Source organism: Pogona vitticeps, chromosome 4 (genome assembly GCF_051106095.1).
Source record: "Pogona vitticeps strain Pit_001003342236 chromosome 4, PviZW2.1, whole genome shotgun sequence".
In the NCBI taxonomy this organism is placed as follows: domain Eukaryota; kingdom Metazoa; phylum Chordata; class Lepidosauria; order Squamata; family Agamidae; genus Pogona; species Pogona vitticeps.
In genome coordinates, this window is record NC_135786.1 from 110,806,692 (window position 1) to 110,878,780 (window position 72,089).

Genomic DNA, 72,089 nt, shown 5'->3' on the forward strand with positions numbered 1-72,089 from the left:
AGCACACTTGCTCAGGATTAACTGCTCGGGGGGGGGGGACTGGCAGAGGGATCTCTCTTTTTTTGGGCTAAAGTCATGCGGACTTTAGACTGAATCCTAAACAATTTTGGTGGGTGTGAGCATTCTCATCTGCTGCTGCCACCACCTTGGGCTCCCTGCTGTTGCCACAGGCTCCCCACTGCTGCTGCTGCTGCTACTGCCACTGCCATCTTGTATCAGTGGGTCTGATGGAGGGGCAGTGGGGAGAACAGAAAGGGAGGGAGACAAGAGGGAAGGGGGCAAGAGGTGAGGATGATAGGACATGGTGCCTTAGAGCTGGATGGAGGTTCAGCAGGAGGGAGGGAGTGGCTGACTGGGCAAAGTGGCAGTAGGGCAAACATCTGGGGGGCAGAGAGCAGGGGGGGTGACCAGGTAGGTGAAGGGGTAACTCGCCAGCCCAATGCTTTTCTTAAAATTCCTACTATCTGATAGCAAGAATTTTTTTAAAAGTATATCGGATGTTCACATATGCAGAATCAATTCCAATGAATTGCTTCCACATCTGCCGCCAAATAAATGGACCTCTGGCAGGGGAACAGAAAAACTCACTCCCCTAGTACAGTGCTCCACTAGCATGTATGCTAAAATTGGCTGAAATGCACTAGTAAATCATAACTACAGTAGGCCCAATGCAGGAGTTGAATCACCAAATCTTTATTGATTCAATGGGCCTGCTTTAGTTGTGATTTACTGTTGGATTACAGTTATTGTGCTGTTTCCTGACTTCCTGGCCTGCAATCTCTGAAGATGGCGACTGAGGAAGAGGAAAGTAGGTGATGGCAGGAGCAAGCAGAGGGGTGGCAAGGGCAGAGGCAAGGCCAAAGGGAGGGGTGGGGCAAAGTCAAATAAAGCACCAGCCCCCCCCCAATGATGCTGTGATGTGCCCCTCATGTATCCCCAGATTATTTCACTAGCCTGAGGCCCACAACACGTTTTCTCCTTTATGCTGCCACCAGCTGACCTCGGTCAACAGCCTTTAATTAGAAAGACTGAGGCCCAAGCTGAGTATAAAGTTGAACAAAACAGGTTTATTGGTTACAGTTCACTTAAACAGGTCCTTCACAGACTTTAAAGTATTTATTAGATTAATAATAACTTGTTTCACTCTTAACTCTCTATAGGTTCCACACTCTTAAATGCCTATCTTAACTCCTTACAATACCCCATTCTCTAACTCCCACAGACTAACTTCTACTTCAGACTCACATCTCTGACGCAAACTCCCTAACTGACTAACTCACTCCCAAAACTCCTCTTCTCTGCCTCATCCATCCCTTCTTGTTTCTCTGGCTCCACCTTCCAACAGCTCCCATTGATACATGCAAATAATCTTCTACATGAACCAAAGCAGGGTGATCACCACAGATGTTTTATTTCATCTTGGCAAAATGGGATCCAAGAACCAAACCACAAGCCAGTCCAGTTTGTGTTTTTTCCAGAGTCATAGTTTGGTTAGTGCCCATCTTTGATGAAAATAAGTGCCCAGACTTCAGAGGCACCCACACACATACGAACAAACCTTTTCTCTTTCTTCAGCACCACTTGTCTTCCTATCAGGAGTCTGAGACGAGCACAGCTATCTCCTTAGACTTTATCTGCCACCCTGAGACCTATGAGTAGTCGGTAGGGTAGCTGAAGATCATCATAAGGTCCAGGAGGAAGTGACCCTTCAAATAACGTGGTTCCAAGCTATTAAAGGCTTACAAATCAATACTAGCACTTTCAACTGTGCCTGCAAATGGTTTTGTATAGAGTGCTGATGGAAATTACTGGTACAATATCATTGCCACAAACAGTCTCGGTTATTAGTCTGGATGTGCAGTTTTGGGCCACTTGACATTTCTGCAACCATGGCAGGAAGGCTCTTGTAAAAATAAGGCAGTCCTTCACAGGCTGGTTTCCCCCAGGTGGTTAAAACCACCCTGAATAGCTGATGAAATGGGGAGAAGCCTGTTGTTCAGAGGGGAGATGGCGGTTACCCAAAACTCTCCAATCAACCAGTGGGCGGAAACAAGCAGCTGAATTAGCTTGCTTGCAAGTCAACATCAGCTGGCAAAAGAAGAAACAATAAATCAGTCAATTTAACATTGTTGTTACCACTGGGTGAGATACAATATCTTAACTATACTGCTCTATGACTATCCCTGGATGGAATAATCCCTTCTACAGAAAAAAGAGCATATCTTAGCCCCACCACTAAATTGAGCACGGTGGATCTGGATAAAAGGAAAGAGATGCAAAGAGATACAAAGACAATAAATTAGACATTAATTAAACGCTTAATTATACTTTAAGGAAGGAAGCTTGGTATTACTTTGGCATTAAACTCTTTTGCTCCCCCAAGCCCCAGAACAAATACGCATGACAACCGTTCTTTGGATTTAAAATGGGCCACACTTTATTAAGCCAATTCAAATTCAATCAATAAACCAATCCCAAACTGAGGGGGCCTGCGGTAGTGCGGGGAAATAACTCCATGTCGTCCAATAATTCCTTGTCCAACAAAGGGCGAGTCCCCATCCCCCCAGGTTCCCGTCGTCTAATGACAGTAAAAACCTGGGGGGCCTTAATTAACACCCCGGACCCGGGGCCATCTTATTGATGACTCCCGATCCGTAAGTGGCCCAGCCCGTCAGCTGCTTCCAGCCCTGGGATCGCACGATCATCAGAGCCGAAAGGAGCCACCGGCTATTGGCTTTATCAAAATTATAAAAGGGGGACACACCAAACCACCAGTTATTCCCGCACTACCCGCCAAAACATGAGGACTAGCATAAGCTATGTCCCATGTACCCACCAAGCAAGCCAATCTGCACCAGCAGGCCCCCCTTCATATCATCCAAAAATATATCCAAACCACTATCCGACAGGTGGACTCCATCTTCCCGGAACAATTCCCGGTTATAGGCTTGTATCCTGTAATGGTTTATTATTGCCCCAAAGCCACCTATTCGTATCCCTCTGCAAACCTCCCTATTAACTTGTCGACGGGCCTTGTTCACCTTAGCCCAATCCCTAGCTCCCCGCCAATTTAGTCATGGTATAATTGTGGACCACAAGATCCTCATGGCCGGATATAATCTATGCAGCCGAATCAAATCTCTCCATATATCCAAAATCAATGCTTTCCCAGAAAATCTAGGCAAATCATTGCCCCCCAAATGAACCACCAATATGTCCGGAGGTGTGTTGCCAGAAGAGGTCAACCTTCCAAATTGCACCCATTGCATGCCGCGGATTCCTTTCCACTCAATTGATGCCTGAGCACCCAAACCCAAGTCACTTCCCCACGCGGTGGAAGCAGCATAGCGCGCCGCCCAAAAGACGTAGCTATGGCCCACAATCAAGACGTTCCTCCGGACTTCCGTTCTCTCGTGACCTGTAAAACAAAAACATCCCCTACCTATACGTTAGATATTTGTCTGACATATTTATGATAGCAATCGGATGACCAACGTCCTATTTGCTTAATTTGTTCAATGCTATAACCCAAAGCTGCTGCTGTTGATGCTGCCCCTATCCTAAACGAATGTGTTCCAAATCTCATATTTTTAACCCCCAATCTTTCCAGCGCCATGTCAGTCAATCTCCAGAATTGATATTTTGTGAGTGGTGATTTATCGGCATGCTGAAAAAAGTAACCATCTCCCGTTCCCCTAAAACTCATAAATTCCTTCACCGCCTTAACAGGGGGCTCTCTCTGCTACAACGCCCCATCCTTACCTGGCTACCTCTGCCCACCTGATCGGCTTTTGAACTCCTAATCCTGATGATTATTTGATCTCCCATCACCATTACATCATCATACTGCAGCGCCTTTCGCGATACATCCCCTTTTCCTAAAGCCACCAGCTCGCTGATACGCATAGCCCCAAAAAAGGCTACTAGCGCTGCGGCTTGAAAAAGCGCCCTCTCGTGCTCATCCCTACACACCGTTCCCCATAATTCGCATAAGCGTTCAAGAATTACCGGTGAAATGGGTGTCCTGTCGTCCCTGACCCTTCCCTTTTCTCGTGCCCATCCTTCCAGCATCTTCCTAATCCTAAAATCCCCCGAAAAATCCCTAAACCCGTTTGCCTTTGCATAAAAACCCAATGCGGCCAATTTTCCCTGAATAGTGCTTGATGCCAAACCTCTTCTATGCAATGCCACGCTAAATTGCTGTAGATGTTCTACAGGCGCAGGCCACGTATGCTCCAAATGCATCGTCTTCCTAAATTTTGAAAATTCAGTACCTGCTGCTATATATTTCTTGCGTGTCCTCGGGGCCAGCGCCAAACCTATCGCCCTCGACGCTTCGTCACGCCAATCTGCCAGACCTCTGCCGGAAGAACCTCTGGCAGATCCCTGGCTTCCGGTGCCAATTCCCTGAAACGCTGTATCTGTTGACGTGAAAGTGCGTCAGCTATCCTGTTATCAATGCCCGGAACATGGCGGGCATGCACCATAACGTTAAACTGCAAAGCCCTTAATGTAAATGCCCTAACCAAGTCCATAACCCTCTCTGATCGGGACGTTAAACTATTGGTGATAAATACCACCGCCTGATTGTCGCACCAAAATCGAACCACTGTATTAGCCCATTCAGGTGCCCAAAGCCACAGGGCACCTACTATTGGGAAAAACTCCAGAAATGTCAAATCCCTTGTTATGCCCTGCTGATGCCATTCCTCAGGCCAAGTCCCTGCACACCATCTACCCCGGAAGTAAATTCCAAACCCTTGTGCGCCAGCTGCATCTGAGTTTACTTGCACCTCCGCCTTTAAACTAATTTCTGATCTCCAAAATGATACCCCATTGAATTGCTCTAGAAACTGCTCCCACACCCTTAAGTCTTCCCGCATGCCTCTTGTCACTCTAGTCCTATGAAATGGTTTCCGCAGTCCTGACATGGCGCTGCAAAGTCGCCTCACAAAGGCTCTTCCAGGAGCCACCACTTTACAAGCGAAATTCAAATGTCCCACCACTTCTTGTAATTCCTTCAGCGTAACCTTCTTTCTGCCCTTCAGACTGCGTATAATGTTCCTAATGTTCTCTAATTTATCTTGAGGCAACCGTGAAGACTGATGTATTGTGTCCAATTCGATTCCCAGGAAAGTAAGAGTCGTTGCTGGCCCCTCCGTCTTTTCTTCCGCTAATGGCAACCCCAATTCAGCTGCAAATTCTCTAAATGTATCCAAAAACCATTGACATTTTCCAGAATTAGCCTTGCCACAGAAGAGAAAATCGTCCAAATAGTGCGCCGTAGAATTACAGCCCACCCTTTGACGAACCTGCCACTCAATAAAAGTACTGAACTTTTCAAACGTTGAACAGGAAATTGAGCAACCCATTGGTAGAGCTCTATCTATATAATAGCGTCCTTGAAATCGAAAACCCAACAGGTTAAAATCAGCTGGGTGAACAGGCAGAATCCGGAAGGCTGATTTCACATCAGCCTTAGCCAATTCAGCGCTAGCTCCACAAGCCCTGACCATTTTAACTGCCTCGTCAAAAGAGGTGTATCGAACAGAACAAAGCTCATCCGGGATAGCATCATTTACCGACTCCCCTTCCGGAAACGACAAATGATGTATCAATCTAAACTGTCCCGGCGCCTTCTTTGGCACAATTCCCAATGGTGAAACCCTTAAGTTATTCAAAGGTGACTCCATAAAAGGTCCCAGGACCCTGCCTTCACTCACCTCCTTGTGTATCTTCTCCAGAACTATTCCCTCCATACCTTTTATTGACTTAAGGTTTTTTGCCACAAATGCCCTTCTAACCCCTCGGGCCGGAATCCTAAATCCGAACCGAAAACCTAAGGATAGATACTCCGCATCCTCTCTATTTGGGTACAGTGCCAACCCCTTATCTAGCACTGCAATCTTAATTGGTGTGGGTCCCCTTTCCAGGAGGACCGCCCCCGCCATCCGGTTTCTTGAATGTTCCTCCCGCCTTATTCTGTCGCTGCACCCCTGTTCTGAAACAATTGATCTTGGCGTGCTTTCCTCCGCATGTGAGGCATTCATGCCTAAATCTGCATGGTACCTTGGCGCACGAACCTCTGTTGTTAAACTCATAGCAAGCCAGCCGGGGTTGAACCTGCTGACCCGCGCCCTGGCGGGTACCTGCACCACCTGAATACTTTATATTCAGGTGTCCACAATCAAATCTATCACCTAATATCGCTTTCGCGGGTGACATGTGCTGTAGCCAGAGCCCTGGGTGTGTTTCATCCCAGCGCAATTCCGGCCTAATTGCACTCCGCATCCTAAAAGCCTCGTCATACCTCAACCAAGCCTGACCCTCAAATTCCGCTTTCGCTCTGCGCATAATGTCAAAATATTGGAATAAGGCAGATGCCTTCCAAGGCTGCATTTTTACCAAAACACCAGCATAAATAGTAAATCCCGTTACCCAATTGGTCCAATTCCTATCCGGCCTTTTCCGCCTGTGTTTTTCCTTGAGCCTTTCGTCGTCCTTATCAATCTCCTTGACCTCAAATTCCCTATTCACCAATTCATAAAAATCAATATAATCGCCTCTCCAAATTTTCTCTTTTATTGCTGGGGTCAAATGGTCGCCCAGAGGCGTACTGTAGTCTGTATAAGGCATAGCTGCCATTTGAACCGTGTTGTAACCAGTGTTAGGCACCGATGGGTGTAACGGCCCTGTTGGATTCGCACCTGCGCCACCCGAAGCTTCTGTTCCCTTGCTGGCAGTTGGCATACCCCATCCCAGCCATTGTGGGCCCATTGGGGGCCAAAAGCCCCCTTGCCAGGGCACAGTAGGTGTCATGTAAGGGTTTGGAGAAGCCATCTGCTGCCGCAGGCCACTAAACCACGGCCAGGTTGCCCCTTGGCTGCCTGTATTGTGTGAACTCCCATACTCACCTGAAAGGTCCCTAGCTGCACCCGACACCCCAGCGTCACCCTGCGAGCTCGCCGCGGGTTCATCATATGGGTCGTGCCCAAGCGACGTCCCTCCTTCCAACTCCCGTCCAACAGTTGCCTCCAACCGCCTGCGCTTGCGTCTTCCGCTCCCAGCCGCAGCCGCTGAAGTACCCTCCTCCGAGGTGCAGCCTTCCTCCTCTTTACCCTGTTCAGACTCAAAAGCATCAAAGCGCCGTGTTAAATCCTTTGCAATGCCTTTCATTTCAGTTCTGCGTTGCCCCTTAGTACTCCTCGCCGAACGGCGTGGTGTCCCCTCCCTGCCCCGAAGGGCCTGCTTTTCCAACTGCCTTGCCTCCAAAATTGCCATTTTGGCCTGCAGTTCCTTGAGCATAAGCCAGGATTCCTTGTCAGATGACGACTGAGGGGGTGAAACCTGGGGGGGGGGGGCTGCCTGTTTCTTCGCCGGGGCTTTTCCTTTCTTTTTCCCGCCTCCCTTCTTTGGCGGCATGTCAGCCGATATCCAGTACCGAGCAAGTACTATAAACCCCATCTTATTAAGTCCTCACTTGTGAATGTTGCTATTGCTGTTATTTATTATTATTATTATTATTATTATTATTATTATTATTATTATTATTATTATTATTATTATTATTATTATTATTATTGTTGTTGTTGTTGTTGTTGTTGTTGTTGTTGTTGTTGTTGTTGTTGTTGTTGTTGTTGTTGTTATAATATCTAGTACCCACAACAACAATATACACGCTTGCGTATTACAACTCTCGTGCGGACCTGGCACCACCAACAACAACCGCTAATAGTAGCCAGGCCCCTGCAACCTTCCCTCTTCCCTAGGTCTCTTTCCCGCTTTCCGATTACTATTATAACTATATGTCAATTTTAATATTAACTATTTATTTATCCTACGTGTCTTCCCCTAATTCCCCTTATTTTTATTTTTTATTTTATTTTATTTTATTTTATTTTTATTTTTATTTTATTTTTATGCCCCCGCTCCCCCCTCCCCTACCCAACCCAATCCGCCCTCGCTAACCCTTTCCCCGCACAAAATATCCTCCCTTTATTTTGTTTCCTGTATTTTCTCTTCCTATTATTACGATATATATATTTCCCTCTCTTTTTTTTTAAATTCAAAACCGAAACCACAATCCAAAATGGCGGGCGGGCCGTGCGCCACGCGGCCGCCTGTCCGCTCTCCCTAGGGCCACTGTCTCCGGCCCAACTCCTAGCCTCCAGGCAGCCCAGAGGTCGGGTCTCCTGATGAGGACAAGCCCCCGGTGGGCTAAATTCCCACCGCCGTTCGCCTCACTCAATCCCCGCACCCCTGGCCGGTTCCCCCCCGCAACACCAATTATGTTCAATGGGGAAGGGAATCTCCCGGAACCAATCAGCCAGCCCGCACCACACTCCCGAACCGGCGATAGATCGCCTGCCGCGCGGCCGCCCACCCGATCTCACCAGGCCGCCCGCACTCAACGGACCCCCGGCAGATCGGGTGTCCTGAAAGTGACGGCCCCGCGCGGCCACGCTCTCACCCCCGGCTATCTCCACCTCCCGACCTACAACCCCCCAACTCCGGATAACCCCGTCCTCCAAGGACGATCAAGCCTGTGAGGGGAAATGCCAGCAAATCGCTCTCTTTCAGCTCCGTCCTCCAGCTCTGCCAAAACCGAAAGAGCAACCGCGCAGAGCCGTCTCCTGAATATATAGCCTCCCTAGTCCCCCGTCATGTGACCTCGTTGTCAGCTTCTTCCGGGGCTAGGGAAGCAAAGCAACGTCGCTCAGCTCGAGGGCGCGAAACCGCGCCCCTCCTGAGCGCGGGATCATTCTCTTAAAATTATTTTAGTCAAACAACACTGGCAGTTAAACTGTTATGGCTATCTATAGTGTTGGCAAAAAGCCCAGAACATGACCTTGATATTCAAACTTGGAACTCTGTTTTGACTTTCCCTTCCCCCCCCCCCCCCCGAGAACTGACTAAAACATAGAAAATTAACTTTGGAAAGTCTAATACAAACATCGAGTGAACAGTGTCAACTTACATCAGAGACTGGATTCAAATTAACAGTAAAGATGATCAGTTTACTAAAGTGGACTTATTGAAGCAATTATTGATGGTACTGGACTGACTGCTCTAAACTACTGGACATCTTTTACTTGAAATACAAGTACTTGGCATTTTGGGACATAATGCTACAACAAGGAAAATTTTTGGATGAAACAAAGTCTACCCTTCAAGCAGTCTTGAGATCACATAATGAAGAGGTGGAATCATTCAAGGAGCAACTAAAGAAGGACTATATTCAACAGGAGATGGGGAATAATGAACAAGAAAATGCAAGGGTGGTGGATGATGTATGCCAACCAGAAGGAGGGCTGGAGGAAATTAGAGGGAAAGATGTATTTAATTCCAACCCTAGAGTCGAGGAGAATTTTACCTGTGTTAAGGGAAAATATGGGGAGAAAACCAGCAAAATTAATTAAAAATAGCCTGGAAGATATATTGGAGATAAACCAAGCGTATAAATGTTTTCAGATGACACAAGGGACGGCAGAATGTTTAGATAGATAAAAACAAGAACTGGGAAAAGACAAATAATAGAAGGAGTTGCTTAGAAAGATCAAAGAGGAAAAATATTAAGGTGGCCCTCAATGTTGAAAGCATGTATATACTTAATTTCTGGAATTGTAAAGGGACATATCTTATATATTAAAAAAGGGAATTAAACCTAAATAAGGGATCATTAATCAAGGTAAAGGCATAACACAGTGGTTTTAAGGTAAATTGAAGCTAAATATAAGGAAGAGGCAAAACAAATACAGTAGTACTTAATGAAATAAATTAGATATGATATTGATATAGACATGATAGAAAATGTGGAGATATATAAACAATTATATAAAGAAAATCTGTATAAAATGCTTTAGATAGCATCTATTATGTGTTAGGAACCTACTCAGTTATTATTGGTATAAAATCCAAAGTTTGTCAGTTAAATCAGCTCAAAATTATATAGATTTGGAACCAGAATTAATTATTTTAGGTATGTTTCTAGAGGATTTTGAGAACATTGTATACTTTGAAAGCAATATTATGATAGTAGCCAATTTTGTATACTAAAATACACGCATGAATGGTTTAAATAAATGCATAGATTTTGAAGAGACAACTAAGACACCAAGACACAAAAAGCAAATAATTATAAGCAACTCATATAATACTATGTTTAACAAGCACACATTGAATGTAGATAGACTGAAAAACTAATACAAATCTTTTTTTTTTTTTAAAGGCTGATCCCAAAGCATTTATAGGTAAGAATCAGCCCCTTGTCTCAGTGGACTCAGAGGAATGATCAGTGGCAACATTCTTTCTTATTTTCCAGAGTGCTGCATGGGAGCTACACTCCTTGTGTGCAGGATTCGGTAGCAACCGGAAGCAAATGGGCATTAGCACTCACTTGGCTGTACACACCCGATGCAGTGCTGCATGCTCGCACACCCACGCAGTTTAGAGCAGCGGTCCCCAACCTTTTTAGCCCCGTGGACCGGCTGGGAAAAGCGGGCCACCCCCCTGCACTCGTGCACATGCGTGAAGGAGTGCTACTTCTCTCGCATGGGCAGGCTCATGCTTGTGTGCATGTGCAAAAGGCAACACAGCGCTTGTGTGGGGGCTTGCACATTCATGCATGTGCACAAAGGGTGGCGCGGTGCTCAGGGGACATTCATGCGCATGCAGTAAGGGGTGGGGAGTGCTCACGTGGGTGCAGGTGCGCGTGCACAAACAGGCTGTGCGGGGGGGGGGAGTGTGTGTGAGGAAGGAGGAGAGGTCTGCACCACGGCCCGGTCTGGTTCAGGCCACAGACTGGCACTGGGCTGTGGACCATGGGTTGGGGACCTCTGGCTTAGAGAGAAGGTTGATCAATGGCATATAAAGAGACAACATGTCATTCTCTTTACCATATCACCTGCATTAAGGATTCTTTGCTGCTTGGCATGCAATGTTCCACTGCAGTTATTTTCACTTCTGCAATGCTGTGTCTGTAGAAGCAGAATTCAGCAGAAACTAAGTTTGGGGTTCTTGGGTGTGCTTTAGGAAAGATGTGAACAAGAACACACATGAAGGTGGCTTGTATATTTAAATTTTTTGACGAAGATATAAAGATATATTTCAATTCCTATGTTTTATTAAGGAAGAAAAAATATAACACAGATTAAGGTAGAAATGAAAGAGATCAGATTTATGAATGAAAACATGAGAAAGTGACACAAACTGGAGATGAATGGATTCATTGACCTCTGATTTCTGTTGGTAAGAGTAAATCAATGAATAGATCCCTTATTCAGCAAGGTCCCTGGGGGAAAAAAAATCAGCTATTCTTTCCTTTCCATCCTATCTGTTTGTTTGACAAAATATAACTGAACAACTCAAGTTAATATAATGATGACACAAGAGCTTAGAACAACAGTGCCATATCCCTTTCTGTTCCAGATTTTGGTGGTTCTAGCCAGAATATTTGCTTTCAGCATATTGATTGAAACATAAAGGAATGCACATTTTCAACATTATAATCCTTAAATGACAACTTTCAACTTACATAAAAGCTTTCTGCATAAAGATAACTTTTGAAGCTGAATTATAGTTTTTCTTTATAAAATACTTCAAATATCATGGACTGTCAAAATATATCAACATACGTCATTGCGTGCCAGTTTCAATGAAAACTGAGATGACAGGCACTGAATATTTATACAGAAACAACAATGCATTAATTTCCATTTTTATTCAAATGAATTTCTTGCTTAGTGAGTTCATATTTGCATAATTCCACAATGGCATTTATAATTCTTATTCAGACGTTGCATTCTGTTTGGTTCAGATATACTGTTTCTTGAAAAAGTGTCAGTAAACATTGTACTGCATTTTAAAAAGCATGACAGTAACAATAAGCACATTATTTTGAGAAGTCAGCGGTGGTCTTATGTCCAAATCAAGTTATGCTGTCTTCTTTCTTTCTGATGGCTTGCATTAGACTAGAAGCTGTGTCACATACAGAGGCCAAGAAACTGCTAATTATCTGACTGGGAGTAATTTATTATGTAATCCATTAATACCTCAAGATTTCATCTTTTTTGCAGTTCAGTTGATCTCATTTGCCTCTAGCAAGCCTACTGTAGTAGAGATATAAGCTGAAAATAAAATTAATCAAAGGGATGCAGGGATCTGTCAGTTTCATTTTCTTTGCATTTTTCCCAGAAACCCACCATATTTCTCCTCCCGTTCTAATTCCAGGTCACATGGTGAGATTTGTCTTCTTCCTGCAGAGAAAGGTATGTTGGTTTCGCCTCAGAACATAGATTTTTTCCTGTTTATGTACACTTGATTCGCTCCTTTTTCTTGGTGAAGAATACATTTTGTGAAAGTTTCTCAAATAATCCAATTGCAAGTGATGCCCACTTGTGAACTATATACATGGTTTTGTATGAATTCTTTTTCACCAGAATTCATTAGAAACCTTGAAAATGCATATATTTGCAAGGCATGATGTAAGATATCTGTTGGCCAAGTGGAAATTTTCATAGGAAAATGCAAATTAAATTCAGTTCTTAAAAACAAACAAAAAACACATTAAAAGGGCCCTTGTGGTTTATGAATGTGCAATATTGTGCATCTGTATCCATATTTTTAAAAGTCAGGAAGTGGCTTGATATTGCTGCATAATATCATACTTCACACTGAAAACAGGAAAGAAAAAAGATGCCAAATTTTACTTATCAAAGGGCAACTTGAATGTTGATGACATCAATGTCAGCAGTCAAGATGGTCTGTGATACCTTCTTGTGCTTTCTACCATTCACTAAGTGACACCAAGCAGAGGAAAATTCCAGAGCCTGGCTCTTTTTTTCATCAGTTAACTACTTCTCACCCAAACACTTCAATCAATTTTCAAGGCTGTTTTTCAGCCATTTATCTAGGATTATGTTGTGCCTGCAGGCACAACATAATCAAAGTGCCTAGAAGAACTATGATTAATTTTGTGCACTCAGGTATATGTATGTGGTGAAGGAAGGTTTTACCGTGTTTACACAAAAATAAGACAGGGTCTTATATTAATTTTTGATCCAAAAATGGATTAGGGCTGATTTTCAGGGGATTTTTTTTCATGTACAACAATCTACATTTATTCAAATACAGTCATGTCATCTTCTTCTGGTTGCTGCACAATGCTGCACAATGGTGGAGTGCAGGGTTTCACTTAACTGGGGATTATTTTGGGGGGTAGGGTTTATATTACGAGCATCCTGAAAAATCATACTAGGGCTTGTTTTCAGGTTAGGTCTTATTTTCGTGAAAACAGGAATGTAAATTAATTTGGAATGTTTCTCTCCCATGCAGCCTAGTGCACAGCACATCCAGGCAGCTGTAATAGGAAAGAAGCATGAGGTAGATTATGGTGCATCTAAGCACCATGTAAAATTGACCAGGCAATTCCCTCTCCCTAGTTTTAGAGATGCTGTGGATCTCCCAGGTTTAGAGCCAATGGAATAGCATAAGTTTCACTATCTAAAAGACACAGAGACTTGCACCAGATAAACAGGTTTTACCATTCCAATAAATTAAGTAAAGTAAATGGAGGATTAAGCAAAAGTTACTGGAATTATGTTAACAAGACAAAAGATTATACGAATTAAGCTCAAACTACAGTCATCATAATATTTTCTCAGAGGCTTTTCATTCTGACTGCTACCAACAAACTCAAATCTGGCAAAAGAAAGACAAAGAGCCCAGTAAAGAAAATGGATATATAACTTCACTAATCTTACAAAATCTGTCCCTGCAAACCCTAGAATTGAAGAATGCTGGTGAGATTCTTCTTTCACAGTTCATGTTACAGCTGTCAGTGGGCAAAGCCAACCCCTTGCACAATCAAACCACTTTACTGGAGAGATAGTGTCTGCCTTTTTCCTTCCTCATTTTAGTCATCCAAATTTCTGGATCTGTTTGAAACATTCCAGACTGTTGTAGAACTAAACCTTGCCATTTCACTATGATCTGGATCAGGGGTCAGGGAACTTTTTTACCTTTTACCCCCCAAAAAGTTTATATACGCTGACATTACCCCCTTTATTTGAAAGGAAGGAAATCATACATTATTTGAATTCAAAATATTGAATCTACACAGGCTGTGTACTGAACTAGCAGAATATATCATAAGTATCAATGGCTGCCAGGCTATATACCGAACTAGCAGGATGCACCAAATTTAATAAAGATGTGCACTATTTTTGCTGGAACACATTGGACTCCAGCCATGGGGTGGTATAGGGAGTAGTAAGGTGTCCAACGCGCCTAGCAAGTTGCATTAAATTTTTGCTAGCTCGCAGAGGATTTAATCATCATTAATGGCTTCCAGAGTGGTGCTAGCAATGACATGCTAGAGACAGCCAACACAAGGTGGCATTGTCTCTTCTTCCAATATTTTATTATAAAACATTTTTAGCTTAGTTATCTAAATGGAACTAAGATGTTTATAATATTCTGAACCCAATCCATTAGGGCCTGGTGTTTTACCATTTCTCAGTTTATTAATGACTTAATGACTTCAGCATTTTCTTCTTCTTTAATCTCTTCTTCTAATATTCTTTTATCACATTCCAATAATTCCAATAGTTCTTATTTATATATTTTTCTATATCCTTTTTCAGTACATTGTTTCCTTTATATATTTTCTGATAAAATTCTTGAAAAATCTTCAATTTATCTTTTATTATATTACACCTCTTGCCTGTTCTATCTTTAATTACCTCAATCATGTTTTTAATCTTCTACTTTTGCACATTCTAATATTTTTGAATTTTTATTGCTAAATTAAAAAATGTCCTCTTTATATACATCAAATCCCTCTGAACTTTCTCTGTCTCTAAGTTTTCTAGTTCCTTTCTCTTTGCCTGAATTTCTGCCAATATCCTTCTATCTCTTTATAAAAAAACTTGCTTTCCAAATTTCTCAATTCTTCTTCCAGTTTTTTCACGTTTATCTTCTTAATTTTTTTTTTAGTTTACAGGATTCCCTTATTGTTATTCCTCTTGAAATTACTTTCATGATGTCCCACAACAGGCCTAATTTCATACCTCCTCTTTCATTTATTGTCCATAATTCTAACCATTTTATCTTTGTATTTTCTATTACCTCTGGGTACTGGAAAATGCTAATATCCATTCTCTCTCTTTTAGAGTCTTTATAATCTTTTTTAATCCCAGTCTTCATTGACATCAAAGCATGATCTGTTATTTTTATAGAACTAATCTCAGTATTAACTATCTTATAAATTAAATCTTGAGATGGGAATATGAAATCTTTTCTGGAATAACTATTATATACTGCTGAAAAATAAGTATATCTTCTTTCAGAGTAGACCTTTGGTGTAGATGGGTGGGATAGAAATCTAATAAATAAATAAATAAATAAATAAATAAATAAATAAATAAATAAATAAATAAATAAATAAATAAATAATTCATCCCCTGTTATTACCCTCCAAATATCTTTCAAGTGGTTATTTTTTACCTTCTTGCTCAAGACTGTATTTCTTTGGAGAACATCTTTCTGATCATTAAAATTTTTATCCTTTATCTTATCCATAACCACATTGAAATCCCCTGCCATAATAACATAACCCTTCTTTACCTCCTTCATTTCTTTAATAAACGTGTCATAAAAATCTCTTTGTTTATTATTAGGTGCATATATATTAACCGAAGTATATTATTCCAAACCCATTTTACCCTGTATTATTATAAATTTACCATTACAATATTTTACTACCTGTTTCACTGTAAATTCATAATTTTTAAAAATTATGGTTGCCGCACCTCTAGATTTAGATGTTCTAAATTTTTTCATAAATGTTTATATTTATCTTAAGTTTGTTGACTCCATCTTCTGACTGTTGAGTCTCTTGCGAAAAGTCAATGTCCACCTTATTTTTCTTCAATAATGCTTCTATTCTTCTTTTCATTATTGATCCCAGGCCTTTCACGTTTAAAGTGGCTAGTCTTATTCTCTTGCCCATTTCAGTTCAAAGTCTCTCCTAACAGGCTCCGTGTGCAACCCATCCCCCCAACAAACAAATGAAAGTACACTAAAAATTAAACTCAACATAACCCAAACATATAATGCTTTACCCCTAACAACCCACTGAAGAATTTATCTTTTTTCCCACCCCACCATATTCCCCCACTATAACTACTAGCAAGGGAACAAGGGGGGGACCCACCATTCTCCAGCAGAACAGCAACCAGAACCTCGCCTCTGCTCTTTTTATCAAATTTTTGCATTTCTTCTTAATATTTGATAACACCAAAAACAAAAGTGTAAATGGCAAAGCAAAATATGAGAGGAATCTGGAAGAAATGTTCAATAGGAAGAGATTGTTGTTGAGGTCCAAGCTTTTCCCAGTTCAAGCTAAAGTCATAACATATTTATTTTATATAAATATGAACAAGAACTGCAAAGAAAAAAAATCCCCGTCCAGTATCTGCACACCATTATAGCACCTGCTCCACCACCTGACCTGAAGGGCTATCACAGGGATGGAACTTTATGCTACTAGTGGGGAGGGAGGGAACAGAAAAGACTACTTAATTCATCTCTTCTCTGCCCTAGATCTCTTTTGACTTTTGAAATCTTCAATACCTACCTAGCTGATTGTTGGGGAGCTAAATAAGAATGCTGGCTTTTCTATTGACTCTTGTTGTATTACCCATATGTATTGAACACATTTATTTTATGAGGCATTAAATAAACAGTTCTGGCTGGGAGAGGAGGGGAGCAAGTAATGTTATTCTATTGCTAAATTTGATTTTGTGCAGATGGTTTCAGAGAAGCAATTGGAAGAATATTCACTAACATCCTTATTGACTTGCCTTTTCTTGACATGATAGGAACCCTAGTGAGGAATTTTAAAGCCCTGTATATTTCCTTGTCTCCAGCCAAGAGGACAATAAAGAGCTGCTGTTCTTCCTCATGGTCTCAGTAATTTGTTCACACTTTTTCTATAACCCATTCCTTTGGAGAAGCAAAGCACACACAATACAGATGGAAGGATGGCCTGACTGTTAAAAAAGATACTAACAGCCCATCTTCAAATTCATAAACAAAGCTGCAGTTTGGGCAGTTCTGCAAAAAATTAGGCCCTTTTGCCCAAAACAGAGCTTTCAACAATGCCAAAGCATTATCAAGATACACAAGATTTTTCACAAAATGTAGTTCCTCACCTTCCTGTGTGAGAAACTGAAGGTTTCCCCAGATGTCATGTTAATTTTAACTTCACTGATAAAGTTGGGAGATTCTAAAGCAGATTAATGTGTTCATATTTGGTAGAGTTGTGTGGGAAATTGATGGGGTAAGTATGATGCTAGTGAGCACCCAGAGATACCTTTACGGTATATGGAGACTCCTGAGGTTGGCACTCAGGTTTATTGTTGTAATATTCAATATGTAACATGCCTTTCTCTTTAATGGATAACCTTGAAAGGAACCTCATGTGTTCCCTGTAATCAATCAGCCTTATAAATGTAGTTTGTTTCACCCTCTATCTCCACACCCTCCCTCGGACAGTGCGAAGCTACAAGCAAGGCAGAACCTTTTGAGTTTGCCTACTTAGCGGCGTTACCTTGACTGCTGTTGCTTATTTTGCTCAATTATATGGTATGTAATATATTTTAGATGTTATGTTTGTTTAATAGGAATTCCTGTATACCTTTTCCCCAAGAGTCTTAAAGTATATTTTGAAACAACTTATCTTGGTGTCTCGGCAACCTCCTTTAATATATATTTTTTCAACATTTCTGAACCTGGTGAAAAGAGTCTATATCACCTTTGGGTATATATCACCCAATCTTATCCACTCAGAATTGTAAGGTCCCAGAAGGAGATATAATATGTTGGCTTCCCTAATCACATGTTAAAACTGGGCAAGCACAGTCTTACTCAAATAACTCAGTCACCTCAAAGATTTGTTATAATTTATCTTCCTGCCTAGTTAGTAATTTGTTCAAATCTTATTGACTGGAATCCTCTTAGTGTTTCCATAACTTTTGCTTATTTTGCCACAGCTAATTGCAGCTAATTGACAGAAGTGTCTCAATGTATATAAGTTGCACAGTTAGGTGAATGTCCAGATAGGTGACCAAGACATGTCCCAGCATTTTGTCATAACCATAATTAGCTGTTATGCAAACACATTATGCAAATCTCACATGAACACCGGTAGAATTATGACTATTGTAAATAATATTGTACAATAAATATTGTATAAATGTGGCTTTATTTGAGTTTATTGGTGTCTTGCTTCTTTGTTTCTGTTTCTGGTTACTTGTCAATCAAAAGATAGAAATAGAAATTGTTCAGTGTAGTATGACTGAAAGTCTAACCTTGGTTTTGTAATCATCGAGAGCAGAGCCATCAATGGTATGGTCTTCCATCACCACAAAACTGCTTGTAAACATGTCATTGTTTTTGTATACCTCTCTTATGAGTTGAAATAGGAATATTACTTTGTAAATCAGCTCTCAATGTCATTCCTGACATTCCTCTGTAAAATAAATAATTCAGTTTAGTACGTACTTCTTTGCCGGCAACCTTCCCACCATCATCCATGCACTGTTAACTTCCCATCTGGAGCAGAGAAATGTGGAGCTGCTACTAGGGATAGGCATTTAGCTTTACTTAATGCAATAATTAAACCAAAAGTGTTTCAACTTGATACAGTTTTTGCATCTAAAGGGAAAATAAGCAAGCCTAGATTCAGTATTGCCTCACAGATGCCAGGCATAGGAGTGGGATACAAAACTATTTAAGCCAGAGGAGAGAAGGAGAATGACGAAAGGTAGGTGCAAGCTTTATGATGGCTGGTATCCCAGCTAGCCAACTGGCATTTTAAGCACATCAAACACCACAGTGATAAGTAGCCACAAGTAGATGGGTAACCTATTCTTGTGAATTCCCCGGTTGTTGTGCTACTGTTTTGATTAAAGATCGGCTTTCATTAGCAAGAGTTCTTCCCCATTCATGTATTAGACCCAGAGAACCATCCCCTCACTTCTTACCAATGTTAGTTGCAGCCTTTTCTCTCCCAAGATTTCACATTTTATTTGCAAGCTATGATGTAACTTATCACTAGGGGAAATTTTGAATTGTTTGTCCTCTTGAATATCTTTTCTAGTTTCTGCTAAGTTGTGCATCTCTCATGCAAAGCAGCTATCTCGACCCTACTTGATACTTTATGCCAGTACTTTTTTCCTGGAAAACTTATGGACTATGTTTCCTCGGGAGAAGATAGTGATTAAATTGTCATGAGGAGCATTAAACAGTGGGCAAACACTAGAGGACCAGGGCTTTGGAATACGAAGTAATTGAATTCACACCTCACAGCAAAGTAATAGACTAGGCATTATAATGATAAATGTTCTCTTATGTATAACCAAAAAATATGCCAGAACTCAGTTACAGTGAGTTCCACGGGGGGGGGGGGGAGGGGAGCCCTGCTATATGCTGTGTTTCAGAACATAATTATGGTGTAGACAAGTAGATGAGATTAGTGAGTACAGAAGCACAATATTCCAAATGCATAAACTGGTGGTTTTTTGATTACTTCAATTCTCTGGCTTTTAAAAATGGGAGTTTATACATAAGCTACAAATAAATTCATTCAGAAATTTCCCTTATATAGAATAACCCAATGACAGAGGAGTCCAGAAAATAAGCATATTATATGTACTAGGGTTACTGGGAGAAAACAGAAGTGAAAATAGCTTGGATATGGAGGTAGTTTCTCGGTGCCAAAATATTCTGAAGGGTTGTTTTGGATTCAATGAAAGAGTGAATCAAAGGTGTGAGTAGGTACAGCACATCCAATGGAGAAACATAAATACTTTTTAACCTCTCAGTTAAATATTGCCATGCCCACTCCACCAAATGCATATGGTAAAGTTATGCATCAATTTCCAATCTCTTTGAGTCAGGCAAACTGAGGAAATGAAGCTATATTGGACCAAAAGTTCTATAGATGCATTGTGTGCATGTTTTCCAAAAGATGTCACTTTGCTCTTTGGGAGGGAGGGGGAAGGAAGAGGTTAGAGTTGGCAAATGATTTCACTGGAAACCAAGGTCAAAATCATCCATATTACGTGAAAGGAAGAAAGTGAAGAAAGACAGGGACAAAAATCAAGTCATTTGAAATGTTGGCACAAATACTAAAGACAGCCATAAGAACAGAAAAATGGGTGCTCAACCAAATCAAGCCCGAACTCTCACTTAAGCAATAATGAGTAACGTGAGCTATCCTGCCATGCACATCTAACAGAAATACAGAAAGTGGCCAGAATAGACTATATTGTTGGGAAAATTGGGTTGGGGCAGTAGGAAAAGAGAAGATCTAACATGAGATGGGTTGACTCAATAAAGGAATCTGCAAGTGTTAGTTTGCAAGATCTGAGCAGAATTTAATGGAAAAGACAATATGCTAGGAAGGGATGGGGGCAGCAGGAAGAGAGAACATCCTGATCTGACATGCTCTTGGTTTGCGAGATCTGAGCAGAGTTCTTAATGATACGACATTTTGGAAGTCAGTAACTTGAGAAAGTGTTAGGAAGGTAGGTTTATCTCCCTTCTGTCTCCCTAACCTTCACCCCAATGATCTCTTTTTACACTGCAGTTGTCCTTTCCTCATGTAAACCAGGTAAAACTTGCTTTGAGATCAGTCACAAAGCAAACAAACAAACCAATTTCACAGTTAAATGAATGAGTTCTGGAATATTATTCTCTTTTTACAATATCCTTCGAAATATTTCCAAAGGAAGAAGTTAAAAATATTTGGCCAGGAAAAAGTTAACTGCTTTCTTTTGACCATGGCAGGGTCAAAAATTCAATTGCTTTAGAATGTTGCCAGCTCCTAATGTAGTGGGCAATCTTGGCATTTTTCTGGCTTAAAAAGCACTAATTGCTAAAGATCTATTAGAGCCAAGAATTTGTTAATTTGTGTGAAACAAGGTAGGAGCTCAGGATATCTTTTCAGGTGTGCAAATTTTGTCTTATCTATGTATTTGATTTTTTTTTTAAATCAGCTGGATTTTCCGGTTCTTGGTTCTGCACAAGGTAAAAAGTGTTACTTTCTTTAAAAAATCATAATATGAAAATCCTTTGTCCCCCAATTCGGCAAAGAACAGGGGCAGCCTGTATTCTCCCACTGAACCAAATTTGGTGCTGATTTGAATCCTAGTTTTTTATGTAAACAGTTTTTGTTTGGACTGCCACTCTTTTCAGAGTTACCTAATAGAATGTGTCTTTTCTCAGCTGCACAAATATCATGACTGGGCTCTTCTCCAGTCATAATATACATATGTTTTATTTGAAATATATTAATTGTCTCATGATAGATTGATATTCATGGATGACACATCCGACAATGAAGTGAGCAAGTGGACTGGACTGGGAGAGCCCCCTTCTCTGTTTGGAGGGAGGCTACAGCATACAAATAAACAGTCATATATCAGAGAGAAATGGGGAGAGAATGGTACTGCATCCAGTTCTGGTTGTGTGGCTCTTCTGTGGAAATAATTCTAGATCCAGTTAATCTGATTTAATCCTAGGAAAGATTTCATAATTTCAAAGTGAATGATGTATTGTTTTATTGTTGAATCTGTTTGCAGTCTGCTGTTTTCATTTTGCTTGATTATATATGAAAGCCACTTTGAGCACTGCTCTGTAATGAAGAGGCAGGATAGTAATGCAATTAATGCCACTAATAATGTATCCATCCTATGATTCATGTGTTTCCTACATATTCATTTCCCCATATATTTAGAAGTGGGCAAGGTATGTACTATGTACTGACAATACTGTGCTTTTTTTCTCCTCACAATTCTAGGGATCCAGAAACTGTAGTGCTTATTGTATCAACACAATCTTTTACCTAAAGACTTGATGTGTGCAAACATAAATGGATTTTGCAATATTTGATATATTATTCAACAACTATTGAAGCAGAACAATGGGACAACGTTGAAATATGGTAGATGTCATGACCAGCTCCCTTCCACCAACTGCAGAGGATATTGGGGCAAGTTTTTATTATGGTAATCAGTGCATGACTTTGACTATGTTCAACAATACATGCAGTGTCTTCCTAACCTGCAAATGTGGTATTTCCCATTACTTTACCTGCTATTCCACTTCTCTGTCAGTTTTGAACTTTATTGCTTTGTTTAGCATTTCTTAACCACCCTATACAGTCTCTCAAAACAAAGAAATAAAACAAAGCAAAACCTTGGCTGCACTGTTAATTGAAGTCACGCCACATTACTAAGAGGAGACAAAATAGTCTGGGTTGAAATAATGAAGCAATAAATCACACAACAGCTCTTGTAGTTGAGAAGGGGAGGCTTGTTACCATCTTTTATTAACTGTGGGTTCTGTTCTACTGATATTGCATCGCTAACTAGTTGCAGACATGTCAAGATTTCAACTTCTGTAAAAGTCTTCCTCAGGATGAGTTGTCACAAACTGCATGATGTACAAAGAAGGAAAGGGAATAGTACCATTGCATCTTTAAGACTAATTGACTACAGAATGAGCTTTCCTGGATGAAAACATCTCTTTTTTGAGGCATGCTGAAACAGACCAACATTGCTATCTTGTTTGGGAAGTGCAATGAATATTCATTGGCCCATTGCTTGCAGTCCAATAGCAGTCTTACTGGCCAGTATCCTGCTGCAACAGTTCCGCCTACCTAATGTACACTCTCAAACCAGCCTGTGTAGCTTTGGGTAGTCTCTCTGCTTATTTGGTTTTATACACGGTGACTGTCAGGAAACTACCTTTCCCACAAACTTTTGTAGTTCCCATGGAGCTTAGCAAGTCCAACACACTTTCTCCCTGTGTAATTGTTGCTGAGATGAACATGTTGGGCCTTGGGTGCATGAGCTGAACCTCCTCTGAAGAACTGTTTGGCTACACTTGCCAGAATTCTGGCTAGAGGAATTCCTCGTGAATTGTCATAGCTGTAATGGGAAAAGAATAAAAAAAATCCCATGCCAAGTGATGGGTTTGCGTTCACTCCCCCCACCACACACACAACTTAAGTGAGGGACTAGAATGTTGCTGTCCAGCTGCCTATTCTGCTGCTGTATGCCTTTTAGTTATAACACATATGTATCTCGGTCTGGACTTTGATACTGAGTTATTGAGTGGTTGCTCTGTCGTATGCTTTTAAATAACTTGACTCCTAAGGCACCCGGCACCTTCTCACTGAGAACCAGAGATGGGAATGCACTGCCAGGTTGTTTACCACCAGAACAGCTGTTTGGCACTTCAAAGCCCCACCTCCTCCAACAAGTGCCCGCTCAGAGGCAGTATCTGGAGGAGGCAGGGCAAGGAAGCCTGAGACACTGCCTCTGAGAGGGAGCCCACAGGGGCAGACGGGGCTTTGAAGCGCCAAAGACCTATAAAGGTGATAAATGAACTGCCAAACTGGTGGTTTGTGCTCACCTCTACTGAGAACCAAAAGCGTTCTTTCTTTCCATTTTTTTTTACCAAATCCTAGAGCTCCAAATATGGTCTCTTGCTCTGCATTTTCTCATAAACCATCTACAAGTGTGAGATGTTCTGTTTTCCTGCAACTAAAACATAATATGGTGCTAGTGTGCTGTAGTGGGTAGAGGGTCAGGGTAGGGCTCTGACAACCTGAGTTTCAAATTTGTGCTCAGCCATAGAAAGTCAATGGGCTGGGTGGCAATGGTAAACCACTTCTTGAACATCTTGCATACTTGCAAAAATTTAGAAGCACGTAACAAAACAAAGCATAATGAATTATGATGTAGTACTAGGTTCCAGACAAGCTGAAAACTGTATAGTGATAAAGGATTAGGTAAGCAATCATTAGCTCTGCTTAAAATATTATAGAATTCTTTGTACCCAAAGCATGGACGTGTTGAATGCCACGCAAGATGACATGCAGCTATGTTTACATGTTGGGGTTGAGCAGTGAAGTGAGAGAAACAGATGGAAAGTTAAGTGAGGGGAGATTATTGAATACATTGCCACATATACTTATGTATCTTGAATGTTCAGCTGCTGTTTCTCCTAAATTCCCTAAAGTATTCTACATCCCTCTCATCCCCTTAAACTGTCAGTCCCTGCATTTTACATCCCTCTCTCCCAAATGATTGGTGGCAGCTTTGCCAAGGGACAGTTGACTAATATGGCTTTAGAAGGGTGGTCAATTTAATTGCCCCCCACTTCTCTCTCTTTCTCTTTCTCTCTCTCTCTCTCTCTCTCTCTCTCTCTCTCTCTCTCTCACACACACACACACACACACACACACACACACACACACACACACACACACACACACACACACACACACACACACACACACACACACACACACACACACACACACACACACACCAACCACAGAAAGAACACTGTGTGAGACATCTGGCACATCTCTAACCTGAAAATAAAAATGAAGAACCTTACATTTTCTAACTCTCTATAAAGAACAATGGTTTAATGAGAATAGTTTTAGAAGAGGTAGCCATGTTAGTCTGAACTGGCAGATCAGAAAAAAAACAAAATAAAAATAATAATAACAAAGAGAAGACACCTACATTGCTGCACTTTAAAGTCTGAGGAAGTGGGTTTGTCAATGAATGTTCACATTAAAATACAGCAGTAAGTTTTGAAGGTGGTACAATGTTTTTGTTTTCTTTAGTTTTCAGGGAAAATAGTCGTTATTGTACCTTTTTATAATTGTTCACAAAACTGTATGCTTTAAGATAATTATTGATTTCTAACAAATCAATCCGTTTCTCCAAAGGAAAATATATTAATATTGCAATATATTGCCATTTCTACTGAGAGAAATAAATCAATAAACAGGAATGGGACTACAGTAGAAGCAAAAATGGAAAAAAATGAAAGAGGTTCTGTATTTCAATTCCATGTTCTTTCATCAAATTCGGGAAAAGAGATTATTTTTTTAAAAAAAACTGAAGTAGAATACTCAAAACGTTTTTGTTATTTTGTGTCTCTCTCCTTCATTTACCCTTTGTCTGTCAAATCACTCAGGAAATCTTTCATCCAGAGCATCATGAGACCTGCTGTCAGCAGCCAGTGAGAAGATCCAGGAGCAGGGGACCAGGATATTTTAACCTTTCAAAGCGAGGTTGTATCAGTGGGAACCCAGTGAGGTGAAGAAGAAGTCAAGGAGACTGCAAACAGACTGCAACACACCCATGTCACATGGAGCTCCATGTTATCAGTAGGAACTAAGTGTTTAACTAGAAACAGAAAAACTCTTTCACTAAACACTGGAAAATTGAAATATACCAACTTGGGACAGGGAGGCTCCAGATGGGGCAGAATAGAAAGGCTACACTGAGCTTTAAGAGTACCTATAAGGCATCAGCTTGTCATGATTGTGGTACTGTCAAAATGTCTGTGCCACTCCAATAGCTCCACCTCTTTTGTTGCCATTCTACACAAGAAAAAATGATGTAAGTAGAAGCAATTCGATAGCTGGGGAACTTGCCAACTTTCCTTCTCTCCATGCTTTCTGTTGACCATTGTCTCTCCTTGTCTTTGGTTGACCATTGGTGGGCCCTGGACCCTCACAGAGCTGCAGAAAAATATGTTGTTCCAACTTTCTCCTGCATATGCTTACCTCAATGAAAAAGAAATGACACCTTCATTCTGCTGCCAGCTGCTTCCACAAGAGAGATTGAAGTGGCCTGTACTGATGTTTCCTGCCTGCAGGAGACAGGCTAACTATTGTGAACTCATGATGATGTGGCCACTCCAGGAGAGGGAGACTGGCCACTGTGGCCTCACTCTGGAACTGCATTTCAGAAGATATATTAATATGTCCTTGTGGTAATGTGCCCATCCCAAGTGTAGCGGCCACCCTGCCTTCCCATATATGTAACGGTATTAGCCTGCACCAATGGGAGCTATATAGAGGTGGGGCAGTAGCAGATAGGAGGAGCAGATAAGGGAGAGATAGAGAAAAGAGAGGTTTGAAGAGAAGGTTTGGGTTCTGAGTCAGAGAGAAAGTTTAAAGAGTGAATAGTGAGAGGACTATTGGTATTAGTTAAGATAAAAGAAAAATACTGAACACTTTATGTAATATTAAGAATGACCTTCCTGAAACAACTTGTAATCAATAAACCTGTTTTTATTTCAAAGTACTGTGAGGACCTCAATCTTTTATAGGAAACATAGTTGTTAAAGAGATTAGCTGGTGGCAGCGAGATAAAGTTCATGTTGGGATACTCGTGTGAGCTCTGTGTTTGGTGAAACAAGCAGGGGCCACGGGGTAAATGTCACACCAAGTATTGTCAACTCTAAAGGCAGAGGGAAGTACTGTACCTCACACACTCTCATATATACATGTGAGCCAGTGCTTTCATGATAAAATACCTTTATTTGCCATGGATACCTTTTAGGATTCTTAATTTTATATCTTATCCCCTCATTTGGTTGTCTTGAAACATAGGTATATGTGAGGCATCTGCTGCATCAATGTTTTTTAAAGGGCTATACATGTTCTTCTGTACCTTCTCCAATATGTTTAGAGCCTGATTTAGGAATTCAGGGTCAAAGTACACATTACAGATAGCACATTGCTTGTAGCAAGAATTCTTCCAGTGCAAAAATTTCTGATGGTCACAGCAGAAATGTTCCACACTATATGTGATTTATGAATTAGCTTCCATGGCCATGTGACTGGTGTTCAGGACTTATGCATGCAATGCCTCTCCAATCATAACTGGTTGATTATGAAGGCCTGTCAGAGCCAGATCTCTAGGATAGTGACAGGATTTCAGTTTGTAATTATGTGCTGCATTAAAGTACAGTTTAGCCCTTAAGGTAAAGATAAAGGTAAAGGTTCCCCTTGACAATTTGTCCAGTCGTGTCTGACTCTAGGGGGCGGTGCTCATCTCTGTTTTCAACCCATAGAGTTAGTGTTTGTCTGCAGACAATCATCTGTGGTCACGTGGCCAGCATGACTAGACATGGAATACCGTTTAGCCCTTAAACTGGATCCCAATTTGGTTTGTGTAGATTCAGGCCCATTCTGGCCCAATTTGGATCCCAAACCAAGACTCCTTAATCTCCCATAAACATGCATAAGGAGGTGAAGAGTTTTGTTTATGTCTTTCTTATACAACTTTATGAGATTTGAAGACATGGCAACTCTTTTCAAAGCACATAGTCAATAGTCTCTACCAAGTTGCAGTAGTTCTATTGGTATTCTTCAAGTCACATTTAAACAGAATGGACTCGTAAGTTTAAAAATGCAACAGTGACATGAGGTAGCAGATAGTGTTTCATTCACCCCTGATTCAAGTTTAAATCCAAATGTGCTCTATATCTTAGCGATGGGTTATGTTCTGTGTTTTCTGACGTCCTTTTATCAGCCTATCTGGTCTCTCAGATCAGATTGATCTTTCCGAGCTGTGAAATATCCTTACCAAGCCCATGAATTTGCCCACCTCTCTTGCTTCCTTTTAGCAACAAGTTAAATTGCTGTTATTGCACTAGGCTTTGCTTTTGTATGAGCTAGATATTTTTAAAATCCTTGCAGAAAATGATCAGGCTGCATTTATTCTGTGTTCTGCCTGGTTGCTGTTGTTTTCTCATATTCTTGTTCATGCTTGTTTCTTTTCTGTTGACACTATTTTTCTTATCGGCACTCATATTTATTCAGGATGATATACGTATTTGTCTGTTTGTTTAGGTTGAATTTGACTACTTCACAGGCTGCCCATCTCATTCAGATGAATCCCAGATTCCAAACTGAAATGCACAATTCAAACCCAATTGTGTGTGATAAGTTGTTTGGGGTTTTAAAATTTTATTTATCTTTATTTTTTGTTTATTTGTTTTGCCTCTGAGGCTAGACGGTTAGCACAATGCACACTTTGTAGAGCTGTGAAGAATGCTCACTACATTTCTATCTCCAGAGTGAGGGGGAGAAACTGAGTTCTTCTCTATCAAGATTTCTACAATTTCCATATACATAATGTGTTTGTAACAGTCTGTAAAGCAAAGTGAAGAATGCAGAATCTTTTTTTAAAAGTATAAAGAAGTATGAAATAGAAAGCTGGTGTTTTTCCCCTCTAAGAAAGAGAGAAAAGCACATGCATGCACAGAAGAAGCACAGAAAGACTGGTTGTTTGTTAAAAAATGATGCAACCCCCCCACCACCACCACCTTTAAAGGACTAAAGTTCATTGGAACAAAGCAGGAGAACAGTATAAGAAACAAGTGATTTGCATTTGACGGGCAGCAGAAGGAAGGATCTTCACCGAATCCAGCCTTGCATGAAGGCAGTTATGTAGCTGTGCTCACAACAAAGGCCAGTTGGAGATGCTCCTCATCTAGTCCCAGTAGCAGCCAGGCTGCCCCCAATCACTGCTGTCAGAGCTAAAGGCAATGGAATGCCTTTTCTTCCATTGGCACACTCCCTAAGTGAGAGTATTCCAAGTGGCTTCAGGAAGAAAACATGGGAGTTTCTAATGGCACCTTGGGAGGAAGATGAGAAGTTAGGCTGGAAGGCAGGTAGGGATCAGCTAGTGGCCAAGCTTGGCTGCCAAAAAGGGGTAGAGTGAATCTAATTGTGAAGTGTCATTTTTCAAGGGAAGTGATGCAGAGGATTTTAAGGACTGTTTCAAGCTGTTCCTTCACAAATGTGCCAATCTGTTCAGCTAAAAAGAGAAGCAGTTGGAGAATAACCCAAAACAAAGTATTTTCTCAGGATCCATAGCCTTCATACCATGCCCAAATTCACTTTTATGACTGAAGCCAATCCAAGCTGGAAAATCCTCTCGGCTTATCAGCCCCACCACCTAATATGTCATAAGGTTGTCACTGCGGTTAACACCACCCCAGTGCCATTTTGGTGCAAGATATCCATCTGTCCACACAGGTTAAACAAAGAGCTATTTTGGATCATGCTGAATCATGGCAAAAAAATGCATGCCATAACCCTGTGTCAGAAAGGTGTGGGGCAGCTCTTAAAGGGGAAGAATGGATCACTGTAAGTAAAAATGCTTGTGAACATCTTTAAAAAAATCCAAAACAGTGCCAGCGGTGATCATAACTATATGCCAGTGTGAACAGGCTCTAGTTTACACCAGTTGCAAGAGATAAGCAATCTGCGTACAACTTCCTTTCAATATCTGCATAAATCATGTGTCTTTATCCTTTGAGAAGCAAAGCACACATGTCCATAAAATGCAGAAGAACAGACTGTTCAAAAAGAAGTAACCAACCCATTTGAGGTTTCTGATGCTTAAAATCTACAGAAGGCAGCAGTAATGTAGTTCTTAGCTTGTCAAGGAAATGTAATTTGTGGAACAGTTGTTGATTGCGGACACCAGGAAATGTCTCCTCATGGGAGGTTAAGGATAAAATTTTTGTGGTTGCTCTTCAGAGGACAAAAGCTATGATTTACATCCCCAGTCACAGAGGCCTCTGAAACACTGCTTAGTGTTCTATGAAAGACAGAAAATTTAGAGCTTTATACTTTATGCCGCGAGACATGAATTTCTTATTTTGACAATTGTGTGGCTCATGGGAGATTGTCTTGCTCTCAGGTGACAGGCAGTTTTGTAAGAATGAGAATCTTCTCATCAAGTACTCTCATCCCAATCTCAATCTTCATGAGAAGGCAAAATGGGATGGAAACAAGAACTGTTCACTTATAGGATTCATCAGGGTTCTATATTGCATTTTAACATTTATAGGAAGACCCTGAGGGAGATCATATAAGGTTGGGCACAGGATTGGTGCCATTTTGATTGTACCCAATTCATGTTGCTGTGACAGTTGAAGTTCTGAACCCTTGACTGGAGCAAGTAGAGAATAGATGTGGATGAACAGATTACAATTCAGCCCAGATGAAATTCAATCCAGATAAGATGGATATTTATTACCTAGTGGATAATGCAGCCTAGGACTGCAGCCTATTCTGAGAATGCACTCCCTTTGAAAAACCAGGTTCACAACTTCATTGTGCTCTTTCATCTAGCATCACCTCAATGGGCCAGATGACTACTATCGCCAGGAATATTTTTGCACAGCTTTGGCTGGTGAGCCATTTGTGTCTTTTCTTTGGGAAAACTATTTTGCCATAGTAACCACTGCCTTCATTCTATCTCAATTATACTATTGTCATGATGTGTGACTGCTTTACATAGTGCTTGACAGCTAGAGCTGTTGCAAATTGCTATGCCCAGATTTTTGTCTGCTTTGCACTTGTCTGCCATACTACGGGTTTTGAACCAACTGGACAAGCTTCCAGTTTCCTTTCAGGACTTCCTTCACTGCTTTAGTGCTGGCCTTGACCTATAAATCTCTAAAGAGCTTAGAATGAATGTCCCAATAATTTGAGACAACCAGAGGGTATGTTGCATATCATGCCATCAAAAGTTTCTTCTCAATTTATTTTCCTGCAAGTCTCACCATCAAACGATTGTAGGGTTGTGGATACAAGAAACAAGAGTAGCAATACCATCGTTACAGAGCTTTCTGCCAAGGGAGGTCTGGTAGGCTCCATCTCTTTCAGTAGGCACTATCAACTTTATTATTTAACTGGGGCTTTGAAATTGTTTGGGACTTGTTTTTAAATACTAATTTTCTTCTTCTTCTTCTTCTTCTTCTTCTTCTTCTTCTTCTTCTCTTCAAGTTGTTGCAATTATTTTAGACATAACTTCAAGAGCCATGATGCACAGAAAAGCCATCTATATGATGCTTAAATAATAAATAAATAGATAGATAGATAGATAGATAGATAGATAGATAGATAGATAGATAGATAGATAGATAGATAGATAGATAGATAGATAGATAGATAGATAGATAGATAGATAGATAGATAGATAGATAGATAGATAGTGAGTAGCCTTCTGGAATAAGAGAAAATGGGAATTTCTTTCTTCATGTGTCACTTGGAATTGCAAAAAACTGAAGCACACCTGTTTGTTGCTGCATCGCAAAAACTGCAAGGTAGCCTCAGGTTGTTAGAAAGCTGAGCACATATTTTCCAAAGTGGCTCCAGGCTTCTGCTTATTACAAAATTTGCTTGGTATTCTAAATCTCACTTTAGATTCCCACAGAGATGGCTCATTGACTCATAGTGCAGAGCTAAGCTTTTTTGTTTCTTTACCATCAATGCATGATGATGCCATTTACAAAGATTCATAAAATATAATGGCCCTGATTAGCTGCCTGCCTAAGTAACTCATGTGAATGCAATTCACATCTTGAAAAGGGGAGAGGGAGGAGAAATAAAAAGGTTTGTCACAGTGAAATTTTAATTTTATTTAGTGGAAATAAGAAAAGTGTCCAATTTTGATGTGTCACTTTCACAAATGTCTCACTTTCACTTTTCCCCACATGCAATATATTTTCACACACACACCCGACCATGCTTATGAGGAAATCTGGTAATTTTGGAACACTCTTATCAAAGAACATACCAAACATATTTCTCTTCCATCCCTCAATGGGAGATGGAATCAAAATCTTTAACAGAGGGCGAGAGTCTGGTATGGAGGCTGTAGAGTTAAGAGAGAACTTAGACTGAATTATTGAATTGTGATATAAAACAAGAACTGAAACACTAAGTAGCAAAGCTGGACAGGACTTATATGCCTGCTCCTCTTTCCAGGGTTGCTGGAAGACAGAGAGCAGTCCCAATAGTAACAGGAAGAGGAGCAGTAATAATTTCTTATTCAACTTCCTTTTCTTAGCTGCATTAGATACAAAAATCAGGAACCTGGCCAATGATGATGAGGGATTCTCTCTACCAAAGAGAGGTGGAACATTTGCATGAAAGACAGTTAAAGATTCTTCTCCATCTGGAAGCACAGGAGAAGATAACGGTGACTGAGCAGTGACCTAGGCTGCCTTTCCTGCCTGTAAGGAGGCTGTGATTTCAGAACTATATATATATATAAAGCAGACCTTAGCTACTTTCCAAATAGAGAGAGGATGGTACAGCCCTGCTCAAACTTGCTACTTGATGTTGCATACCTTACTAGTTAAGTGCAAATCAGTACTAGACAAAATCTCCACTAACCCTCTTGATTAAAATTTGCAACCTGCTTCTCAACATTTGCTTCCATCCCCATTTTCTCTCAAATCCCTAATTAAATTTCTAAATATAGCCTTTACAACAGCATCCAAATCCGGACAGGAAAAAAAAATGTGAGATAAGTATTTTCAGAAATTTTTTTCCTTCTTAAATTTGAATTTGTCCCTCACATGATATGCAAGGAAACATCAATTTGCTCATGAAGCAATGGAAACTGTTGTTCACAAACAAACGAACAAAAATTAGCACCATTTGTACACATTCATTACTGATAATAGGTAGTAAAGGGGTTTATTTTCATTACCCCATTAGTACCCACAAGGCTGGACCCAGATTTCCATAGGCTCTTTGGTATGTCCATTTTGCCATGTCCATAGCTTCATCCACTATAATGGAAAATAGGCTACCCTAGCTCTTCTTTTTTATTCTTCCACTATTCTTAAGTGTGTAAAACTGTTCCTGGGACATACAGAAACCTGGACACTGGTGTTTTGGTGAGTCGTCCCATTTTCTGAATCATGAAAAGTTGACGACTCACGAAGCACGAAGTTGCCCCCATCAGGGGACGAATAAGAAAGTTATTCATCAATTCATGGGTGTTATTAAAAGAAAACCCTGCCCCTGCCCTCCACTACCACCCCACCCCCACTGCTACACCCCACTACCACCCCTCACTTCCATGCCGCCACCCTCCCCAACCCACCTGAATCCAGGTTGCCCTTTGTAAAGATTGCAGCTGCAGCTTCCCTACCTCAAATGAAGCTGCAGGTGCCATCTTTGCAAAGGGCAACCACTTTCCCTTTTTACACACCATAGCTGCAGAGGCCAGATGGAGACCTCAGTGGTGGCAGTGGCAATTATGGTAAGGGGGTGTCGGTGGGGGAGCTAAGGTAGGGAGAGGAAGGGGTGGGGGTAGGCTGTGGGGATTGGTGGCTGCCTATCAGCATGCTGACCAGGTGATTGGCAGCCGATAGGTAGAAAGTTTTTTGTGGTTTATTTTAATTACGAAGGACGAATAAAATAAGGAAATACTGTATTCATCAAGTTGTATTAGTCATGACCTAAAATTTGACAAATATGGATTGATGAATATTTAATGAATCAGCTATTTTCATTGTTAAAAAGTAATCCATTTTATATTCATCCCCATCTCTAGTAACCACATGCTACAATGAATGTGGGGCTTCTGCTAAGAATTAGCATCTCCATTTTTAAATTCCCTTTCTCCTTGTAACCATAATACGTAGGATTATCATTATGGTGTGTGTGACACCACTCCCACTAAGTGCAAGCCATGTTATAGGAGAGGGGAGAGGAAACCATGACATTTGAGAAGATGTGGACCTTTTTAAGAAGATGAAGGTGTTTAGTTAGGTGTGAAGGTCCGTAACCCATCCATTGGTAGGGGGACATCTAATGAAAAATTGGAGACACTTTCAGTACCACATAATGTTTATGATTGAATTACATACAAAAGAGTCAAGTGCTCTTGTTGGGTGATGGTTAACCACTCAGTTGCCACTTTAGAACCAAGCTGTTTCCCAATTGAATTGTGACTGTGGGAGCACATGGTTGATTTGGAACCTCATGAGGCAGATTGAGAATGAAGATGATAAGAAAGAGAAAGATTAACCCAAGGACAAGCAAGGCACTTGGTCCTTTTGTAAATTGTTCCATAATAAGACACAAGTTTTGTCAGCCTGAATAAATGGAGAGTGACAGGTCTGAACACGGGAGCCTCTGCTGTCGGCGTAAGCTCTTCATATGAATGAAAACCTTGGAAAATATGGTTCTAATTCATGTGGAGAGCCCCCATGGATAGCAGAAGATCACTTATTCAGTCTCCACATATTCAGAGAGATAGAAGTAATGAAGGAGGAGATGGGACTATTCATTTATTAAGATTTAATATGAATATTCTACATATTTAATATTAACACTAATATTAATAGTTAATATTATTAATAATATTAATATTAATATTAATGGTCCTAATATTAATACTGATGCTTAATATTAATACTCTTATTAATACTAATATTTAATCTTATACTCTACATGTGGTGAGTGTTAATGCCTGAACACAGAATCTGTCACTGTGTTATATTGAAGCAGACAAGGATGGTGTATTGCCAGTGCGATGAGTACAATATTAAACCTTGGGTTCTCTCCTGGTTTAAGAACCTGGTTACATTTAAGGGAACAAGAACTAAAATGAACTACAGAAGATGAACTCTGGAACAGGATATGGACTCAAAAAACTTATAAATTTATCTCTTCTAGTACGAGTGATACTACAGTATCTGGAGAATCTTCAGATCTGTTATGGAGTCACTGTGGTAAAGTTGGGATGTAATGCCATATGCAGTAACTGTCCTTTGTAGATAGCTTTTGTTGTTGTTGTTTAGTCATTAAGTCACGTCCGACTCCTGGAAGACAGGAGAATGCCAGGCCCTCCTGTCCTCCACTGCGTCCGGGAGTTTGGTCAAATTCATGTTGGTAGCTTCGGTGACACTGTCCAACCATCTCTGTCGTCCCCTTCTCCTCTTGCCTTCACACTTTCCCAACATCAGGGTCTTTTCCAGGGAGTTTTCTCTTCTCATCATGCGTAATCCAGCGCATGTTAGCAATTTGGTCTCTAGTTCCTCTGCCCCTTTGAAATCCAGCTTGTACTTCTGGGAGTTCTTGGTCCACATACTGCTGAAGCCTACCTTTTAGGATTTTGAGTATAACCTTGCTAGCGTGTGAAATGAGTGCGATTGTACAGTAGTTGGAGCGTTCTTTGGCACTGCCCTTCTTTGAGATCGGGATGTAGACTAATCTTTTCCAATCCTCTGGCCACTGCTGAGTTTTCCAAACTTGCTGGCATATTGAATGCAGCACTTTAACAGCGTCATCTTTTAAGATTTTAAATAGTTCCACTGGAATGCCATCACCTCCGCTGGTCTTGTTGTTAGACAAGCTTTCTAAGGTCCATTTGACTTCACTCTCCAGGATGTCTGGCTCAAGCTCAGCAACTGCACTATTTGGGTTGTCCGGGATGTCTTGACCTTTCTGGTATAATTCTTCTGTGTATTCTTGCCACCTTGATGTCTTCTGCTTCTGTGAGATCCCTGCCATTTTTGTCCTTTATCATGTCCATCTTTGCACAAAAGGTTCCTTTAATATCTCCAGTTTTTTTTTAACAGATCTCTGGTTTTTCCATTTCTATCATTTTCCTCTATATCTTTGCACTGTTCATTTAAGAAGACCCTCTTGTCTCTTCTTGCTATTCTTTGGAAGTCTGCATTCAGTTTTCTGTAACTTTCCCTATCTCCCTTGCATTTTGTTTCCCTTCTCCTCTCTGCTATTTCTAAGGCCTCATTGGACAGCCACTTTGCTCCTTGCATTTCCTTTTCTTTGGGATGGTTTTTGTTGCTGCCTCCTGTTATGAGCCCCCATCCATAGTTATTCAGGCACTCTGTCCACCAAATCGAGTTCCTTAAATCTGTTCTTCACTTCGTGTACTCATAAGGGATTTGAATCAGATGATACCTTACTAGCCCAGTGGTTTTTCCTACTTTCTTCAGTTTAAAGTTGAATTTTGCTGTAAGAAGCTGATGATCAAAACTACAGCCAGTTCCAGGTCTTGTTTTTACTGACTGTATAGAGCTTCTCCATCTTTGGCTGCAGAGAACATAATCAATCTGATTTCAGTATTGCCCATATGGTGATGTCCACATGTTGTTGGAAAAGAGTGTTTGTGATGAGCAGCTTGTTCTCTTGACAAAACTCTATTAGCCTTTGCCCTGCTTCATTTTGAACTCTAAGACCAAACTTGCCTGTTGTTCTTTTTATCTCTTGACTCCCTACTTTAGCATTCCAGTCCCCTGTAATGAGAAGAACATCTTTCTTTGGTGTCAGTTCTAGAAGGTGTTGTATGTCTTCATAGAATTGGTCAATTTCAGGCTCTTCAGCATCGGTGGTTGGTGCATAAACTTGGATTACTGTGATGTTGCAAGGTCTGCCTTGGATTTGTATTGAAATCATCCTGTCATTTTTGTGATTGTATCCCAGTACAGCTTTTCCCATTCTTTTGTTGACTAAAGGGCCCAAGTTTTGTTAACCAGCTAATCTAAAAAACTAAGTGTGCGCTAGCACGAACAAAATATATCTCTTTCATACCATCATCAGACTTATGGGTTGGTGGGGAGATTTAACTAAAATTGAGGAAGATGATCCAAACCTGTTGAACAGACTTCAAATGGGCATCAGGCACTGCCTCATATGCTGATTATGTATATTCATGCTTCCCAAGAAAGCCTTGGATTTTTTCCCAATGGACTGCTGTTTGAAAGGGAAGTTTGAGGACCTTTGCTCTACTGAAAGCACAGTAGAAGAGAAAAACTGAATTTGTTCCCCATTTTTGTCCTTTCTTTTGTGAGAAATGCATTTGAAAATCAGTTAAAGTTAACTTGTTACAAGTTCAAGTGATCCAGAAAATATAATATAATGGCAACCTCAGAATGAAATTTTTTTAACCAGCATATAAAGTAAAGCTGGGAAAGCTGTCTTTGATGTGGGAAAGCAAAGACTGGGGTATATTAACTATTTGACAACAGAAGACCCAAGTTTGCTACAAGCCTATGCAGGTTATAACAATATGGTTTTTAGGTACTCTGCTGACCATGGAAGATTTAGGCCATGTTATGGATTTTTGTAAGAAGTGGTAGAAAGAGGAAAGGGTGGCTGAAGGTATTTGCTTCTTCTCAGAGTTATTGCAGAGCAAAAACTAGGTATTTTGTTACTGTACCAAACTAACATTGACAATGAAGAACTTGAAGTAGTTACAGATGCTGTATACTTTGGTTTTGCCGTTTGACCGTAATGCTCCTGAAATTTTCCAGAGAGTAATTAACAGCTCATTAAACAGCTTGAATGATTTGTTCCAGTTGAACAGTTGACAATGCTAGAGTTACCATCAGATGTGTCAGTTTGGCCTCAGAAAAGTTACCTATTTTCCTTGCTATCCCAACCCCGGAATAACGACGCGAGACAACAATATGGATTAAATATGGGCCACTTTATTGATAATATCAAAATACGATAATGGCAATCCTTTGCCAAAAGAGGGGGCCTGCTGTAGTGCGGAAACAGGTGAAAGGCAGGGGTATGCTGACAACCCATAATCAATAAATGGGCGAGTCCCCGGCCCCAAGTTCCCGCAGTCTCCAGACAGCAGGAACCCGGCCAGCTGCTAATAAAACACCCCCAGACCTCAAGCCATCTTTCGCTGATGACTGTTGGTCCAGAAGTGGCCCAGCGCATCCTCCTGCCACAGACACTGTAATCGCACGATCCGCAGTGCTGGGAAGTGGGATGCGCTGTTGGCTTAACAGAGATTACAATTGGGACACACCGAAAATACCTGTTATTTCCGCACTACCCGCCTGTGTGACCAAAATTAAACCACCAAAATGCCAACAACCCTTATCCAGTGTGGGATAGGCAAAAAATCCCCCCATCCATAAGCCAATCAGGATGAAGGTCAAAAATTCCTATCCGGCCCCTGAAAGGCGACCTGACAAACTCACACTAGAAAAAGGGAGGGCGGGTGGGAGCCTGAGAAAGGAAGAGGCCAGTGCAAGGGGGAAAGCCCCTTAAGTACCCAGGGCTTTTCCCGCCTCTCGCACAACCTCTCGTGAGACAAAAATGCAGTCTCGCTCCATCCCGGGTGGATAGCAAGGGTTGATTGCTTCGGCCAAAGGCGATGCCTTGCCAGCAATCGCAGCATATTGTATACGCACGCTGGTCTGAGATAATATTAAACCACTGGAACTAAACTTGAGTCCACCAAAGAATGACCTGTGTTTACTTGGGGGGAGAAGGGGAGAGAACTTAATTGCCCTCTATAGGTAGTCCATGCCTTTTAAAAGTATCCATTCTGCTCCTCTGCCTGACTTTTGGAAAGCTTTCATCTATTAGAAGTCAATGATCAATGTCAGCAAGTTTTCAATGTTTTAAAGCACTGGTTCTTAACCTTTGTTACTCAGATGTTTTTGGACTGCAACTCCCAGAAGCCTTCACCATCAGCTCTGCTGGCTGAGGTTTCTGGGAGTTGCAGTTCAAAAACACCTGAGTAACAAAGGCTAAGAACCACTGTTTTAAAGCAGCCATTCTTAACCAGGCCATATGGCCTCCTGGCACATCTGAAGGGGGGCACCGAAGGGAAACAATTCTTCACACACCACCTTATAAGCTTCATTATGTGATTTCCACAGTCCTCACTCAGCCTATATTTCTTTCATATATTGTTTATGATCATGACTAGAGATAGGAACAAAGCACCAAAGTGGTGCTTCATCTTGGTTGCATCACAGTGGCTCAAAAAGCCACAAATCAATTTGTTAGTTCTTTGGGTTGTTGTTGTTTTATTTAAAGACAGCCCGTGGGGCTATCTAAAAAAAAGAAAAAAGGAAAGGAAAGAAAAGCGTCAGCCCCCACAGTCTTCCTATGTCACGAGACATAGGAAGAGGGGGGAAGGGATCAAAGTAATCCCAAGCCCTGCTGCCTTTGATCTCTTCCCTCCTCTTCCTATGGCATGTGGCATAGGGGTGGGATTTCTCTTCAGGCAGCGTTTAGCAAGCCGTCAAAGGGAAAACGCCTCTCTGCTTATGCCCCCAACAACCAGCTGATCCTCAGGGGCATACTGTAAACAGATAGGGATAGACAAAGGGATGAATATAAAAGGGTTATATTTGTTGCTTCTTATTTGTCAGGGTCTCTGGACCCCAAGAATATGAAGCACTTAATATCTGACAAATCAGGGATATTAGTTGAATATCCCAGTTTGTTTTTATGTTCAACCCCATATCTGGACATGACCAAAAAAAGGTTGAGAATGAGTCCTTTAAAGAAAAACAAAGATCATTTTTCTAGGTGTAGATTTTGATTTACCTTTTATTCTTCAAAAAGAGGCTTCAAATCAGGGATGTGATTTTCATTACTTCCCCCCTCCCCCCGTTTCACATAAAAGGGAAAGACAAAAGAATTGCTGACAGCTTGTCAAGAGTACCAGGTGTACCAGTTTTATTGTATAATCCAATTGAATTTCTGATGTAGCTGCTGTGTAACATAGAATCCAAGCTACCGAATCCAAAACAGATTTCTGACATTGTTGTTAGGTAACCAGCATTGTCTTTCAAGTGTGCTGCTGTATAACCCACATCTTCCAAGTGTGCTGCTGTACAACCCACATGTGATAATGTACTTGCGATTGCCATCATTTGCTCCTGTTATCCCTTCATAGTTTCCCATCTCTGTTTTAGGATGAATAAGAATGAGATATATTTCTATTTTAGCAGTTTTATAGCTCTTAAGAATTTTAGACACTCTTATAGATGAGGGGATTGATGTTAATATTGCTTGTTAAGTTCAGTTTCATGTTTTACTATGTTCCCTCCTCTTTCCATGCTGCATTGCATAGGAAGGCTGAGGAGGGCAGGGCTTTTTATTTTAAAAAAAAAATAGCCCCATGGGCTGTCTTAAAGGAAAAAAAGACTAATTGAACCAATTAATTTGCTGTTCATTGTGTCACTGTGGGGTAATTCATGGTTCATGGATCGTCATGTGTGATGATCCATGTGCCAAAACAAAGCACTATTTTGGCCCTTTGTCCCCATATCTATTTCTGACTTATTGCTCAAGAAACAGAGGGTAGTAGCTTGGCTGTGTTTTTGTAGGCTCCTGAGGATGTCTTGTAAGGTCTGGGAATCTCATGGTCCAGGCTGAATTGGTCAGAAGGTGTGGTGACAGAACTATCCTACAAAGTTAATATTAGATCTTGGTTCATTTTTCACAAAGCTTAGCCACCAGTCTTTCACAAATATTATCCCATTAATTCTGAAAACAGCTCTATAAGGACTGGAAGGGTCAACTACTGTCAACCTCATTAATGAACAAAATCTAGCGCTAAAGCATCTGAGATAGATGGCTATCCAACCCCTGTATAAAAAATGTCCCATGAAGAAAAATCCACCATCTTCTAAGATAATCAAAGTCACTTTCAACCAGTTCTTATAATTAGGAAGTTCTTCCCAATCCTATGTTTTAGTTGAAATCTCTGTTCTTGTAACCATTACTTTAGGTCCTCCCCTCTGTAGCTACAAAAAAGAAACTTCCTCCATCTTTTGCATAACAGCCCTTCAAATACTTGAATAGAGTATCACCTCTCAATTTGCTTATCAATGTCAAGCTAACCGGTCAATAATTGCTTGGATCCCCTTTCTGAAGATGTGGATGGCATTTGTTCACTTCCAGTCTTCAGGGATCCACCTGTTTTCCAAGAATTCCCAGAGACTATATACAGAAACTCTAAGTTTGAAACTGTATGCTCTTTTTTTGTATGATTAAATGCAGCTCTTCTAGCCCTGGAGGCTTTTATTCATTCAAAGTAGGTCTATGTTCACATATCACCTCATTACCTCCCTTAGCCAGCAGCTTCCTCGGTACCTCCTGCATTCTGTTTTTTGTTTCTTTGTTTCTTTTTATTTTTGCCAGAGGGAGCAATCTACCCATTTTGGGAGATGATGGAGTCAAAATAAAGGTTGTGCAGTTCCACCTTCCCTGCCACCCATTATTATATCTCTATTCTTTCTGCATTGTGGATGCACTATTTTTGTTTTCTCTTCTGTTTTTTTTGCTCTAAGGAAAGTAGAAAGAAATGTTTTGTTATTTGTACTTTATAAGTCTGACCTTATTCTGACCTTTAGCCTTCTTGATAGTCTCTCTACTAACACTGGCTGTTTGTTTTTCAACATTGGGTACTTGGTGACTTGTCCTGTTTTCCATGTCCTGTTTGTGCTCCATTCATATGAGGGTTAGCTCATATGCAGCCACGCCAGTGTTATATCCTTTTAAATCATAAACCTGAGGATGAGGACTATCTTGCCTCATCTTTATTGACATGGATGCCCATCTGAGAGCCTTTTGATCAGAAGGGAAGGGTATAAATGTCTTAAAATTAACCCACCCTTATTATATTTGGAAAAGCTGACACAGAAAAAGGAAACAATTTGCTGTGGAGGCAAAATCTACCGAGAGCTTTCCAGCACACTTTCAGTCTCTTAACACTGGTGCCTTATAAATACTTTGTAGGAAATAGGTTGCCACCGAACAATCTTATTTTTAAGTAAACATGTGTATGTGCTCCAGGGCACTCAGGAACAAAGCCCCTGCCAAACTCTCTTTCCGTTTTTTCTCGCAGCATTCCACATTTTTTATTTTCCTTTTCATTACAATGTCAGTCAGAGCTGGACAATAATTATGTTAACAAGACTATCCATTCCCACTGAGAGTATAACTGATCCTATGTCCAGAAAGGAAATCAAATATCAGGCATTTTCAATGTACCTTTCCAGAAATAAAGCTAGTTAATTGGTGGGCCAAACTGTGTGGTTTACGTACTTACATACTGAATTCAATTTTTTTAAAAATCCTCCGGATTATGAATATGAAATATTGTGCTTCTGTAATGATGATTTTAAAAAAAAAATAGGAAATGGCCTGGTGTTGCTGCACAGTATGTTCCTAGGCTGACAGCAGGAAAAAGGATGCCAAGATTTACATAGCAAACAGCAGTCTAAAAATTGACAACACCAATGGCAGTAGTCAAGATGGTCTATACAGGATATCCTCTCGTGTTCACTACCATTCACAGAGAGACAGCAAGAAGGGAACATCCTAGAACTTGACTCCTTTTTTCTACAGTTACACACTCCTCACCCAAACACAAAGCAATAACGAGGACTGTTTTTCAACAAGTTCTCTAGGTGTCTCTTTCCTGGAAAATATGAATGGCCATCAAGTGCTGTGATGAAACCTCTGCATTGGGAGGCAATTGACAGGAGTTTATTCATCCAGATAATCAGTCACACCAATAAGTCAATTGGCCCTTGAACTGATTGCAAGTGTGTTTGGAGAGGTGGCTTTGACTTCACATTCCATATCTTGGATTTTACAGATTCAGAGGGTGGAGGTCTTCCTCACCCATTAGCATCAAGAACCAATAATTCTCTTTCAAGATAAGTACAATTGGCCTTTTCAATTTATGTGAGCTATTTTAAATCTGAGGTAGTTGTGAATTGTCTATTTCTGTATGGGGGAAACAGTATTACTTTTTTAAAATCATAAAAATGACTTGCCCATACTTTTCCAAATTTGGCACAGAGCAATAGCAGACAAGATATCTTAATAATTTCCAAATTTTGTGCAGTTTTATTTAATGTGTGTTGGACTATTTTACTATTGCATATCTAGGGCTCAGTACAATTATGAGAAATCCCCACTACCTGGAACCTCTACTTCTTTGCACATTAAAATAAGTGGTTTCACTCTGTTTTGAAACAAACCTTCTTGTGTAGACATCCCATTTGGGTATTTATCTCAATTGCAGGTGCAAATGTGTCAGATTCAGACAGAGAAGATAGGAAGTGCATTTCAACACTGGACACAATATCACATTACACTGAAATCATAAGTTCCATTAAAATTTAATGTCATATTGTGATCAATTTCAGTGCTTTAATCGTACCTTCAGAAAACATAATTTGTTGTCTGTAACCTTAGGCATATTAACATTACATGATAAAATGTATTTAATAGTGTAATTCGCTCTCCACAATGTATCCTGAAGTTCTGTGAAGGGGAATAAAAGTGGCAAGCAAAAAATCTGGCAAACACAGTAGTTTATTGGACAAACTGCAGTTCCCAGGATTATTTTAAAGAAAACTATGGTAATTAATCTCCCACTAGGGAAATCCTTCTCTAGAATGCATGCCTTAATGTGGCAAGGGTATTTGAGCATGTTAGAGAAAGTGAAAGCCATCCCATCAGTAAGATAGATTCCATTACATGTCTAGACCTCTAGTAAGGTGGAATATTCAAAGCTAAGGGACCAACTAAGATGCATCCATTCTTTTCGGGTATTAACTGTATCATTAAATAATAACATAATTTATAGTTCCAGTGGTGATGGAGGCAGAAAAAACTCTGGAAGAGCAGCTACTGGGCATTCACAAAAGTGGAAGATGATATGCGTAAAAGGTCTTCCATAGATAATGGCAATGACACTCAAGTTAATTTTTGTTAGTAGTGTGGAGAAGGAGGCAGTTTTTATCCACTTCTTAATATTTTGTACCTGTAAAACCCTATGTAACCACAATCCAAAACAAAACAATAAATAATTCTAGAAGATGAAATTTCCAGGTTGTAAGGTACTCAATCAGTTCCTGGGGAAGAGCAAAGGATGAGTAACACTATAGTTAATGAATGGGGCGGAAGCTAAAAGGATGTTAAGTTTCTAATATGCACAGAGGAAAAAGGAAAATATAGGAAAATGCATAACACTGCATAATACATATAAACAGAACTTGGAATGTACAAGTAACTATCAAGGTAAGGTAAGCTGGCTCATAAAAAAAAAAGAAATCAGAATACTTGATGTGAGTAAACTAAAATAGACTGGAACAAGAGTTTTCAATTGGATAATTAAAAAGTGCTTTGCTTTATAAATAATCAGTTCAGAAGATATGGGATGACTCTAATACTGAGACATGATATAGCACAAGCAATCATGGACTATAAATAAAATTCTGACCAATTGATGTCAATCAGATATCATGGAAAGTCTATTGGAGTTTTTTTTTTAAAGAACTAAATTTCCCAGTTTTTAAAAGCAGAAACTTAAGTAAACATACACTACACACAAATTTCAACAGAAATGTCCCTCAGCTAGAATTGCCCAGTGATAAAAATTCCTGAAGATGAGCACATAATCTGTACAATGTTTGCTGGAAGAAGACAGAAGCAAGAACAGCTGTGATGTGGTTGTAGTCCCTCTGTACAAGTGACAACATAGATATCTAATGGAAGCATACATCCACATGCGCAGGTGAAGAAATATAGATGCTTATATCAGAATTTGTTGTGTCACTTGCGTGCACCTCCCTGAACTTACTTGTTGTAATTGTTTAATCATCACAAATTTACATCTTTCTGAAATAGGATCATTAGTTACGGGCTTATGGCTAGTAAGGTTCCAAGAATAGCTGTTGTTGTTTAGTCATTAAGTCATGTCCGACTCTCCATGACCCCATGGACCAGAGCACACCAGGCCCTCCTGTCTTCCACTGCCTCCCGGAGTTTGGTCAAATTCATGTTGGTAGCTTCAATGACACTGTCCATCCATCTTGTCCTCTGTCGTCCCATTCTCCTTTTGCCCTCAAACTTTCCCAGAATCAGGGTCTTTTCCAGGGAGTCTTCTCATGAGATGGCCAAAGTATTGGAGCCTCAGCTTCAGGATCTGTCCTTCCAGTGAGCACTCAAGGTTGATTTCCTTCAAAATGGATAGGTTTCTTCTCCTTGCAGTCCAGGTGACTCTCAAGTGTCTCCTCCAGCACCAAAATTGAAAAATATCAATCCTTTGGCGGTCAGCCTTCTTTATGGTCCAGCTCTCACTTCCATACATCACTACTGGAAAAACCGTAGCTTTGACTATGCGGACCTTTGTTGGCAAGGTGATGTCTCTGCTTTTTAAGATGCTTTCTAGGTTTGTCATCGCTTTCCTCCCAAAAAGCAGAGGTCTTTTAATTTCATGGCTGCTGTCACAATCTGCAGTGATCACGGAGTCCAAGAAAGTAAAATCTGTCACTGCCCCCATATCTTCCCCTTCTATTTGCCAGGAAGTGACCGACCAGTGGCCATGATCTCTCTCTCTTTTTTTTAATATTGAGCTTCAGACCATTTTTGGTGCTATCCTCTTTCACCCTCATTAAGAGGTTCTTTAATTCCTCCTCACTTTCTGCCATCAGAGTGGTATCATCTTCATATTGGAGGTTGTTGATATTTCTTCTGGCAATCCCAATTCTGGCTTGGGATTCCTCCAGTCCTGCCTTTTGCATGATGCATTCTGCATATAAGTTAAATAAACAGGGAGACAATATACAGCCTTGCCGTACTCCTTTCCCAATTTTGAACCAATCAGTTGTTCCATATCCAGTTCTAACTGTTGCTTCCTGTCCCACATAGAGATTTCTCAGGAGACAGATAAGGTGGTCAGGCACTCCCATTTCTTTAAGAACTTGCCATAGTTTGTTGTGGTCCACACAGTCAAAGGCTTAGAGTAGCTTAGATTATGCCAATAATGAATGAGACTATTCCTCCTCTTAACATTCAACACAAATAGAATCAAACAGAATTTCATTTCATATTACAGGTCCAGAGGGAGACCACAGCTTCAATACAAGGACATCTGCAAGCGGGATCTGAAGGCCTTAGGGATGGATCTCAACAGATGGGAAATCCTGACATCTGAGTGTTCAGCCTGGAGGCAGGCAGTGCGTCATGGCCTCTTCCAATTTGAAGAGACCCTTGTCCAGCAGGCCGAGGCAAAGAGGCAGTTACGAATGCAGCAAAATCAGGGAGCTGGACAGGGGACAGATTGGATTTGTCTTCAGTGTGGAAGGGATTGTCACTCTCGAATTGGCCTTCTCAGCCTCACTAGATACTGTTCCAAGTCCTCGATACAGAGCACAATACCACAGTCTTTCGAGACTGAAGGATGCCATCGATTACAGGTGTTCATATCATTTGGTTTATCAAAGTGCAGTGGCATTTTGGAAAACTGTCTTAATAAATCTACTTATTGGATAGGATAGGGAATGAAAGTTTCTAAACTCATTTAAAAAGCCCCTAAAGCTGGCTTCTATGTGTGCTGGTCTGCTCAGGCAGCCACTACAGTGACTGTGTTCTGTTTCTGCACCTCTCTAAATAGCAGAGCTAAAGACATGTAGCAAGATTAGATATTAAAGGGAAAAGAAGGAAGCCCATTAATAGCAGTGTAAGCATAGATATGGAAGAGACTATGTGAATATCTCACCCAAAGCCCACCGCCATCCCAGATTACTTAATATATGCAACTGTACTCTACACCAACAATCAGATCTTGGGCATGGTAGATTTCGTATATCCCAAAAAGAGTTTGCTAGTATAGTTTAAAATGTTCACCATGTTGACTCTTAATACATAGTAACTGCAAAGCTAGTAAGTGTGACTCAGCCATTTACTGTATCAGGCTTCTGGTTTTCATGGCATGCCTTGATCTACCCCCGATCCTCTCCAAATGCTGCAGCTGGCCTGAAGTGAGCTGGTTCCCTAGCAGTGAACACAAAACACGTCGGCATGCTTGATGGTATGCAGACACCTTCCAATCTAATGAGCTTCATTAATGCAACAAATCTGTGTTGGCGTTTGGCATTATTTTTCATTTTTCCTCTTTGCCCAGATAAATGAACCGTCTGTTTTCAGTCATCAGGCAAAGAAAATATGCAGTCCTCGAATCTTAATTATTTTGAGAATTATGAGCAGAAATTCAGGACAAGAGCAACAGTGCTGTGTTTTTTTCCAAATGTGATGGCATTAAAATTAATAGTAATATTAATATACTCTATAGAGAGATTATAAATTTGATTTACAACTGGTTAGCATCAGTACTGCTTTCCACACAATGGGTGCCTATGAGCCCAGAAAGGCTGGTGTAAGTACAGCCCTTCCATGCATGAAAGTCTTTCCTCATTTAATTTTAACGGTAGGAATAGTTCCGTATGTGTAGACAGAAGCACCTTTTTGTTCAAATAGATGAAGCAACAATCCTCCATTGCATATCAGCTTTGTATGAGCATCATGAAATGCAACTGCATGGGTGTTGTGAAGTCAAATCTCACTTCCTAAACTGCTGTGTCAGCCTAAGCACTGCATTGGACATCAGCCATTTTCTGTTGGGTGCAGTAGAGCACGGTGTCAGATAATTCAACAGTTCATCCCAGTTTGTTGAGCACTGCAACAGGTGTTCAGTGGTTGAATGTCCCACCCCTTCTGCTGGGCACCCACTCAGAGGCAGTGTCCTAGCTCCCCTTCCCCACCTCCTCAAGGCACTGCCTCTGAGTAGGCACCTGTTGAAGAGGGCAGGGTGCTAAACTGCTGAACAACTGTTGTGGTGCTCAACAAACCAGGACAAACCGCCAACCCATGGTTCATGCCCATCTTTATTTGCCCATCTCATACATTGGCAACTCACTTTGATTGATCATCCAAACAGCTCTAGGATGATAGGCAGTTTATTTAATCTCTCTCTCTCTCTCTCTCTCTCTCTCTCTCTCTCTCTCTCTCACACACACACACACACACACACACACACACACACACACACACACACACACACACAAAAGATTCAATAAAATGAGAAGTACAAAACTAGTGGGTAAATGGCATAAGCATGCATATAGAAAAGCAAAATAAATTAAAATTACTTCATCCCATTTGAAAAAAACATAGGGTTTGACAGGATTTGACAAAGTTGGCTTCTGTATGTGTTAACCAGAAACCAATTTATTGTGTTTCAGAACACACTTCTCTCTGAAAGCCCTGAACCTGGTTCCTTCTTTTACAGGGACCACACATACTCTGGATGATTGGCATACATTTGGTAGGGACATGAGATAATATAGCTCTCACAATGACTGCTTATTAAAAGAGACACAAATACCCTCTCCCATCCCTCTAGTTCTTAAAAGTTTGTGCAACAAAGCAGTGACAATAATTGTTTTGTACAAGCTCCAGACCCCTTCATGGATTGCTGCCTTGTTGTGGCGAGGGGGCTTGAGTAACTCAGAGAAGCTATGGGCTATGCCGTGCAGGGCCACCCAAGACGGACAGGTCATAGTGGAGAGTTCTGACTAAACGCAATCCACCTGGGGTAGGAACCGGCAATTCCACTCCAGTATCTTTGCCAAGAATGCCCCATGATCAGAAACAAAAGGCTAAAAGATATGACGCTGGAAGATGGGACCCTCAGGTCAAAAGGCGTCCAACATGCTACTGAGGAAGAGCGGAGGACAAGTACAAGTAGCTCCAGAGCTGATGAAGTGGATGGGCCAAAGCCGAAAGGACGCTCAGCTGTGGACGTGCCTGGAAGTGAAAGGAAAGTCCGATGTTGGAAAGAAAAATACTGCATAGGAACCTGGAATGTAAGATCTATGAACCTTGGGAAGCTGGAGGTGGTCAAACAGGAGATGGCAAGAATAAACATCGACATTCTGGGCATCAGTGAACTAAAATGGATGGGAATGGGTGATTTCAACTCAGATGATTATCATGTCTACTGTTGTGGGCAAGAATCGCGTAGAAGGAATGGAGTAGCCCTCATAGTCAACAAAAGAGTGGGAAAAGCCGTAATGGGATATAATCTCAAAAATGATAGAATGATGTCAATACGTATCCAAGGCAGACCTTTCAACATCACAATAATCCAAGTTTATGCACCAACCTCCATTGCTGAGGAGACTGAAATTGAACAATTTTATGAAGATTTACAACACCTTCTAGAACTGACACCGAAGAAGGATGTTCTTCTCATTCTGGGGGACTGGAATGCTAAGGTAGGGAGTCAAGAGATAAAAGGAACAACAGGGAAGTTTGGCCTTGGAGTTCAAAACGAAGCAGGGCAAAGGCTAATAGAGTTTTGTCAAGAGAACAAGCTGGTCATCACAAACACTCTTTTCCAACAACACAAGAGGGGACTCTACACATGGAAATCACCAGATGGGCAACATCGAAATCAGATTGACTATATTCTCTGCAGCCAAAGATGGAGAAGCTCTATACAGTCAGCAAAAACAAGACCTGGAGCTGATTGTGGCTCTGATCATCAGCTTCTCATAGCAAAATTCAAGCTTAAACTGAAGAGAGTAGGAAAAACCACTGGGCCACTCAGGTATAATCTAAACCAAATCCCTTACGAATACACAGTAGAAGTGAAGAACAGATTTAAGGAACTAGATTTGGTGGACAGAGTGCCTGAAGAACTTTGGATAGAGGCTCGTAACATTGTACAGGAGGCAGCAACAAAAACCATCCCAAAGAAAAGGAAGTACAAGAAAGCAAAGTGGCTGTCCAACGAGGGCTTACAAATAGCAGAAAAGGGAAGGGAAACAAAATGCAAGGGAGATAGAGAAAACTACAGAAAACGGAATGCAGACTTCCAAAGAATAGCAAGGAGAGACAAGAGGGCCTTCTTAAATGAACGGTGCAAAGAAACAGAGGAAAATAAGAGAAAAGGAAAAACCAGAGATCTGTTCAGGAAAATTGGAGATATTAGAGGAAAATTTTGTGCAAAGATGGACATGATAAAAGACAAACATGGAAGGGACCTCACAGAAGCAGAAGACATCAAGGAGAGGTGGCAAGAATACACAGAGGAATTATATCAGAAAGTTTTGGATATCCCGGACAACCCAGACAATATAGTTGCTGACCTAGAGCAAGACATCCTGGAGAGTGAGGTCAAGTGGGCCTTAGAAAGCCTGGCTAACAACAAGGCCACTGGAGGTGATGGCATTCCAGTCGAACTATTTAAAATCCTAAAGGATGATGCTGTTAAGCTGCTACATTCAATATGCCAACAAGTTTGGAAAACTCAACAGTGGCCAGAGGACTGGAAAAGATCAGTCTACATCCCAATACCAAAGAAGGGCAGTGCCAAAGAATGCTCCAACTACCGGACAATTGCACTCATCTCACACGCCAGCAAGGTTATGCTCAAAATCATACAAGGTAGGCTTCAGCAGTATGTGGACCGAGAACTCCCAGAAGTACAAGCGGGATTCCGAAGGGGCAGAGGAACTCAAGACCAAATTGCCAACATGTGCTGGATTATGGAGAAAGCCAGAGAGTTCCAGAAAAATGTCTACTTCTGCTTCATTGACTATGCAAAAGCCTTTGACTGTGTGGACCACAACAAACTATGGCAAGTCCTAAAAGAAATGGGCGTGCCTGACCACCTTATCCATCTCTTGAGAAACCTATATGTGGGACAGGAAGCAACAGTTAGAACTGGATATGGAACAACTGATTGGTTCAAAATTGGGAAAGGAGTACGACAAGGCTGTATATTGTCACCCTGCTTATTTAACTTATATGCAGAATACATCATGCGGAAAGCTGGATTGGAGGAATCCCAAGCTGGAATTAAGAGTGCAGGAAGAAATATCAACACCTCCGATATGCAGATGATACCACTCTGATGGCGGAAAGTGAGGAAGAATTAAAGAACCTTGTAATGAGGGTGAAAGACGAGAGTGCAAAAAACGGTCTGAAACTCAACATCAAAAAAACTAAGATCATGGCCACTGGTCCCATCACCTCCTGGGAAATAGAAGGGGAAGATTTGGAGGCAGTGACAGATTTTACTTTCTTGGGCTCCATGATCACTGCAGATGGAGACAGCAGCCCCGAAATTAAAAGACGCCTGCTTCTTGGGAGGAAAGCAATGACAAACTTAGACAGCATCTTAAAAAGCAGAGACATCACCTTGCCAACAAAAGTCCGAATAGTCAAAGCTATGGTTTTTCCTGTAGTTTTGTATGGAAGTGAGAGCTGGACCATAAAGAAAGCAGACCGCCGAAGAATTGATGCCTTTGAATTGTGGTGCTGGAGGAGACTCTTGAGAGTTCCCTGGACTGCAAAGAGAACAAACCTATCAATTCTAAAGGAAATCAACCCCGAGTGCTCATTGGAAGGACAGATCCTGAAGCTGAGGCTCCAGTACTTTGGCCATCTCATGAGAAGAGAAGACTCCTTGGAAAAGACTTTGATGTTGGGAAAGTGTGAAGGCAAGAGGAGAAGGGGACGACCGAGGATGAGATGGTTGGACAGTGTCATCGAAGCAACCAACATGAATTTGACACAACTCCGGGAGGCGGTGGAAGATAGGAGGGCCTGGCGTGCTCTGGTCCATGGGGTCACGAAGAGTCGGACACGACTAAATGACTGAACACACACACACAAGCTCCAGAAGCTGACTCCTTTTTTATCAGTTAACCACCTCTCACCCAAGCACAAAGCAATTTTCAGGGCTGTTGTTTTGACAAGTGTGAAACAGGCTTGAATTTACAACAGATGAATGGAGCTGTGGAGGACAGGGCATTTTGCAGATCTCTCATTCATAGGACCGCCATAAGTCAGAGGCTACTTGATGTCATGTAACAACAATACTGTTGGCCACAGTATCCTCCTGGAGAGGCTCTCTGAGTTGGGGATTGGTGGCCTTGCTCTTGCTTGGCTCCAGTTCTTATTGGAGGGCCGTCCCCAGAGAGTTCAGCTTGGGGAGAATGTATCAGCCCTGTGGTCCCTCAGTTGTGGGGTTCGGCAGGGTTCAATCATCTCCCCAATGCTGTTTAAAATTTATAGGAGGCCGTTAGGGGTCATCTGGGGATGTGGAGCTTTGTGTCACCAATATGCTGATGACACTCAGCTCTACATTTCCTTTTTTCCATCTGTAGTGGATGCTGTTCCATGCCTTGGGCGCTGCCTGGAAGCCGCCCTGCCATGGATGCAGTTGAATCGACTAAGGTTGAACTGGAACAAGACAGAGGTCCTGTGGGTGGGTGGCCCTGATGTCAGTGGTTTGGGGAAATCTCCCTCTCTTTTGGAGGGGCACTCTCACCACAAAGAATTTGGTTCACAGTCTGGGCGTCCATCTTGACCTGTCTGCCCATTTTCATCTTCAGCAGATCGCCCAGCTGTGTTCCTATCTAGATGTGGGGCTACTCACCACACTGGTCCATGCGCTCGTAGTCTGAAGAATAGACTACTGGAATGCTCTCTTTGTGGGGCTTCCTTTGAGACTGATGGCGGAAGCTCCAGATGGTCCTGAACATGGCACCCAGGCAATTAACATGGGTGAAAAGATTTCACTGTATTTCCCCCACCTTGGCCGCCTTACACTGGCTACCTATCCGCTTCCCCATTGATTTCAAGGTGCTAGCTATTACATATAGAGTCCTTAATGGTTTAGGCTCTCGATTCCTGGCAGAGTGCCTTCTTCCACTCAGTTCTACTGGTATCACCCACTCCAGTCAGGCAGGGTGGCTTGAGGGGCCTAACGCCAAGACAGACCCAGTGGGGAAAAAACTAGAAATTGGGCCTTCTCGGCAGTGGCCCCTTGCCTATGGAACAACTTACCTGCAGAGGTCCGCCTGGCTCCCTCACTGAGGGCCTTCAAGACTAGCTTGAAGACATGGCTATACAGGCAGGCCTCTACAGCCATTACCTAGCATATCTTCTTTTCTTTTCTTTTTTCTCTCTTCTTTTTCTTCTTTTTTCCTTTCCCCATCTTGGACTTTGTGATTAATTTGGATTTTACCTTAGTTTTTTTAATGCTATATGTAAACGGCCGAGAGTAGACACGTTCTAGATGAGCAGTACATAAATCTAACAAACAAACAAACAAACAAACAAACAAACAAACAAACAAACAAACAACTATTATCCCCAATGCAGATGATACATTGTTTTATCTGCCTAGGAAGCCTATATTACACATGCTCCATTTATAATAAAGTTCATTGTTTTCCCCATTTGAAAGGCTCCTTTTGAGGAGCAATATTTCAGCTCCTGCAGCCTGAACCAACAATTTTCTTTCAAAATAAGCAAGGTTCTGTTTATTTGTTCTGTTTTAACTCTGGGGACATTCAGGGGCACCTATTTTTGAAAGAGCAGCTAAAACTGTTTTACTTTTTAAAAATCATACCTTTTTAGGTATAGTTAGTCTAAAGTTTCCCAAATTTGACATAGAACAATACCAGACTGCCAGCTTCACCTGTGCCAAATATGGTGATGATCCAAAGTCCAGATTAAAGAGCACAGCGGTGCCTTGACTTACGAACGCCTTGACCTACGACCATTTTGAGTTACAAACAGCTCCGTTCACATAATTTTGCTTTGACCTGAGAACAGAGCTTTGACTTACGAACACAAAAAGCAGGGGAAAGGGGCGGGAAATTCAAATAGCTAACTGTAGGTGGTGACGAGGCTGCTTCTTTGTAGCTCTTTGGCCCCAGCAGTTAGAGAGTGTGCGATCGGAGGAGGCTGCCTACTAAGGTAAGGTGCTGCTTTATACTTTTTAAAAACTGTTCTGGGTATTTTTGCAGCATGGTTTTTTGGGGGGGTTATGTTTCTGTGCTGTGATGGGTCTTGGTGGGTTTGTTTGTTTTTTGGCTCCGCCCATTTCTGGTGGGGGGTTGGTTGCTTTTTGGAGTGTTTTTTCCCATTTCTGATGGGTCTTGGTGGGTTGTTTGCTTTTTGGGTTTTTTCCTCTCATTTTTGATTGTCTTGCATGCTTCCCTTGCTTTCTTGCTTCGTTCTGCTTTCTGTGCTTTTGCAATGGTTCCTGCATGCTTCCCTTGCAAATCAGAAAAGTTTTTGCAAGGGTCTGTGCTGACTTGGTTTAAAATGTGCTGGTGTAAAATGTGTGGGTTTAAAATGTGTGGGTTTAGCATGTGTTTCAGACTCCAAACTCTCTCCCTTCCCCCATTGTCTTCTCTCTGTGTGTCTCCCTCCTTTCCTGCCGTTTTTAAAACGTAAGTCATCTTTGGGTTAAAAAAATTTCTCCCCCAAGTGGTAGAGGTTGGATTAACTGGCTTTGCATTAGTTCCTATGGGAACTAATGCTTTGACTTACAACCGTGCCTTGACATAAGAAAAAAAAATCTGGAATGAATTAATCGGATTTCGGTGCATTCCTATGGGAAATGCTGATTTGATTTATGAACGTTTTGACTTATGGACACCATTCTGGAATGGATTAAGTTCATAAGTCAAGGCACCACTGTACAGTCATGCCTCATTTTACGATTGCCCCGCATTACGACGAAACCATATTACGACAATCTTTTTGTGATCGCAATTGCGATCGCAAAACGGTGGTCTAAATGGGGTTTTTTCACTTTGTGATGATCAGTTCCCTGCTTCAGGAACCGATTCTTCACAAAATGATGTTTTTTAAACAGCTGATCATGATTTCAAAATGGCCGCTGGGTAAACAAAATGGCTCCCTGCTGTTTTCTGGGATGGATTCCTCGCAAGACAGGCAGCAAAAATGGCTACCCTATGGAGGATTTTCGCTGGACAGTGAGTTTTGACCCCATTGGAACGCACTGAAGGAGTTTCAATGCGTTTCAATGGGTTTTTTTCGCATTACGATGTTTTCGCTTAACAGCAATTTTCCTGGAATGGATTATCGTCATTAAGCAAGACACCACTGTATACGTTTTTGATGGGTTGCCCATTTTTAGAATTGCCTTGTATATTGTTGCTTTGCTCTGCTGCACTATAACACAAGTGCACTATCATGCAGCTATAATAATTTTCCACTCTTTGCCTATGTGGAAGGACCAAGAGATTACTTGCATCAATAGTCAATTGTTAACACATATTTTGGTCTCTTCCAAAAGTGGGTCTGTGTCTCTGCTTCCAAAATACAATATTGCTTCTCAGACACCATAACAGGCACCGTAGAATTTATTTTATTTTATTTATTTGATTTATACACTGCCCATCTGGTCTAAAAGACCACTCAGAATTGCAGTGATAATTAACTGTTCAGGGAACACTTAAATTACAAAGTGATGTGAATATCTACTTTTTTCTAAGTGTATCTTCCACAGCCTAAAAATCACATTATCACAATAGATTTGTATTTTATTCTCACCACTGGGTTCATTGAAGTGTCTTGTCCTCAACAACAGTTTTCATATTCTGTCTCTCTCCCTCCCTCCCTCCCTCCCTCCCTCTCTCTCTCTCTCACACACACACACACACTTTTATATATAAACACACAGGTCACAGGAAAACTTAGCAGCCAGTTTTTGTGCTGATTGAGAAGTGAATATGGATGTGTGCTTGCGTGGATGCAAATGAGCAAGACTCTACCAAGCTGGCTGTGAAAAACAGAAAATTATAGAAAATGAAAAATGCTTTCTTATGGGGATAGGCACGTGCATAATGCCAAATACATGCTGTTTCCAAGACATTAAAACTAAATATAGTACAGCTGCAGTTCAGCATCAAGATAATATATCGCAGTATGAAGTTTTGGGATGATTATGTGCACTCAGCTGTTTTGGTCCTCTTGCATTGCCGTTCCTTGGCATCATTAAATGAAAAGCAGAAATGCTGCATTTAGGAAGTTCCTCAAAGTATATGTATACACACAATCCAGCTGCTGCAGTTATGAAGCTTCTTCCAAGGAAGAATGCTGCTGTTTGACTGGGTAGTTGTTCTGACCCTTATTATGCTGTAAATGATGGGGAGAGATTTGTTAAGGTCTAGTACCTGGTATCCACATTGGTTTACATATCAGTTCAAATTCAGGTGTGACCATTTCCATTTCATTTAGAAGAGAGCTTTCTACTTGTTTCTTCAATATGTCAGAAGACAAAGCAGGAGAAACCTTGTTTTGCTGCTCTCTAATCTAGTATCATGGGGGACGTGGTGGCGCTGCGGGCTAAACCGCAGAAGCCTGTGCTGCAGGGTCAGAAGACCAAGCAGCTGTAAGATCGAATCCACGCTACGGAGTGAGCTCCCGTTGCTTGTCCCAGCTCCCGCCAACCTAGCGGTTCGAAAGCATGTAAATGCGAGTAGATAAATAGGTACCACCTCGGTGGGAAGGTACCAGCGTTCCGTGTCTAAGTCGCACTGGCCATGTAACTACGGAAAATTGTCTTTGGACAAAACGCTGGCTCTATGGCTTGGAAACGGGGATGAGCACCGCTCCCTAGAGTCGAACACGACTAGACTCGTCAAGGGGAACCTTTACCTTTACCTTTAATCTAGTATCATAGAAAGCTGGGAAATCCCAGTTCTTACTCACTTGTAGAGCCCACATTCAAGCAGGAACCTGTCCTCTTCAGTCTCATTGCTGCTTACATGAGCAAAGTAACAAGAGACAAGGTAGAGCTATTTTCTCCTCTGTAATCATGTTGATGGTTTCAGAGTAGTGAATAAGACTAGAGGTGCACTAGGTTCAAAGTGTCGACCTCAAATGTAGATGCTTTGGCTGCCAGCTCTTTGAAACATTGAAATATTCTTCTTTCACTCATCTCATAGTATTTACAGTGGAAATCTCCCCTTTCAAGATCAATGATAGTGAAAGGCAAAATGCATTAACATTCTAAAATTCTTTTTTTTTTTTTACTGTTTTAGACTGTAGATAGGAATTGGTCATTTCCTGTATGCATAAGACAAGAATTTGTGGAGAAAGAAAAAAGTTGCTTGTTTTTCCTTTTCATTTAATTATTTCAGTACTACTGATCTTGCTGGCTTTGCTAATTATTTAATTTGTGAGTATTGATTGATTGATTGATTGATTGATTGATTGATTGATTGATTGATTGATTGATTGATTGATTCCCCTTCTATACTGTTCTGTTAGTGTAATCACTCTCTGGGCGATTTGCAACATACAAAAAAATCATACAGTACAATAAAAAAGTATAATAAATACAATAAAATACATTAAAGTACAATAAACCCTCTTTCTAGTAAAAACAACAGACCTGCCTTTAAAAAGAAATGCACAAATTAAAACTGTCTCAGGTCAATATTCACCACTAGTAAAAGGCAGCTTTCTATAATTCTGTCTTAATTTGCTTCCCAGAAAACTGGGAGGGATGGCATCTGACAAACCTCTGTAGGATGTTTATTCTGAAGTGAAGGGATCACAACTGAGAAAGCTCAGTTTCTATTGTTGGTTTTCTTGGCATCCTTGGATGTTACAATTCTTAAAGGCAAGGACTGAGAGGAATGGGTGAGCAGGAGAGATGTTCTGCCAAATATTGAGCTCCTAAATCATTAACATTGTGAGTAGATATTGTGTGTTAGTGATTTACACTGTGCTGCTTTGTGATGCTTCCATGCAAGTAGAAATGAAAGGGGGCTGTTGTATTGAAGTGGGAAAGAAGGGGAAAAAAGTGTGTGTGTGCGTGTGTGTGTGTGTGTGTGTGCGTGTGTGTGTGTGTGTGTGTGTGTGTGTGTGTGTGTGTGTGTGTGTGTGTGAGAGAGAGAGAGAGAGAGAGAGAGAGAGAGAGAACTTTGGTTTCTGTAATCTGCATACAATTTTTGCATGCTATGTCAGATATGGGATGTCCCAAGCTATTTCTTTACTGGTAAAGATCAAGAAATAGGTGGGAAAAAAAAGGTGCAGACATATTTCCCATGAATTTCAGAAAGAATCTGATCTAAATGAGGACCATAGTACATGTATGTCTATAATAATGATGATAATGATAATAATTTCTTTTAAAGGCAGAACATTGCTATATCTTACTTCAGTCTAGGTCAAGGTAATTTTTCTCTTCTCTCCCATCCTTTAGTTTTAAGCTTTAATTAACGTGACTCAGCCAGCCATTCTGTCTCTAGACCTCTCCACCTCCGTTGCCTTCTGTTTCTTTATACTATTTTGATTTAAATTCCATATTTTGAGTAGGCACCTGAAGTTAATGAAACCTTAGGAACCACCTAAGGCCTGTGGTTCAGTGTGTGAGAGAGAACGTATTCTTCGTTGACTGTATGTGTGCACATTTTAAAGAATTTTTCTACACAAGCAGCACCAGTAGAAAAAATGGGGGACGCAGAAGGGGTACAGTATATTTCTAGGTGGCTAGGCTTCATAGAAATGTTAAAATATCTGAAAGAAAAATAGGAATACATTTGATGGTAAATCTGCCACATGTCAATGTTTTAAGGAGAATTGTACCATATGTCTTTGATCTGTTTCTCTACCTTCCTATTTTAAAAGGTTATTCAGCTTTTTAAATTTAATCTATAGTTACTTCCTGTAACAAAAATGTAAGCCTGCAGAGTTACGGGAAAGGAAGTTAGTCCTGTGAAGCACAATGGATTGGATCTAGGATTTGCTTTCTGCTCATGGAAGAGGCCTCTGCTCTATGGTCTAAGCTCCCCTTTCCCTTCCTGCAGCAGGGAATCCTGTGTCAGTCAGTTGCCCATTCCTAAATCTGAGTTCAAGCCAATAATTTCCATTCAACATCATTTGACTGGGCCTTGGTTTGTATGACAGGAAGTACCCATCCCCCTTTCCCTTGGTGTTCTTCTCTGGAGGGTTCTCAGATGGGGGAGTGCAAGGGGAAAGGAATTTGTTCTTTGACAGTGTCTGCTCTACTGGTAGATGAACAAGGATGGATAGAAATTTCCCATCTCTCCACTTAGCTTCACACCCTGACGTGAGCATCCTGCAAATTTAAGGAGAGAGCTGGAAGAACCTCCCAGTGTTCCCCATAGTTGAACTGCACATTAGATCCAAATATTGGACGGTACATTAACTGATCTATGATTTCCTTGCCCTTACTACGCTAAATGTGTGTTAAGGAGGAACCTGCATGCTTCATCCTAATTTAAGTCAAGGACTGGCAAATTCAGCTGTTCCAGAAGTCCGTTTTGCACCCCAGGATGTTCTGAAAGTGTCAAAAGTGCCAAATTTTGTAAAAAGAAAAATCTGAAGTGGAAATCCACTTTCGATTTGGAAAATGGTTGTTTTGGATGTTAAATGGTGCAAGAAAGGCCTACTTAAATCATGAAGGGGACTTACTTTTTTGCAGTCACATTTAATCTTGAGGGTGTCTTCCTAGAACTTCCTGTTGCAGAGTTTTGAATGTCTGGTTACATTTCCTTTTGCTATGGTGTAGACGTATGGAGACCAATAGAGGAAAATAGCTACTAGTTCCCCAGAGTCCACCCCTTTCTCACTAACTGGCACTTAAAATCTCAGTTACTCACTCTGAGATATTTGTAGGAGAAAGAATTAAAAACATTTATTTACTTAAAGTTGCTTGAAATTACAGACTTGTGTATGCTGCTTTCTTTATTGCACACATAATTAGCAACCAAATGAACAGGTCAAGAGGAAACAAACAACTGCCACCAAAAGAGGGAAAGGGGCAAGAAAAGCACTCAGCAGAGATGTGGGGTTCTCCTTGAATTCAAAGGCTGTAAGAAATGATCAGTTAATGCTGAATAGCTAAACAATCACCAGTCAATGCTGGATAGATAAAAATCACCCAGAAAAGTTCCTAATACAGTACATTAGGTTGCAAATAAAACTCCAAGACTTCTGCCTGACCTCAGCTGATCTATGGGGATATACACTCTTCCCTATCCCAGAGAGGTGAATGGGGAGTTTTAGCCTTCCAGTCCAACAGTCCAAATTTGAGATGGTGCAGTGCTTTTTTATTGCTCAGCTGTAGAGAGATACTCTTATTTGCTCCTTGCCTCCCTTCCTCTCACAAACATATCGAAACACATCACAGAACTCAGATATAGTGACTCAGTTAAACCACTTTTTTCTGTTCCTCTGACATGACTATACATCCTTGTTGCTTAACCATGCCCCCTTTCAAATTCAGACATGTCTCTATTTTCATCAGTTAATTGTTGAGGGGCTGGAGATGAAGACCAAGATCATCCAGACTATCGTGTTTCCAATCACTATGTATGGGTGTTAAAGTTGGGTGGCAAAGAAAGCTGCCAGGAAGGAAGACTGATTTGTTTGAAATGTTATGATGGAGGAGAGCTTTGCAGAAAACCCTGGACTACCAAAAAGATGAACAAATGGGTCTTAGATGAAATCAAACCTGAACTCTCTTTGGAGGCAAAAATGAAGAAGTTGAGGCTCTCCTATTCTGGGCACATCATGAGAAGATGGGATTTTCTGGAAAAGACAATAATGCTCAGAAAGGTTGAAGGCTGCAGGAAAAGAAAACCAAACATGAGACAAACTGACTGAAGGAAGCCATGGGCTTCTGTTTGCAACAGCTGAGTAGGATTGTTTGAGTAGGACATTTTGGAGATCACTCATTCATAGGGTTGCCGCAAGTAAACTCGACAGCACATGACATCAATGAATGGCCCCACCTTATTAAGTGGACCCTCTCCCCTTACTTGTACCTACTGGGAAAAAAAATCTTCAGCTTACAGAAATCTATATGATCATGAGCAGAAGCTTTTTATGAATGTGTTTTTGGTGTGTGTGTGTGTGTGTGTGTGTGTGTGTGTGTGTGTGTGTGTGTCTGTTTCTGTTTCCCAAGCTTCTTTGTCGAAATGGAATTTTAGGCTCATGCTGAGATGCTGCAATATTGTTCACGGCAAGAAACTATTTTGTTCTGCCTCAAAGGCAATGCATTTTTATGTTTAATTTTGCCCAGGGTATCTACAACACTTGTTTATGTCCTTAAAATGCCTTTTAAAGAGATTGATTTCAATGCCTTGCCAGTAAATCCTGCTCCAAAGATTTAATTCGATCATTTATGCAGCAAGATAGAATTTACATCGTCTTTTGGCAGCTCATATGTTTGTTAGGTACACTACAGCTGTAGTACCATCCAACCAAAAGCATGGGGATGGGTGTGGGTATCTTTTATTCATCCCTCACTAATGTTTTAATTATGTCATTTTACTTAAAGTTTTATCACCATCACCAGATATCACTTTAGCCTGAAGCACTGTTGGGAAATATTACGTCTACAATAAATCAAGTTCCTATAAATAACTCTCTCTTTTTTTGGGGGGAAAAACAAAAGAAAGCAATGAACTGTAATAGAAGAAATATGAAGTGTCATTCAATGCACCATTTCTTTGATGAGAATGTTTTAACTTTCTGCAGAGAAAATGACTTGGAACATGTTATTGGCCTGTGTTAGGAGTCCCCTTAGAGTGGTGGTTCTTAAAACTGAGTTCCCTCATGTCGTTGAAAGACAATTATCTGAATCCTTAACCATTATTCATGCCGGCTGGGCTTTCTGAATGTTGATGTTTAAGAACATCTGGAATTCAGGTTTGGGAATCACAGTGCCAGATACTTTGCCGAGGCAGTTGAGATTATGTGTTCATTATTTCTGGGCCCATATGAAAAAAAAAAGGAGGCACAAATAGTCAAGGAATACCCTATTACTTTGTACAAGTTGAAACATCCAGGGTCAGATCAACTGCATCCAAGAGTATTGAAGGAACTGGCTGAATAAATGAACCACTGTTTGTTATTTCCTTGAAATCATGAAGTGCCGGATGATTGGAGGAGGGCAAATGTAATCCCTATCTTCAAAAGGGGCAAAAAGGAGGAACTGGAGAACTCTAAACAAGTCAACCTGACACCAATCCCTGGGAAAATTCTAGAGCAGATTAGAGAGTGGTCACTCTGCAGGTACTTTGCAAACAATGCAGTAATAAGTGGAAACCCATATGGATTTGTCAAGAAAAAATTCTGGTAACCTTTTTGGTGGACACTTGAATGCTGCAGATGTAATATATCTTGACTTCAGTGAAGTTTTTGATAAAGTGTCCCATGATATTGTGATTATCAAATTAACTAGGTGTGGGCTGGGTAGCATAACTGTCAGGTGGATACACAGTTGATTAAGAACATACTCAGAGAGTGTTTATCAATGGCTCTTCTCAAACTGGGAGGAGGGAACAAGTTGGGTAGCCCAAGTCTCAGTCCAAAAGAGCTCAATTTTTTTCCTTAATGACTTAGATGAGGGAGTGCGGAGAATGCTTATCCAATTTGCAGATGACACAAAATTGGTTGAAATAGCTAATATATTATAGGACAGAAACAAAATTCAAAAAAGATCTCGTAAGGCTTGAGCATTGGGCTGAAAACAAAAGAAGGGAATTTACAAGGAAAAGTGCAAAGTTCTTGAACTGAATAAATAGCAGGGGATTATTGGTTCTACTGAGAGGTAACAAGAGATCGTCTTTTTTCTCCCCACCTGTGATTTTGGCATTCAACTTTCCTCTTAAGAATGCCACATCTATCATAGCTGTTCCTTCTCTGCCTAAACTCTGCATTAAATTCTTCAAATTCATAAACCCTTCTGGTTTATGAATGTGGGATATTCCATGTGATGTTCAACACGTAACCCCACTTGTTTTCCCCAAACAAAGGGCTCATGCTATGTCTTCTCACCAGCAGATAACAATTGGGACGTTTCCCCCTTTTTCTCACTGGCACCAGTAGATGTGTAGCCTGCATAATTAAATTGTAAACTGCCCAGAGAGTGCTTGAAGTGCTATGGGGCGGTATATAAGTAGCACGCTTTGCTTTTTTTTGCTTTGCTTTATCCACAACATATAAAGGACTTTATTCAGACATTTTTCAGATGGCTGCCAACAGAACTGATTTATTGAAAGGGGTTAACTATAATCAAAATCACAGATGTTATTTATTCAATGCATATAATCAAATCATTCAAATATCATATATCTTGCCACCTTCACCACCTGATCTATTTATTTTGACCAGCTTATCTCTGTTATTATTATTTACTATCTCCTTGACTATCTCTCTATGCTTCTTTCTCTGCTTCCCTCTCTACATATTCTATTTCTCTCTGCCACCTTCTTATATTCTGCTGACTTCACCCCTCCACTCCCCTCATAGGCTCATGCAAAGGAGACCCAGACTGTGAGTGACAGGAGTAACGTGGGGCAACCGTCACATAATGCTTCTGTACCCATGATTCAAAAAGCCAGGAAAAGACCTAATTTTGCTGCACAATATTGTGCCCACTTTGCTAGCAAGAAAAAGGAGCTTTATGTAGCAAAGGGAGCCTGAATGTGCACAACACTGATGGCAGCAGTCAAGATGGTTTACAGTATACCCTCTTCCGCTCACTACCATTCACACTTGTTGAAAAACAGTCCTGACAATTGCTTTGTGTTTTGGGTGAGAAGCAGTGAACTGATGAAAAAAGGATTCAGCTTCTGGGATTTTCCCTTACATGGTGTCACTTTGTGGATGGTAGTGGTGCTGGGGGACTCCTGTTCAAAATCTTGACCATTAATCTGTGGCATGTCTCAGGGTTCCATGATCCCCCATACTTGTTCACATATATGTGAAAAACCTGAAAGAGGCTGTCCAGAATTTGATGGTCTGGTACCACCAGTGCACTGATGACATCCAACTCCATCTGCTTTCAAAAATCTTCCTGGAGGCCCTTCTCTCAGTCTTCCAGCCACACCCCCAACATTAAAAATATTTAAAGAAAATTCCAGAAATAGATATTTCCATAATGTCAACCAGATACATCTCCTCATGCACTAGGGGACCCATGATTTCTGTCTTACTGTGGGCAGAGATTGAACCTATGATTGGACAGTGGTTTGGGGATGATCTTATATCAAAATCATGTGAATTCATATGCATCTGCACCCCTGCAAAGCCATATGCAGGGAGACCATAATTTGTGTGGTGTAGTCTTTGGGCACAGATTGGGCCTATGTCTGGAAAGTGCTTTGAGGGTGATCCTGTATAAAAATCATGTGGATCTATCAGGAGCCATGCTTCAGATGCATGTTTATGTGTCACTGAAAAGCCATGAGGTGGGCCCCCCATGTTTCCTGTGATGTAGTCTGTAGGTGCAAATAGGATCTTTCCTCTGACATTACTTTACGGAGGATAACATCTAAAAATCATATGAAACCATGTGGATCTGTAAATTTATGAGTAAACTGGGTAAACGTACTCACTAGTAAACTGGGTAAAACATGTTTTGAGATCATTCAAAGTCACAAAGGGAAAACCCCATAATTTTACAGTTTAAATGAGCTGCTGTATATTATCATCTAGTTTTTAAAATAACTTTTTATATATTTTCACAGGCAGGAGGTAAGAATGTGTGGCCGGGAAGGCGTTAAATACTTTCTTTCACACTGAAGGCCATGGTAGGGTGACACACATATAGTTCCTTTGGAATTCTCAGAAGTTACCAAAAAAAGAGAGAAGTTTTAGGGCTTAAAAAGCAGTAATGAAAGGCTCTGAATTAGAGCCATGAATGGCTTAATTCCTGTGGACAAATTAAGAGGTTAAAATGAAGGTTTTTCTCTCCAGGTATGCCATTTTTGTCTTATCTATGTTTTTCATTTCTTTTCAATTAGTTGTAGATTTCTGGTCGCTTGTGTGTTACTTTTTTTAAAAAAATCACAACTCAAAAACCCTTTGCCCAAACATTCCCCAAAGTTGGCACAGAGCAAAAGCAGCCTTTATGCTACATCCATGCCAAATTCAGTACTGATCTAAGTTTTAATTTTTTGTTTGGGGCACCCCATATTTTGCTTTTGCTTGTAGAATCCTTTTCTCTGCTTCCTCAAAATATATGGCACCACTGATTACTCAATCTGCTGGTCAAAGTTAACATAAACAGCCACTAGCCATATCTTGATCAAACTACATTTTCAGTACTCAAAAAAAGAAGGACAGGCTTAATTATGTGTACCTGTGAGTTGGAAGGTTACCGTATTTCTGAAAAACCCACTTGAGTAAGTGCTTCACACACACACACACACACACACACACACACACACACACACACACACACACACACACACACACACACACACACACACACAAGTGTGAGAGAATATATAGCAGTCCTTTCAGAAATTCCTTAGTGCAAACAGCTGTAAGTGGGAGGTGCAGCTTTCTGCTGAGAGGGAGCTAAAAGGATATTTCCTGTGGTTACCCAACAGATTTTGGCAAAAGAGCCACTTTGGACAAAGCATCCATTTCATTTTCTGGCAACTCTTGCCCACTACCTTTGTTCCAAGGGGATTTACTCTGGAAAAAAGCCAAGGACACATCATGGTTCCAGAACCAGTCATTGCAGTGAAACATAATTGAAACAATTCACTTATCATAAGCTTGGAAACATGTCACATATCATAAGCAATGGAAGAGTTTCAATAGGGTGTTCTGGGTAGGTTATTTATATTTTAAATTTTCTTCTATAGTGCAATCTCTCTCATAAACCTTATATGATTCAGTTCCATCCTTTCAAAAATTTTATTTCCAGAATAAAGCCAAAGGGAAACGGGACTGTCAGAACCACAATGGACTGGAACTGAGAGACTCTGCTCATCCCTATATTTAGGCTTGCAAGCCTGTTGATAGGACTTTGTCTTCTTTTCATTTTCCATGCTCCATCTAGTGTGTTTTCAGCATTTAACACATAATAGGGCTCATTGTTTTCCTTATTTGATGAGAATCTCAACTGTACACAAAGTAAACCATGCGATGAATGTAAAAGGCCTTCCTACATCCCTATCTGCCTTACTGAAGATTTCACTTTGTTGTAAAGGTCCCACTCAAAATTGTCTACTACAGTGTGGAGCCTAAAGAAATTTCTTTTTGGCAGTCTTGCAAAAAGTCCCTATTGATTTCAAGTGAAAAGCCCTGCAGAATTCTATGTTTGTTCTAAAGTTGGAAGCATAATGTGAAGACAGGGCGTAACAGCAGAATCCATATATCAGGTAATTACAATCATTCCTATGTATGTATTCTTTTCTTGGAATAACACCTGGCATGCTGAGCCATTATTGTGGCTGAATGGCATATTTCTGAAATAATTCAGCTCCAAAACAGGTAATTCTAACGTGGCTTGTTCTGTGGATTTTGTAGGATGCTGTGCAGTGTTGAATTCTCAGTGGGGCACTTGTTTTCCCTAACCTCTCAAATAATAGGCCTAATAAAGAGAGAGATGGCCCTAATCTATCCATCTCAGCAGTAACAGAAAGCCAGTTTCCCATTTCACAAGTGGGTATCTTATCGTAAAAAAGTGAAAGAGAAGCAGGCTTCTACTTATAGCAGGCAAGTAGAAGCAGAGATGTGTTCTTTTATACTTTTATTTTTATATAGAATTTCATGAATTGCAGAGTTTGTAAAACTTGTTTTAGGACAAAAATGCCCAGAATCTTCACCATATATTCTTGCATTCAGCTCCAAAGCACTGTAATTTTCTTACTATTTTATTTATTTATTTACAAGATTTTTTTAGCCATGCCATTACCAGTGGTCTCTGTGCGGCACACAACAATATTAAAACTTTAAAAACATTAAAACCATTAATACTGGCAATATTATAATAATATCCTATATTAAAAACAATAATTAAAATATCAATATTAATAAATCCTGCTGCTCATATGGCCAGCTAAAGAATACTATTTGATTAAAATGCTGGCTAAACAGAAAGGTCTTTGCCTAGTGCCAAAAAGTGTTGGAGCCAGGCAGATCTCTATAGGGAGGGTGTTTCAAAGTTGGGGGGGCAACACCCGAGAAGGCCCTATTTCAACATGTCATCCCCCTCACCTCTTTCAGGGATGGCACCTTCAGAAGGGCTTTCTGGACTTATCTTAGAGGACGGGCAGGCTCGTATGGAAGGCAGTCCTTTAGGTAACCAGGTCCTAAGCCGTTAAGGGCTTTATAGATCAAAGTAAGCACCTTGAATTGGGCCCGAGCAGCAACCGGCAGCCAGTGTAAATTTTTCAGAACCAACGTGATATGAGTCTGTGCGGCAGCACCACTTACCAGCCATGCAGCCCTGTTCTGTGCCACTTGCAGTCACCGGACCATCTTCAAAGGCTGCCCCACATATAGCGCATTGCAGTAGTCCAGTCTGGTTGTTACCAGTGCATATGTGACTGTTGCCAGGCTCCACTCATCCAGGTAAGGGCAAAGTTGATATATTCTCTGCAGCAGTAAGAAGGCACCCCTGGACACCGAGTCCACTTGAGCTTCCAAGGTCAGACCCGGGTCAAGGAGCACCCCCAAGCTGTGGACCCTGTCCTTTAGGGGGAGTGTAACCCCATCTAGGGCAGGGAAATGGCCCTTTAACCTATCTGGCAGAGCACCTAACAGCAGCATTTCCAAATTGTCTGGACTGAGCCTCAGTTTATTGACCCTCATCCAGTCCATTATCAAGTCCAGGCACGAGTTCAGAATGGCAACTGTCACACCTGGATTGGTACAGAATGAGAGGTAGAGCTGGGTGTCATCAGCACATTGCTGACTCCACAGCCCAAACCTCCTAAATACCTCCCCCAGCAGTTTCATGTAGATATTGAATAGTATGCGGGACAGTATAGAGCCCTGAGGAACCCCATGACACCACCACCATGGATGAGAGCTACTGTCTCCCAGCACCACCTTCTGGACTCGATCAGCCAGGTAGGAGCGGAACCATCATAACACGGTGCCTCCCATTCCCATCCCAGCCAATCTGTCAGAAGGACTCAATGGTTGATGGTGTTGAAAGCCGCTGAGAGGTCCAGGAGAATCAACAGGGATGCACTCCCCCCTATCTTTCTCCCGGCAAAGGTCCTCAAACAGAAAATTTATTTCCTGTTCTCCACCCTATGATGTTATTATCTGAATATCACACCCCTTTTAGATGGATAATCATGTTTAAATAATTCATATCATCATCATCATCCCTCTCGTTTTTCCATGTGCTCCCAGAGCTCTTATCCTACAGTTATGTGGAGATCGTAAGAGGGTTCTATTTGCTGCACCAGATCAACATCCCATTCAGAGAGGTATGTGTCTGTGTATAACACTTTTAATGTTGCTTGAGCAATTAATCGAGGCTTCTTCCCCATCCTACCCCAGCCACTATCCATTTTCCTTCCCAACTAGTAGTCTTCATAAAGTTTACTATTATGAAGCATTCTTCCACCATCTTCAAGACAGTGTTGTCAGAGTTATTTCTATATAGCTTTCCTCAATCCATGAAGCACCTACTAACAAAGAAAGAAGGACAATTGTTATAGAAATATGTTCTGAGAGTAATCAGACTAGAAAATGAGCCTTTTCTCCATTTTAGGACAGTGACATAGCCATATTAGTGACTATAAGACTTTTGCCTTATCTGGAAAAGGGTTGAATATATTGAAAAAGACTACATGGACAAATTCCTCTCAATTTGGAGCAAACCCAAACTGTCTAGTGCAGACTCCCAACCTGGCTGGAAATTTACTTTTTTTTTCTTGGATGGCTATCTCTTTCAGTAATTTAAGAATTTGTAAATTCATGATTTGTCAACCTCGATGAATTATGAATCTTGACAAATTGTCATTTTTTTCATTCGTGCCAATCTCTAGTAATGATGATTGAAGCTCTGTTTAATTTGACCATAATACTGTGCCGCAAAGTTAAACAGAGCTTCATAAACAAGGACATCTCTAAGGGCTCAAAAAGGCATCAAGGCTTCTTAGTGCTCTGTGTGTATTAATTCAGCTTTCTCTAATACCTTATGGGTGTAAAATAACCGTCTTCCTTGATAAACTCTGACCTCTGTCACATAAACATCACTTACTGTTCCTGTAACAGCAAAGTCTACTTCCCATACAGGCAAATCCAAAGAAAGGTGACAAAACAAAACGAAAATGTTGTGGCACCTAAAAGACTGTTATATTTTAATGTGAGTTTCTATGGATAAGTCCATTTCATCTGACATATGGGGAAAAGAATGGAACAGTGAATGAAATACCAATTTCATAAGCATACAAGCTTAGCACTCTGACTATTATCTGCTAATTAACAGTTTGGCAGTCCTGTTCCTGTGTTAATTAACCACTATCACTTTGCCTATTATCTGTGGTCATCGGACATAACTGTTACCTACATTTAATAAATATAGGGGCACATATTTGCACAGTGTCTTTGTCTTCTAGTGGAAGGGCAGACAGAAGACGCCATCTTTTCCCCCTTGGTAGGAAATGCCATTGTCTGGGAGCAATTACAGAGAAAGCTATTTGGTATATATATGGCCACCAAATGTGCTTCTGAAATGATAGAAGGGCAAAGGAATCATTTCCCTACTGCCTGGCTGCTGGTTACTACCTGACATCTGTCAGGCCCGTCAGTGACAAGACAGCCATCTTGCTGTGTTTTCCAGATTTTTCTCCATTTCTTTGGCCTGGAGAAATGGCCCAGACCTGCACAGAGGTCCTTGTCTGCTGTTAATTGGAACAACACTCTTTTTCCCCCCCAAATGTAGAAAAATCCAGCTACTAGGCAAAAACGAAACAAATCACACTATCAGGACCACCAAATGAGTCATCAACCCAATGTAATTAATCATCAGGCCTAATCGGCATTTAGCCTGACAGTTTCACATGCCGAAGGGTGGAGATCCCATGTCAGCCCCTAGAGCTGTCCAGCCCTCAGAAATATAGATTCTAATCATCTGCACATTAGGTTACTGCTATTTGCCAGAGCTAAAATCAGAGTAAATGAAAGCTTTTATTAAAATTAAATCAATTTACTTTGCCATCTGCTTCCTTTTTCTCTGAGATTCTTTAAGGGAGTAATCAGAACAACTTTGTATGTCCATCTGCTACTAGCAAAATCACTAAGCATGCAAAAATTTTCTTCACTGCAGAAAAAAAGAGAAAAATTGCCATAAAAATTAATATTCAACATAAGGATGATTGTAGCATCTTCAATTCGCTGTACACAAAGCTGTAGCAGTTTCAAGGCAAGCTCCTACATATTGCACTTATGGTGCTATTTGTGGACTATCATATCAAAAACAAGTAACGACATGGAGGAAAAATAATAATCATTTATGTTTTAATATTCAGCAGTCTCTCCACTTTCCCACCCACACATACAGTAAAAATAAATTTATGCTCTACTATAACTCCTAATCTAGTTTTGGTTTTTATGAAATTTCTATGGGGGATATATTACTTTAATAGTATAAGTTAATAAGACATATATAAGATACACATAATGAAGAAACTGAGAAATTGGGGGGAACATGGAATATGGAATCTAGAAAATTCAGGCTTCTCTGTAAGTGCCTTTTTTATCAGTCAACCACTTCTCACCTAAACACAAAGCGATTTTCAGAGCTGTTTTTCAACAGGTGTGAATGATAGCGAGCAGAAGATGGCATTCTGTAGACCATCTTGACTGTTGCCATTGGTGTTGTCAACTTTCAGGCCACCCTTTGCTATGTAAAACTTGGCATCACTCTACTTCCTGGCATTTTGAATCATGGGTATAGAATATTCTTCAAAAGACTAAATAAGAGCCCTTAACAGGTGTTGCAAGCTAGAGGCTTTCCCACTGACTAAAACATATTTAAACAATGTTTCCTCTCCATTTCAACTGTGAATATGTTCCCACGCACTATCATCTGCATCTACTTTCCATAAAGTGCAAGACATCAAAGGGAAAATGAAAACAACATTAGCGATGCTAAAAGATCATCAGCAACACATATTACGAAATCAGCATAAAACAAAGATGAGATGGAAACAATAAACTGAAGTGAAGAATTGTACAAAAGAGGTCAAGACTGGTAGATTCCTTTGAAGAAGAATCCTGTGAAGAATCTGCAATTTTAGAAACCAAAGCAGAAGTTGTTTTCAAAGCAACAGAGAGAACCAAATCACCAGGATTTAGTAGCATATGAATAGAAGTATTTCAAGCTATAGAAAGTCTATCAGAATCATGACAAGAATATGCCAACAATAGGAGTATTGCATTAGGTTCCATGTGATTGAGTTGATGATCACAATGTTTTCAATACAAACTTTTACCATACATATATGGTGAGAAAAGACAAATGTTTAAGTTAGATTTGGGCTTGTCAGCCATGGAAGGCAACCCATCTAGGAGAAGGAAAACTCTGATTTCAAACCTCCACTGCCCTGTGGCTACATCCACTCATGGAAAAGGCTTCAGGAGTTAACCTCGAGGCAAAATCCGGAGCTGGAGTCCCGAAGGCAGCATGTGTCGTTCTGCCAACTCCTGCGACATTGCTGGAATCAGTTGTATTAGCTCTTGCCTTTCCATTGGACCATTTCAGCAATGTGGAGAGGGGGGATCTGCTGCTTGGGTAACAGCCTATCCTCCATATTACCTTACCCGGGCTTCATGCTCTGGAGAGGACACTCCTCAATTCAGAGCATGTTACCATAGTCTCTTGAGACTGAAGGATGCCTATGATTAAGTTAGATTTAGAAAAGAAAGAGGTGCTAAAGAAAATATTGCAATATATTTTCACTCCTGTAGTGTACCAAAGAATTTTAGAAGAAACTCAGTGCTTAATAGAGCATAGCTAATCCTTTGACTGTGTAGATCAAGAAAGGGTAGGGATCATCTAAAACAAAAGAATGTACCACAACATTTGATTGTGCTAATGTGCAACCGATGCTCTGGAGAACAAGTTTATTTTAGGTCAAACTATTAAGAAACAGAACGGTTTACAGTAGAAAAAGTGCCAGATAAGGATGTATTTTATCTCCCTGACTATTCAATGTATATGCATAACATATTACATGAAAAGCTGGATAAGATTCAGGTGAAGGAAAGGTCAAAATTGGTGGAATAAATATCAATGATTTCAGATATTCAGATGACATCATACAACTAGTAGAAAATAGCAGTGACTTGAAATTATGAAGGTGGAAGCTCACAGAAGAAAGAGAAAAAGGAAGATTACAGTTGAACATTACGAAGACAAAATACTGACTATCGAAGTACTGCATAACTTTAATGCTGACAATGAAGAAATCAAAATAGTTCCTTTCTATGCTTTGCTTCAGTAATACGTGAAAATGAAGGACACAGCCAAAACATCAAAATATGCCTGAGACATGAAGAGTCAGTATAAAAGAGCTAGAAAATATCTTTAATAATAAGATAATAACTTGAGACCAATGCCAAGATGATCTATTCTGTTCTATGGTTTGCTATGTACAGATGTGAAAGCTAGACAGTGAAGAAAGCTGACAGGAAAAAATATGATTCATTCAAACTGTAGTGTTGAAGGAGAGCTTTACTGATATCAGAGATTACCAGAAAGATAAATAAATGGGAGCTAGATTAAATAAAGCCAACTAGAAAACTCAGTGAGCGTGGTATGGTTGGGAGTTTGATTCGGCACTGTTTGTTCTAGGAGAACAGCCAGCTTGAATAGCCTTGAGCAACCTACCCAGTTTCATGATGCCTCCAGGAGAAGGTAATGCTAAATTACTGAGTAATCTACACTCAGTATTCTATACTGCTGGGTAGCTCAGTGGCTTAGGTCACTGGCTGCAGAACCAGAGGTTGGGAGTTCAGTTCACTGTGCCTCCTTGACAGGGGCTGGACTCAATGACCGGGTCCCTTCCAGATCTCCAGTTCTAAGATGATGATGATGATGATATACTTAGGTAATCCTGAAAGGGGTTGCCATACATCAAAATTGACTTGATGACATGTAATTATTTAAGATTAAATCAGGCCTGAAGATTATCTGGGAGCAAAAATATATTCT